This window comes from Spermophilus citellus (genome assembly GCF_964194105.1).
Source record: "Spermophilus citellus genome assembly, chromosome: 2".
Taxonomy (NCBI): Eukaryota; Metazoa; Chordata; class Mammalia; order Rodentia; family Sciuridae; genus Spermophilus; species Spermophilus citellus.
The window spans coordinates 142,222,618-142,294,706 of NC_138183.1; positions in this window are offsets into that span (position 1 = coordinate 142,222,618).

Here is a 72,089-nt window from a genome sequence, read left to right on the forward strand (position 1 = left end):
ACAGAACAATTATATAGCATGTAAGAAAAAGCATTGCCTGTAAAATGGAGCAGAATTAGTAAAACAGAGATAGGTGTAATGGGAGACAGAGACCTTCCTACACAATAGTGAAAGGCACTCAAAATCCAGTGACGATCAAGAAAAGTATACTGTGCTTGATGCAATCCCTACAGCAGCTCAACTAAGAAAGAAATACTATTGTTTCCAACAGGGAAAGTCCCAATTTCTATTTTTTAATTTTAGTGTTTTTATTAGTACATTATAGTTATATATAATATTTATAATAATTATATATAATATTTATAATATAATATTTATATAATTATATAATTTATATATAATATTTATATGTAATATTTATAACAGTTATAATATATAATTAATATTTATTTAATATATTTATTTAATATATATTTAATATTTATAGTTATATAATATTTATATATATAATATTCTTATATAATCATGTTTGAGTGGAATATAATTTGTTTCATAACAGTCCCCAGTCTTCCTCTTTCCGTCCCCTGCCCCCATTTCCCTTCCTCAGCTAGTTTTCCTATTTACTTCTAGTGGGTTTTTTTAATTGGTTTTTATAGATACACATAAAGGTGACATTCACTGTGGTATATTCATTTATGTGCCTAGCATCATTTGGCCAACTTCTGTTTTTCACAAATGTAGGAGAAGAAGGATTCTTTTTATTTTGCTCTACATCTCAATGTCTACTTCTGGTCTTGTAGTTATAGATGATTTGTTAATTGCTCCTTCCCTGCAAAATAACATATGTCATGCACTCCACTAAGATTCAGTTCCATGGTTTCATTTTCTTACTGGACATTTCTACTCAGATGTCCTGCAAAAACTACGGACTTACCTTTTCCAACACTGCTTTTCCTTTCCATGTGTAATCCTGCTCCTTTTTTCTTGACATATTCTTGACTGCCATTATTAGTATCACCATCAACAACACATTCTCTCAGTCAAATGCTCAGTCATCTTCTGCTCTTCTCTGGACTTCAGCTCAGCATCCTGTCACTCCTTGCCAAAGCCAGTTGTCTGTATCTTAGAAATATTTTCTGCGCTTCACCTGTATCCCCCCCTCTCCATGATGCTGCCACTGCCTTTGTGTTCTAATCACCAGCTTTGATGAACTACCTAACTTTCCCTCACTCATCTGACCCTGGGGTAGTATATCCTTTATGTGGCACCAAAGTGATTTCATAAGTAGAAGAGCTGATAGTGAGACTCTCCAACCTGAGGAAATCACCAATCTCCATTAGAGTAGCCTGTCAGGCCTGTGGCAAAAACAGGCCAGCTATTTGTCATTTTCCTTCCCTCCTGGGCCAACAGTGAGACTATATTGCCAAGCCTTCCTTGCACTTAGACATGGCCAAGTGACTGAGTTCTAGTCAATAAATTATGGGCAAATGTACACCATTTCTAGGCCAGACCACCAGCTGTCTATTGACGCCTGGGGCTCCCTCAGAAGCTCTAGGTTGAAGATGGATATTCCATCATCCAGGATCCCCGACAGGTTGAGTCTAGCAGAGACCCCACATGTAGGAATACTCACAAGTAGGATTATTCATTTTGGCTCACAAGAAAATGAAAAATCACTTTGTGTTTCTGAAGCTATTACAATTTTAGGATGTACCTATTATAGCTGCTGTTGTTACTTGAACACAAAACAATCTTTCCCACCCACAAACGAACAACTTCTTCCCTCATCATCCTCACATCCCTGGGAACATCATTACCACATTGAGCCTATTGTTCAGGAGCCTCTGCATTTCTCACCCCTCACCTTAAAGTGTTTGGAAAATTGCAAGTCATCCTTCAAAACTGAACTCAAATATTACTCTTGTGATGGTTTCCTAGTTTTCCCAGGATTCTGATACTACACATACTCCATCACTTATCATAGGGGTCATAACTGCATGTGATCATTTTATAGAAAAATCCTTGAAAGCAAGGACCACGTGATAAATTAATATATAGCCAGCTTCCTGCAATTATCTTTCAAAAATTTTTTGTTAAACAAATGAATAAATTAGCTTTTGCAACTACAATTTTACAATAGAAGAAAATAGCCAGTAATTAGAGTTTCTTTATGAAAATTATTCTCCATTTGAACAGATATGATTGAACAACATATTTTCTGAAAAACAAATTTGCAAATCTTCCCCAGTATGATGTGTAAATAGCTGTCTTTTGTTGTTTATTTGTTTGCTTTCTGGGGACAGCTGAGGCCAGAGTACATTTTCCTCAGTCCTTTCTAAAAGTTTCACATTTTTAAAACGACTGATTTACTTTTTTAAAGCTTCGCCATGCAGTGTTAAGCAAAAAGGATGAAGAAAGTAGGTCAAATTTCTGACCTTAATCTTGCTTTAGTTGTACTTTTACACAAAAGCAAGGGCAAGCATTTAAAATGCAGATATGTGAACTGGAAGCACAATACCAATGGCAAAATCTTTCTCCCCGCTTATATCTTTTTATTGTTCTCATAGCAGGATGATTTTGACAATGTGTTGTGCACAAGAGAAATACTTTAAAATGCTGCTAATGGCTAGAGCTCCACATAAAACGGCTTCATATGAAACACGTGACTCCAGGTCTAAGATGTTTTAATTTTCTTTCCTATGGAGCATCCATTAAATAATCTTATGAAGTACAAGTTCAATTCACAAGTTGTGTTTCTTTTATTGTAAATAATAGGAAATACATAGAAAACACAGCATAATTAATCTTTTATCTCTTTAGTTATTGTCTATGCTATTAAATCATTAAATCTTAAGCTACTGATTCTTTTCAAGATGGCAAATCTCACTCAACTCATTAATGTAATTTCTTACATGTCAAATATCATACAATAGCTCACTAAATTCTTTTAGTAATAATACATATCTCAGAAACTCTAATATAAAAAGTTGATTCAAAATATTATTATTAACTTGAGTTATTCTATACTCAGATACATAATATTTACCTTTAAGTTCTAAACAATCTTTATTGTATTTGCTCAAGATAGGCTATCCTTGTTATGCAAAAAGAACACTTGAATTCTTCAAGTTCTTGCTTACAGTATTTTTGGCTGAAAAATAAGATCATCACTTTACAACATTTTAGCTAACTCGAAATTTATCTAACTGCTTTTATGATGTTACCCTAATTCTTGGTTTATTCTTCCAAGGTCTGTTTCCCATTCTCTAAGTCTTCTCTTTTGTGATAATTCAATTAGATTTTATAATATTTCTCAACTGTTTAGTCTATTTATGTTTATTGTCTAATATGAATAAGGCTCTTTCACTAGAACTTAGTTATTCAGTGACCATTATACTCCAAACATACACTCTCATTCTACATATAAATGCTCGCAAATCTTAAAGATAATGTACTTATAAAATCAAGAATCAGCAGCCTGTTCTTTCTGGAGGTTCTAAAGGAGAAGCTATTTCTGTGCTTTCCCATCTTCTAGAGTCTGCCTACATTCCATGGCTTATGCCCCCTCATTTGTCCAAAGCCAGAAAAAAATAGACTGACTCCTTCTCCTGCTGCCATTTCTCTTTCTCTTTTGCTTCCCTCTATTACCTTTTTTAGGGCTCCTATGATTGCAGTGGGCCCACCTAGGTAATCCAGGATACTTTCCCTATAGTCAATTAGCAACCCTAACCCATCTGCAATCTTATTCCTCTCTCTCATGTAATACCACTATTAACAGGTTCTGGGGATTAGGACGCAGATGTTTGCGGGGAAGGGCATTATTCTGTCTATCACAAATAGGAAAGGCATGGACTAGGAAACTGACATATCTAGATTATTACTCATTATGAATTCACTAGTTTTTTATTATAGGCTGTCATGGGAATAGTAGTACTTATATCATTGGGTTACACCAGAAAGAATTTTTTTAAATGAATGTTGAGAGCTTTTTAGGATAATACCTAAGAGATTACCTAAAAGTTAACTCATACTAAAGTTTTGGTAATTTCCTGATTGTTATTTCATAAAGTGATTGGAGCAGAGTTCTTTTCCTTTTCTTTCTTTCTTTCTTTCTTTCTTTCTTTCTTTCTTTCTTTCTTTCTTTCTTTTTTTTTTTGTAAGATGGACACAATATCTTTACTTTATTTATTTATTTTTATTATTTTTTTAATGTGGTGTTGAGGATCGATCCCAGTGCCCCACACATGGGGGGCAAGCACTCTACCATTGAGCTATGACCCCATCACAGAACAGAAGTTATTTCTTATGTCAAAATGATAGTGATGAACAGTTAAATTGATAATTTAAGGTATAAAATTTTGGGAAAAAAGGAAAATTAAATCATGTAGTCCAAGATAAAAAGCTATTTGGACCAGTGGTAGTGCAAGCCTATAATCCCAGTGGCTGGGGAGGCTGATTCAAGAGGATTGCAAGTTCAAGGCCAGCCTCAGCAACTCAGTGAGACCCTTTCTTCAAATAAAATTTTACAAAGTTGGTCGTGGGGCTGGGGATGTAGTTCAGTGATAAAGCACTTCTGGATTAAATCTCCAGAACCGGACCACCCCACCCCTCCCCCTCCAAAAAAAAAAAAAAAAAAAAACAAAGGAAAGAAAGAAAGTTATTTTGAAACACTGAAGTCCTGCCTAAGTATATTCTATGATGAATTTAGCCCCTTTGCTTAATTGCATTGACCTTTTAAGGAAACCCGTGTCCCTTTAGATCTGTCTCACACACAGATATTAAGCACAATGTTCACTGACCCAGAACATAGTTATCCAGCTCAATGTAAATTCTGTGGTTAAACTCTGGGAAACTTCCTCTCTTTCACAAACAATAATTTCATTTCATAAACACTTCACGGGAGTCTCAAAATACTTCACATATAGCCAGAGCCTCTTTCAAGTCCCAATACCCAAAGTAGGATATTTCAAAGTACACACACTTAGTGTGGAGAGCAATTTTGCCACCTTTAATCTATAAGTGAATGCTACAGACAGCTGTTCTGCTGCAGAAGGCTGTATTTGGTTCCCAATTCCCATATTTCCCATTCCTGCTCCCAAACTCAGCTGTCTTCATGACTGTTGGTGGAAATGGTTCAACCAGTTCTCTGGAACCCACAAATACATTTTATTAAATTATAGATGAAATCCATTTTCATTGAAGTCCATCTACTTTATAGCCTCCAAAAATCCATCAGTCTTTCTATTTTCCAACAATGCTGTTGGGTTTTCCTATTTTTGTCTCCTTTGGCACTTTTATGGTATTTAAGGGATGTACGCCTCATCTGCTAAAGGATCAAAAGTCTAAACCATCACATTTGATTTCTAAATATTCCTAGGTTAAAAATTTATTTGCAATAAGCAAACACATATTTTTTAAATGAGCAATGCATTTTCATTGATATAGCATTGAAAATATAGTATATATAATTTTAACAGCAGCTATCTCAATTTTCTCTGATGGTTGAATATAATGCGCTCTCTCTCTCTCTCTCTCTCTCTCTCTATATATATATATATATATATATATATACACACACACACACACACACACATATATGTATATATGAATTTATATATTTATATATGTACTATTTTGTGTTTAATGAATAAATAAAATGATGTAATTAGAGCTAATTATCAATGTTAAAATTTACTTTCAGATCTAATTTCAAGAAGGAAAATACCAAATCTAAGTGGAACATAATCCAAAAACACTTTAAGCCATAACATTAACTTGCTCCTTTTTTTTCTTCTGATAAGATTCAGTAAAAGCTATTTTCAAACATACAATTTTAAAATTATTTAAGTTGTATTTCATATTAGAGTCCAAAGACTTATACTGCTATCTAGTGGTAACATTGAGTAATTTAAAATTGTTAGCTCTGTAATCCTCTTGTCAAGTGCATAGTACTAGGCATTGCCATTAAATTTTTGAAAAATTTTCCAATTAATCTCGTAGGAAGACCAATCCAAAAAAAATTCACTCTACTTGCCTACAGACAAGTTTGGGGTTCTGTCATTTAAATACAATATGCTTTATGAATAAACACATATTATTTTATAAGATAAGATAATGTTAATAACATAAGATAATGTTTAAAATGGGAACATAGGACAAAATATTTTTCAGGTAAACATTCGAGCAAACTTTAAAATGGTTCACTTCCTTACACAATAAAGCAACAAAATAGATAGCTTTTTCTAAATATGTAATTGATTATCCTTGACTTCAAAAATATTTAGAATTCACATTCATACTTTTATATTTTTATTTTCATTTATTTACATATTTTTGTACTGGGAATTGAAATTAGGGGCACTCAACCACTGAGATATGTCCCTAGTCCCTTTTTTATTTTTTGAGACACGTTCTCCTCAAGTTGCTTTGGGCCTCACTAATTTGCTGAGGCTGGCCTTGAACTTGTAATCCTCTTGTCTCAGCCTCCCAAGCTGCTGAGATTACAGGTGTTTACCACCATGCTTGAGTCATATTTTTTTCTCAGAGATTTTTTAGTGGAAATACAAACTGAGTTACATTTTAAACCAAACTGTTTATAGGACACATAAATATCAAATACATTCTAAGGTAATTGTGTGTGTGTGTGTGTGTGTGTGTGTGTGTTTAGTACTGGGGATTGAACCTAGTGCCTTGTACACTGAAGTACATGCCCAGCATTTTATTTTAAGACAGAGTCTTGCTAGGTTGCCTAGGCTGGCCTCAAACTTGGATCCTCCTGCCTCAGCCTCCACATTTTCTGGGAATACAAGTGTGCACCAGCAAATCCAGCTTCTAAGGTAATTGTTTTCAGCTTGTTATTCATATATTGAGAATTCACCTTATACAAGAAAACTGAGATTTCTTAAAACTTAAATTGTTTACAATGAAGAAAACAAAGGAGAGTTTCCATTTTAAGATTTGGTAGCTGAGGTTGGGATCAAACTGGAAAAATGTAGCAGTTGGTCTAATATTTGTAATGACTATATTGCATCAACATTATTGAAAATATCAAGTGATGATTAATATGGCAAATAGCATATTTAAAAATATAGATATTTTACAACACCAAGAGAGATTATTCATATATTTAAGTTTTATTGTTAATGGGCAGAAGACTAATCTTCTATTTCTGAAACATATCTAAGCTAGAATAGGTATATATTTATATACCTATTCAAAGACGCAGATTGAACACACACACAAACATGCACACTCACAGAATTCAGGCTGCTTCTTGAACTACAGGAAAAACATTTAGTTTCCCTCTGAGGGTAATTTAATCCTTATTACCCTGCCAATAATCTGAAAGACTTGACATTTTCTGAAGATAGTTCTTTGATGTTTAAAAAATGTTCATTGACTCGGCCACATCTTTTGTGAAGATCTCACAAATTCAGAGACTAATCATAGCAATGATGCAAGAAATGAGTTCTGAGGCAGGTTTACTGTGACTTTTGTTATATATGTATTATTTTTATACTAACGTATATTAATGTTACCTTTATAGTAAATATGAAATATATTATGCATTCCAAATGTTAAGTGCTGTTTAGTTACAATCATCTTTATGTAAGAATTTCCACAGCTTGCTTTAGTCACCAAGAGAGATTATTCATATATTTAAGTTTCACAATGTATACATATATCAAAATATCACATAACCCATAAATATACATGTATATATAATTGTACCCTATACATGTATACAATTATTGTCAGTTAAATTTTTTTAAATGTTTAAAGAATTTCTGATGTCAGTGAATAATAATCTGAGGATTGTTGGCTCTGTTTTTCTATTTGCTCATTTCAAAACTCAAATATATTTAAGCAACAAAACAATTAGAGGAAAAGAAAAAAACCTAAATTACACTCAGGGGAAACTTTAGGTCCTTCTGAAGAACACATACATCCTTATATATGATTTAATGAAGTAGTCCCCATTACTTTAACACAGCTGGATTGCAAAGTAGAGATGTCGTCCAGCAGTCTTCTAATAAGAATTGGAATAGTAATCTATATGAGATCTGGTGTGGGTTGGAAAGCTTATTTCTGCTCTTATCTCCCTGTGGCAGCTTTTTGCCAAGCCTCCATGGGCTATACTAATAATGCAAGGAGAAAAATTTTCCCTTGATATATGAAATGTAAAATTAGAGTGAAATAAATACATGTGAATGGGAAAATATAGTTACTACATTAAAATAGATGTTTTTTCATATTTTCCAATCTCAGCCCTTTTGGAATGAGATGTTGGTCTTTGAAACAAGGTGAGCAGAATCCCACTTGTTTCAACCGAAGAGCAAGTGACTGTTCATGGGGACCTTTTGTGTGAATTGCCAGTTCTCTGAGCAGATCAAGTCTCACAATATTTTCCATTATACCTTTGAGTTTTCAATCTTTGAGATACAATTTATAAATTTTTATATGTTTACACTATCCTCAACCTCTTTACCTTATATTACTGTTATAAAAATTTGCCATTCCATTGCTATGATAATTAATACTAAATTCATATTAAGATTGTAATAGTTGATTAGAGCTTTTCAAGTCAAATACAGTGTATCAGATATGACAATAATGGTGTTTATTATTTTTCATTTATTACTCATATGATAACTGTGAAAACAGTATAGATCTCCAACTATTGAGATCTATTGTTAACATATGAGCAAAAATGTGGCAAGTTTGCATCTTGTCCTATCATCCTTCTTGATTAATGCTTTGTCAATGGTATTAGTATTAACACCAACATTATTATTAATACTTTTCAGCAAGCTCACATCCAAACTTTTATTTTACCAACTATTATAAATTTAAGTCTTAAAATTACAATTTCATCAATATGTCAGCAGTCTATTTTCAAAGTTGGGGTGCTTCTTTAATAAAATTTTGAATTGCCTATTTACCTTTCAGGAAATAGTCCCAAATTTAAGCAACAGACTTTTAAAAATATAATTCATAAGCTAAGAATCTTAGATATATTTTTACTACATTGAGAATCTTATATTTTATGTTCTGTTTTGAACTTTATATTTTAAGAGCATCTTATAGTTGAAAAAATAATTATCATAGCTTTTCTCTATAATTACTTTTAAATAATTGAAAGTAACATTTATAATTATTTGATATTTTTTTGATAAACCAAGCAAAGCAAAATAAAATGCCCAATATTTCTAGATATCTGAATTCAGAGAAAGAAAAGAATGCTTTCAAAACATGCTCACATTTAAAAAAAAAATGCTTGATAATAGAGGAAATACACATTCTAGAACTTTCTCCCATGTCCACGTCACACTACTCTTCTGGTTGTTTTCCCCCTACTTTGCTCCACTCAAACCACAAATTTCTTCAAAATTTACTACACTATGCATGTGGTAGACAGAAACCCAATAAAGCTAGACACACCAAAGCCTGTGTTCAATTCAGCAGAAAGGAACACTTAACACACCATTAAGTCACCCATTAAGGCCACCTTGTTCTCTCTGCTTCGCTGCTGCCTAACGCGGCCAAGTACAGGTACCACAAGTGCTTCCTGTGAATGAGGCTCAATAGAGCAACAGATTCAAATGGCAAGGAAGTTGGAATGTAGGTGCCAGGATGGAAAAGCAGCTGGCTGCCCTTAAGGTTCTCTGATTCTGCATGAGAGCAAGATTCAAAAAGGAAAATACAAATGCAAGGATGGGGCAATCAGTGGAAAGTAATTATTCAGATGTCTTTCCTTTCCTTTGTGTTTAAAAATGCTTTGTTAGTGTTTTGTGTGTGTATGATTTAAAACATTGTCAGTTCCCAATTGTGTATGGGTGTCTGTAAAAATAGACCCACTTTCTTTTTTTTTTTTTTTTCTTGTAGCCACCACTGTAATAATTTGACAAATGAAGCACTGGAAAAATTATCATTTCTATTGGGCTACCTCTCTATCACTAGGATGGAGTCTCTATAATTTGACTTATTAAATATTTACAACAATTTTTTTTATTTTACAAATTAGTAGGTAATTTCAAAGATGCTAAGTAAATTTATCTGAATTCCCACAACTAATAAGAAGAGAGTGGAGTGTGAGCTAAGATCTATTAGGTATTATGCTCTAGACAACCATTAATCTAATTTCTGTCTCACTAGATTTACCTATTCACACATTTCATACAAATGGGATCAAGCAATATGCAGAATTTTGTGGCTGATTTCTTTCACTTAGCATTATGTTTCAAGTGTTATCCTTGCTACTGCATAAATCAATGCTTCATTTCTTTTAAGGGCTAAATAATTTTACACTGTGTGAATATACCACATTTTATTAATCTATTTTTATTTGTTCTTATTAGTGATACATGACAGTAGAATGCACTTTGACACATTATACGTAAATGGAATATAACTTCTCATTCTTCTGGTTATACATGATGTAGAATCACACTGGTCCTGTCTTCATATATGCACATAGGATAATAATGTCTGATTCATTCTACTATCCTTCCTACCTCCATATCCTCCCCCTCTTCACTTCCCTCTGCCTAATCCAAAGTAACTCAATTCTTCCCTAGTACCCTCCCCCTTATTGTGAATTATCATCTACATATCAGAGAAAACATTCGGCTTTTGGTTTCAGTGAACACTTAGATCATTTTCCCTTTTTGACTATTCTGAATAATATTGTTATGGACATTTGTACACGAGTTTTTGTGTGAGCAAATATTTTCATTTCTCTTGGGTGTAAGGTCCTTGCTTAACATCTGAATAGCCATCTTAAATGACAGCTGCAATCTTAAGGAAAAGTCTCACTTTCCTGCCCAAGGGCCTTTCTGAGAAAGGCTCACCACTCCCTCATACAAACCCCACCCTTAACAACCTGCAATCTGACCCACCTGGCTGTAATTCCTGAGTCTGCCCCAGACATGTATTGCCTCTCTCTGTCTATGGAGAGATGGCCTTTGTTTGTCAGCTCTGACAAATAAACTCTCATGTGTATCTCTGCCTGATCTCCATATTTCATTTCCCGCTCTCCTGGTTCCTCGGTTTCCTTTCATTAGGTCCATACCAAGGAGTCCAATTGCTGATTTTGTGTTTAACCTTCTGAGAAACTACCAGTATTTGCCCTAGCAGCTGACCCCTTTTCTTCCTGATTGAAATATTTTGACTCTAATATCACCGATATTCTTGTTCATCTAGCTAATAGTCTGTCCAGTTTAGTAATTTTTTCAAAAAACAATTTTTAGTTTTACTATTTTTTTTTGTTTTTTCTATTCTCTCTTTCAATGACTTCCGTTCTAATCCTTATTATTTCCTTCTTTTAGATTTCTGTAGATCTAGTTTATATCTGAAGATGTAAGATAAACACATATTTTTGAATGACTAAAGAAATATTTTGAGTATTTTTTAATATGGCTGTTTCTTAAGAGCCTGTATTCAGTCTTTAGAAATTATACCCATGACTTAATCAATTTTATCTCAATTGACTAATATCATCTTTGACCCAAACTATTACCAAAAAGAGGAATAAAATATTATATACAGAAAACTATAGTAAATAAACATATATGTACATATATAGTGTGTATATACACATATATATGTATGAATGCATATATACACATATTGTTAAAACATTTTCATAAGATGGATGGTTGAATGTATAAGTTCATCATATCATTACCCTTCTTGTACTTTCTAAATAAATATTATTTAATATTTATACATACCTAATTTTAATAAATAAAAATAAGTATACATGGAAAGACCCCTTTTAAAAAAGAAAATAAAGCCTAAAAGTTTGAATGACTAGCTCAAATTCAAATAGCTTGTTAAATCAGGGGCAAACTATGTTTTGTTTTATAAGATTTTAAGGGCCACCTACACAGTAGTATTGCTCCAACACCAGGGTTAAAAGAAAAATTCCTTAGAATGATTAAATTTAGTAGAGTTTATTTGAGCAAAGCAAAGCAAAACAAAAACATGAGAATAGGACAGCCCCCACAATCAGAACAGGGACTGAGAAGTCCAGTCAATAATGTGATCAAATAGTATTTACAGGAAAAGAAGAAGAAGAAGAAGAAGAAGAAGAAGAAGAAGAAGAAGAAGAAGAAGAAGAAGAAGAAGAAGAAGGAAGAAGGAAGAAGGAAGAAGGAAGAAGGAAGAAGGAAGAAGGGCATAGGAAATAGCTTAATGGCTATGATATAAGGAGTAACTCACCCAAGACCTGAAGGCAAAATAAACCAAGAACACTGTCCTGAGAATTAGTGCCTGGGAAAGGGAAAGTTACTCTCTCCTTTCTAGTCAGCTCTCTTCAGGGGACTTTATTAGCATCATCCCCTCCTACCTCTTAGATTGGAAAGGACTTCCCCTTAGATCTAACTACTTTCCTTTGAAGTGTAAATGCCCCTGTGGAAGCTCCAGTCCCAAAGCTAGAGATTTATCAAAGGACTTGTTAAAAGAGCCAGTTCTCCCCCTTATCACACTTTGCTTCTGTGAAGATGCTTCCTGCCTGAAATCCTGTGCACAACTATGTATCCTTTAGACTAGAAAATTTATGACACTCGATAGCCTATAAATGTTGTGAAAAACTGGTGATGGGCACTCAGAATTTGGAGTTACTCTCCGCTAGACCCGCTGCATAAAATAAAGTTTGAGTTCTCACACACTTCCACTGGGAGTTTGCTAGTTCTTGCCTGATTCTGACAAAAATAGCAGAGTCAACCAACCAGTCAACAGGGTACAACTTAATGAGTTTATTAGTCACAGGGCCTACTGCCACCAACCAAAGCTCAGTTACTGTGATTGCTTTGTTCTGCTGGGACAAGGGCAGGTGTCCCATCCAAATTCATGTCTTCCCACAAACTTTATTTAAAACTAGAAAAAACATTTTAATTTATACAATTGGCCATACTTTCTGCTTAGTATAACAAGTTTTTGCATCATTTAACATTCTTATTAAATTCCCTTTAAAATGCAGCTAGAATAATTTACACTAAAATTTATAAATTTGTGGCTCATTTGCTGAACGTTCCCAGTCCCAGATTTACTTTTCTGATTGCACAAAAATGTTCTTCTACCCTACTGTCTTGTGTTGCCAAGATATGTTAGTCCCTTTTGATTTTAGAAAAACGCCATCAAAAATTTATAATGGACTGTAATCTTTGTGCATATTTAAATAGAACAAATACATATATTAGTACATGCATATATATGTTTTTTCTTCTAGAAGGAATAAAAAGAATCTGGTAAATGTCATGTTATGTGTATTTTACTACATTTTTAAAAAGTAGTTTTAATGTGAGCCTCAAAGAAGTGGGTCATACAGGAAAGCTCAGACAAAGCTGCTCCTGGCAGTGTTTAGTTCAGTAGTTTACAAAGTGTGGCTCCTGGACCAGCAGCAAAAGCTAGTCACCTGAGAATACATTTAAATTGCAAATTCAGTAATTTGTGTTTTAATGAGCCTCTGGATGTTCCTGATTCAGGCTTTGAGAATCACTGTGCTAATATATAGCCAGTGTTCAAAATTATTTACTCCAGGGCAAATATTTGCAAGCCTATGACACAGTAGCTTCATCTGGAGAAATTTTAACAAATGCTGAGGGGCTCACCTTAAATCAACTCCATCAGAATTCCCAGAGGTGGAATCTGGATATTGATTCTTTTTTAAAAAATTCTCAAGGTTTTGTGGGTTGGTTTCTGTGTCCTCTATTCTGTACCATTGGTCCACCCGCCTGTTTTGGTACCAATACCATGCTGTTTTTGTTACTATTGCTCTGTAGTATAGTTTGAAGTCTGGTATCACTATACCACCTGATTCACACTTCCTGCTTAGCATTGTTTTTGCTATTCTGGGTCTTTTATTTTTCCATATGAATTTCATGATTGCTTTCTCTATTTCTACAAGAAATGCCATTGGGATTTTGATTGGCATTGCATTAAACCTATAGAGAACTTTTGGTAATATCGCCATTTTGATGATGTTAGTTCTGCCTATCCATGAACAGGGTATATTTTTCCATCTTCTAAGATCTTCTTCAATTTCTCTCTTTAGGGTTCTGTAGTTTTCATTGTATAAGTCTTTTACCTCTTTTGTTAGGTTGATTCCCAAGTATTTTATTATTTTTGAGGATATTGTGAATGGAGTGGTTGTCCTCATTTCCATTTCAGAGGGTTTGTCGCTGATATACAGGAATGCCTTTGATTTATGTGTGTTGATTTTATATCCTGCCACTTTGCTGAATTCATTTATTAGCTCTAATAGTTTCTTTGTAGACCCTTTTGGGTCTGCTAGGTATAGAATCATGTCATCTGCAAATAGTGATAATTTAAGTTCTTCTTTTCCTATTTTTATGCCTTTAATTTCTTTCGTCTGTCTAATTGCTCTGGCCAGTGTTTCGAGAACTATGTTGAACAGAAGTGGTGAGAGAGGGCATCCCTGTCTTGTTCCAGATTTTAGAGGGAATGCCTTCAATTTTTCTCCATTCAGAATGATGCTAGCCTGGGGCTTAGAGTAGATTGCTTTTACAATGTTGAGGTATGTTCCTGTTATCCCTATTTTTTCGAGAGTTTTGAACAAAAAGGGATGCTGTACTTTGTCGAATGCTTTTTCTGCATCTATCGAGATGATCATATGGTTCTTATCTTTAAGTCTATTGATGTGGTGGATAACATTTATTGATTTCCGTATATTGAACCAGCCTTGCATCCCAGGGATGAATCCTACTTGATCATGGTGTACAATTTTTTGATATGATTTTGTATCCAATTCACCAGAATTTTATTGAGGATTTTTGCGTCTAGGTTCATTAGAGATATAGGTCTGTAGTTTTCTTTCTTTGAAGTGTCTTTGTCTAGTTTAGGAATCAGGGTGATGTTGGCCTCGTAGAATGAATTTGGAAGTTCTCCCTCTTTTTCTATTTCCTGAAATAGCTTTAAAAGTATTGGTATTAGTTCCTCTTTAAAGGTTTTGTAAAACTCTGCTGTATACCCATCCGGTCCTGGGCTTTTCTTAGTTGGTAATCTTTTGATGGTTTCTTCTATTTCCTCAATTGATATTGGTCTGTTTAGGTTGTCTATATCCTCCTGTCTCAATCTGGGCAGATCATATGACTTAAGAAATTTATCGATGCCTTCACTGTCTTCTATTTTATTGGAGTATAAGGATTCAAAATAATTTCTGATTATCTTCTGTATTTCTGAAGTGTCTGTTGTTATATTGCCTTTTTCATCCTGTATGCTAGTAATTTGAGTTCTCTCTCTTCTTCTCTTCATTAGCACGGCTAAGGGTCTGTTGATCTTATTTATTTTTTCAAAACTACAACTTTCTTATATTTGATAAAGGGGCTAAAAGCATGCAATGGAGGAAGGATAGCATCTTCAACAAATGGTGCTGGGAAAACTGGAAATCCATATGCAACAAAATGAAACTGAATCCCTTTCTCTCGCCATGCACAAAAGTTAACTCAAAATGTATCAAGGAGCTTGATATCAAACCAGAGACAAGGCATCTGATAGAAGAAAAAGTTGGCTACGACCTACATACTGTGGGGTCGGGCTCCAAATTCCTCAATAGGACACCCATAGCACAAGAATTAATATCTAGAATCAACAAATGGGACTTGCTCAAACTAAAAAGTTTTTTCTCAGCAAAAGAAACAATAAGAGAGGTAAATAGGGAGCCTACATCATGGGAACAAATCTTTACTCCTCACACTTCAGATAGAGCCCTAATATCCAGAGTATATATAGAGAACTCAAAAAATTAGACAATAAGATAACAAATAACCCAATCAACAAATGGGCCAAGGACCTAAACAGACACTTCTCAGAGGAGGACATACAATCAATCAACAAGTACATGAAAAAATGCTCACCATCTCTAGCAGTCAGAGAAATGCAAATCAAAACCACCCTAAGATATCATCTCACTCCAGTAAGATTGGCAGCCATTATGAAGTCAAACAACAAGTGCTGGCGAGGATGTGGGGAAAAGGGTACACTTGTACATTGTTGGTGGGACTGCAAATTGGTGCAACCAATTTGGAAAGCAGTATGGAGATTTCTTGGAAAGCTGGGAATGGAACCACCATTTGATCCAGCTATTCCCCTTCTGGGTCTATTCCCTAAAGACCTAAAAACAGCATGCTACAGGGACACTGCTACATCGATGTTCATAGCAGTACAATTCACAATAGCAAGACTATGGAAGCAACCTAGATGCCCTTCAATAGACGAATGGATAAAAAAAAATGTGGCATTTATACACAATGGAGTATCACTCTGCATTAAAAAATGACAAAATTATAGAATTTGGAGGGAAATGGATGGCATTAGAGCAGATTATGCTAAGTGAAGCTAGCCAATCCCTAAAAAACAAATGCCAAATGTCTTCTTTGATATAAGGAGAGTAACTAAGAACAGAGTAGGGAAGAAGAGCATGAGAAGATGACTAACATTAAACAGGGATGAGAGGTAGGAGGGACAGGGAGAGAGAAGGGAAATTGCTTGGAAATGGAAGGAGACCCTTAGGGTTATACAAAATTACATACAAGAGGAAGTGAGGGGAAAGGGAAAAATAATACAAGGGGGAGAAATGAATTACAGTAGAGGGGGTAGAGAGAGAAGAGGGGAGGGGAGGGGAGGGGGGATAGTAGAGGATAGGAAAGGCAGCAGAATACAACAGACATGTGTATGTCAATATGTAAATCAGTGGAAGTGTAACTGATGTGACTCTGCAATCTGTATACGGGGTAAAAATGGGAGTTCATAACCCACTTGAATCAAAGTGTGAAATATGATATATCAAGAACTATGTAATGTTTTGAACAACCAATAAAAAAAATGTCTAAAAAAAAATTCTCAAGGTGAATGCAAATGAGATCCACAATAAACTATCCCTCACGCCTATTTGTCTGGCTATTATCAAAAACATAAGATAATGAAAGACCTAAGCAACCTCAGTCTACTTGGAACCTCATTTTGCTCTGAAACTTAACCCCTGACCTACTGCAGTCCTAAAGTCAGGAAAATACCAGAGAAAGCTCTGTGGAAAGAGTTCTCGGAAAAGCCGCAGATGGTGATTGCCTAAGATAGGCCAAGATATGGAAATACTGAAATTCCAGAGGGCCCCCACCTAGATGTGGTGACCAATATCTAAACTAGAAGCCCTGCACCTTGGCACGTACCCTCCTTGCAACACCCTTACGATTTCAACCCATCATTTTTATTGCATCAACCCCCCTTGAACTAACCAATAATCCTTTCCAGATTCTTTCCCACCACTTGATATGCTAATCATGTTTTAGAGTTGTTTGATTTTCCCATGGTATGTGATGATTTGCTAAGAGATGCTAATGATGTATGTGAAGTCCCTGCCTTCCCCAAAGAGTGTATAAAACTGCTGCAAACCCTGGGCTGGGGCTTCTCAGCATCACCAGTTGCTGTGTGCCCGTGGAAGACCAAGCTAGCTCGCAATAAACACCTCTTTGCTGCTTACATTGATCTTGGTCTCTGGTGGTCCCGAATTCGAGCATAACAATAACAAGTGTTGGCAAGGTTTTAGAAGAATTGGAACTCTTATACAGTGTTGATGGGGATACAAAACGATGCAGTTTCTATAGAATACAGTGTAGAGGCTCAAAAAAATAAAAGTAAAAAATAGAACTACCATATGATCTAGCAATCCCAGTTTCAGGTATCCCAAATAATTTAAATCATAATCGTGCAAAGAAATCTGCATCCCCATGTATACTGCAGCACTAATCACAATACCTACAAGGTGGAAGAATCCCAAATGTCCATTGACAGACAAATGGATAAGAATATCGGTACACACACAAACACATATAAATATGATTTATAATACATATACAATGAAATACTGTTCAGCCATTAAAAAGGACTTCTTGCCACATAAACCATAGACGAACCTAGAGGACATTTATGTTAAGTAAAATAAGCCAGTCACAAAAGGACAAGTACTGCATGATTCCAATTACATAAGCTTTCAAAAATATTCAAATTCATAGAAACAAAGAGTGGAGTGGTATTTACCAGGAATTTGGGGTAAAGAGAAATGGGAGTTGTTATTCAATAGTTATCAGGTTTTGATTATGCAAGTTGAGTAAGTTCTAGAGAACTGCTGTGCCTATAATGCCTACAGCTCTCTTTTGAGCACTTAAAAACTCTTTGGAAATAGGGTAGATCTCATGTTAAGTGTTCTTACCACAAAAAGTGGGGCCATGAGGAAACTTTTGGAAGTGATGAATATGTTTATTACCTTCAGAGACAGTGGTGATGCTTCCACAGGTGTATGCTTATGTCCAAACACATCAAGTATATGCAATAGCTGTGCAGGGTTTTTTTTATGTATATGTTATGCCTAATTTAAAAAAAAAAAGCCCCCAGGTGATTTTAACATGTAGCAAGGGTTGAGAAATATTGCTCTGATAGCTATCAGAAGGTTTAAATCTAGCCCTTAAATACTCTAGCTTCTGTGCCTGCCTTAGATATGTAGAATGATATAATGTAAGCAAAACATATGGACAGTTTAATCCCATTAGCAAAATCATCCTTATTGTGAGATGTGATTAGATATTAAATGTTCGAATAGTCAGAGTGATAGTCCTTAAGGAAACTATTGATTTTCACTTGATTTCTCATTTGCCATGCTTAGAGTTAAGAAAATGTTTTGATCATATTGCATAAAAGCAAACCTAGTTCTCTTTGAAAAAAAAATCTATTGTGATTTAATAAATGGACTTTTGAGATATTTTTATATAAGTCTTACGAACCCAGTTAATATGACTGTGGTGTCATATTATTTGGAGTCCCAAAGTCCTTATTTCTCTGGTGATGAAACCAGTCTTAAAAATCAGGATCTGGTCCCTGTTACCCTATTGTTAAAGAATAAACACCCAAGAAATGCCAGGGCAGGAGCAAAAAGGTTTTTTTAAAGTGTAGAACACACAGAGAGAGACTCCTCCAGAGAAGAGGGGATCCAGAGCTGGTGTCCCCTGGAGTAGGGTGTCTTGCCCCTTTTACAGATTTTAGGTTTCTTCTCATGTTCCCTCCTCTCATCCTGCCCCGAAGGTGAAGTGACCAAAGGTGGGTAAAAGAACCACCCAGGGGGTACCCATTAACATCTCTGGCTGGGAGAACAAATCCCCTGGTGGCCAGTGACCTTAGCAACAGGTGAGGAGGCAGAGGTACTCTGGAGGTATTAGCATTTGATTTCCTTTTGAATCAGCTCTCATCATCCTGACCCAATCATTTATTATCTACACTGACTGTCCTTTTTCTCCAGTCTCAGTGATAACATCCCTCCTTAACCTGTGCATGTATATTTTGTTTTCCATACCTACTATGCTTCAGTTTGATGATGATTAAGAAACAAAATACTTCTAGGCATACAAACTCTTTGTCTTTTAACTGGTGCTTCAGAAATGGACATTGTTACTACTTTCAACATTTCCCTTTCTGCAAACATTATTTTTATTGGAGGTCATAAAAATCAGTTCATTTCCAACCAGTGCGCTTATCCTGTGGCAGTGCATCGAGATCCAGCTCTACCTGGTGGTGCTCTTCAGCCTAAGCCTTTAAGCCTTTCCGGTGTCTTCTCATTCACTTGGCTTCAGATAATTTTGTTTTTGTTTTGAGGTGCTACTGGGAATCAAATCCAGGACCTTGCACATACAAGGCAAGCACTGAGCTACTTTCCCAGTCCTTTTTAAATTGTATTTTGAGATAGGATCTCATTAAATGCCCAAGTAACTGAGATTACAAGCATGTGCCACCACACCCATTTCTGCCATTCTTATGGTAATCCCCACTGGCACCTTCAGAGAGCATGGAACCTGAAAGGAAAGCAAGGAACCAGGAGACGGGCGAGGGAGAAATGAAAGACGGAGACCAAGCAGAGATGCACACAAGAAGTTTATTGGTCAGAGCTGACAAATAAAGGCCATTTCTTCATACAGGGAGAGAGGCAATACAGGCTTGGGTTCTGCAATTTCCATAGGGCAGGCTCAGGAATCAGAGCTGAGCAAGTCCTAATGAGTTAGTTAAGGGTGGGGTTGGTCTGAGGGAGTGGTGAGCCTTTCTCAGAAAGGCCATTGGGCAGGAAAGTGAAACTTTTTCTTAAAAACTTTGTCACTTAAGATGGTTGTCCAGATGCTAAGCAAGGACCTTCCAGAACCAATTATTAACATCTATATTGCTCTATTGCTCAACTGAGCAATAAACAGGAAAATATTACAGATTCCTGTGCCTTCTCCTGCCTTTTAAACAAATTAAGAAAATTTCTTTAAACGCAATCATCTTTATTTTTTGTTAGGTGCTTTTGTAAAGAAGTTAAAATTTTAAAAGAAACTTTTGACAAGTAACGTTTCCAAGGTCAGTTGACATCACCATTTGTTAAAAATTATTCTGGTTGATTTTAATATGTCATTGGGTTACAATACCCTGTCCTATAGTCTATCATTCTCAATCCTGGTAAAAAATACCTTAAAAATACTTCTTGAATCCCACTCTCACAGATTCTGTTTAAGCACTGTGGTTGATTTTAATGTTCAGTCAGAGTGGACAGTCATTGCTCTAGACGTGACTCACAAAGTCTGTCTCAGTAACACTGGGAGGATGCTCAGCATCACTAGGGAAATGCAAACCAAAACCACAATGAGATATCATTTCACCCCAGTTAGACTAGCTATAATTAAAAAGACAAAAAATTAAAAAATGCTGACAAGGATATATAGAGAGGGGAACTCTCATCCCCTGTTTTTAGGAGTGTGAGTTAGTATAGTTTCTAGGAATATGAATAGTACAACATGGAAGTTCCTCAAAAAACTAAAAACAGAACTACCATATGATCCAGCTATCCCACTACTGGATACATAACCAAGGGAAATAAAATCAATATATCAAAAGATACCTGCACTGCTATATTCACTGAAGCACTCTTCCCAATAATTCATATATGGAATCAACCTTTATATCCATCTATACAAATGGATAAAGAAGTATAGTAGCATAGGCAATGGAATACTGTTCATCTATAAAAATGGATGAAATCCTGTCATTTGATGGAACATGAATGAAACTGGAGGACATTATGTTAAATGAAATAAGACAGTCACAGAAATGTAAGTATCACATGATATCATGCATAGGCAAAAGCTGGAAAAAATGATATCATAGAGTAGAATAGCACTCACCAGAGGCTAAGAGGAGTGGGAGATAAGGATAGTAGAGGAAAGTTGGATAATGGATACCTGTTATCATTTAGGTGTTCCCCAAAAGTTCATGTGTGAGACAATGCAAGAAGGTTGAGAGGTGAAATAACTGGGTTATGAGCCTTAACCCAACCAGTGAATTATTCCCCTGATAGGGATCAACTGGGTGATAACTGTAGACAGGTAGTGTGTGGCTGGAGGAGGTGGATCATTCGGGGCATGCCTTTGGGATATGTATTTTGTGCTTACTGAGCAGAACTTCACAAGCTCCTTCCTCCCTCCGTGCTACACCCTGAGCCACTTTCCTTCACCTACTCACTTATAACATGATGTTTTGCCTCACCTTGGTTCCTGAGGAGTGGAGTTGGCCATCTATGGACTGAGACCTCTGAAACCATGATCCTCAAAATGAACTTTTTCTTCACTAATTGTTCTTGTCAGGTCTTTTGGTCACAGCAATTAAAAAGCTGATTAAAACAGTACCAAAATATAATTAGGAGGTATGAGTAATAGTGTTCTACAGCACAATAAGATGACTATAGCTTGCAACAAATGATTATATATTTATAGAGATCTAGAAGAGAGCTGGGTGTGTACTGCCTATAATCTGACTATAGAGGCCGAGGCCAGAGGATCCTAAATTTAAGAACAGCCTTGGCAACTTAGCAAGATAGTGTCTTCAATTAAAAAAAAAAAAACAGAAAGGGCTAGGGATGTCACTCAAAGTTTGGGTGTCACTGGGTTCAATTCCTTGTGCCACCAAAAAAGAAAAAGAGAAGAGCACAAACGTTTCCAACAACAAAAGTTGATAAATCTTTAAGTACAAGAGAATGTGAATTACCCTGATTTGGTAATTACACATTATACATATGTGTCAAACTATCATACTATTATCTCACAAGTAAGTGCACTTAATATTTGTCAATTTAAAATGTAAACAATTTTAAAATACTTTAAAAAAAAACACTAGAGGAGCTCATTAAAGCACCATGGATTATGAGAAAACTGGTTGTACATTTTATGCCTTCCAAGCAACAATAAACAACAACAAAAACTGGATGTTATTATATGTGGACAGTTTCTGATTCCAGTTTCAGACATGTCATGAAATAGTTCCATATGCTGGGAAATGTGGAGCAGAGATGCAATTTGCTCCATGCATAGGAAAAAAAAATTGTTCTTCAGTAGAAATAATGCATGTAAATAGCTCATCCCTGTGTTATCTGATATTATTTTGTGTAAATTATTTCATAATTCTGTAAATTACAGATAGTTGGTACCAATACAAAATAATTAGTCTGTAGACTCACAAAGTCTGACTAGATAGGTTCTATTGACTTCCTTCCCCCACTGTAGAAAAAGGTAGTTTGCATGAATTTTTACTTTCATTTAACTATAAGAATTTTTTCCTTATTTTTCTTTCAAATAATTTTGACATCTGAATAGTTTTATCATTAATTAGTAATAAAATGAACACATGTTCATTTTTATATCTCTATGGGAGATATCATTTTCTCAAGTTTATAAAATTATTTTAAATATATTAAAATTTTAATTATTTGTATCTCTAAAATGAAAATTAACTAGTAAGGGACTTTTTCCAAAGGAACATTTAAGAATTTTTAATGTCACCAGTTTGATGTTGTTTAATTGAAACAATATTGTATATATTATGTTCTTAACAAGATAAAATAATAAGTTATAAACTGAATGATTTCCCAAATTATTTTGTAGACATTAATGTAGTGAATATATTGAGGAATAACTAGTGCATATTTTATTCATTACCTGTAAGGACTTAAAAAAAAAAAAAAGTTGTTTTTTTTTCCTTAAAAAAGTACCAAGATGAACCACTAGGTGGCAAGGTAGCATTTGCAAAGACAAATATCAAGAAAGGCCTGAATTCTGTTCAATGTTGTTATAATTGAAATAGAGATGTTCAAAGGATTATAATTCAATTAACATTTTCTAAATATTCCCTTATTTAAATGAACTTATCTGCTTGCCATTATTATTCTCATAGAAAAATAATTTTACAATAAATTTTTAAAAATGCCACCAAATAAAAATATTAGATTCAACCTATTTCTTGAAATCTTGAATTTAAAGTTACTTTTTATATCTGATACAAAAATATTCAAGTATGAAGGGACTTTAGATATCATCTAAGCTTCTTCTTTGTGCTGAAACTAAATACAATTTTCCTGATCTGTGACCAAACTTCCTATTAAACACTTCAGGTAGAGAGAGAAGAAGCCCTGTCTCACAAATCAGCATAACCATGCTATTTTCCTTTTCCTTTTTAAATTAGATAACCATGCTATTTTCCATTTTCTTTTATTGGGGGGGTGGGGGGTGGGAAAGTGGTTACCAGGGATTAAATGCAGAGGCAATTGATCACTGAGACACATCCCCAGCCCTATTTTGTATTTTTTATTTAGACATAGAGTCTCACTGAGTTTTTCAGTGCCTCACCATTGCTGAGACTGGATTTGAACTCCTGATCCTCCTGCCTCAGACTCCCAAGCCACTGTGATTACAGGCATGCGCCACCATGCCCAGTTCCATTTCCTTTTTTAATTAGGTAAGTTTCATATAAATTATGGACAATAATATATCTATCCTCCAATTACATACTATGTGGAATTTTTAAAATATTAACCTTTTTCCATCATTGTAGAGTTTAATTTTTTTTTAAAGAAAAACATACTTTCTATGGAATAGAACTCCAAACTCAGAAACTTCAGAGAAAAAATGGTTCATGCTCTGAAATCCTAATGACAAACCATTTCATGACCTTTTAAAGTAGAAAAAGGGAGGTATTTAAAAGATGGCAGGACTTCTCTTAAGATTATAACTGTAATAATTTAATGTGTTTCCTTCTTTTCACCTTTTCCACCTGCAAATAATTTCAGGAAAAAAAATTACAAACTATATTTCCAGCGGAGTTGTATGATAGATACACACAAACTCCATATGGGTTAAGACTTTCCAAAGCAGCTGAGGTAAATCCAAAACAATGTAGGAAGAATAAAAGTGATAAAACCCAAGGTCAAAATGTGCAACTCTGATAAATCTGGTTCCTTTCTTCATTTGACATTATATACTGGAGGTTTATTTTTCTTTTCAATTTCCTTTTTTTCATTTTAATTCTGGAAATATGTTTTCTGTGTCACACATTCTATTTGATACAATTCATCTTTTGGGGTGTTTACTGGGGATTGAACCCAGGGTCTAAGCTGTATTTCTAAGTTAACATCCCCAGCTGTTTTATTTTTATTTTGAGATAGGGTCTTCCTAAGTTTCTGCGGCTGGGGGTTCTCAGTAAATTGCTGAGACTGGCCTTAAACTTGCAATCCTCCTGCCTCATCTTCCTGAATCACCAGGGTTTCAGGGGTGCTCCACCATGCCTGGGCATATTGATCTTTCTTATCATAGGAATTTTAGAAGCATCTGGAGTAAAAGCAGGAAGAAAAAATAGGATGCCCATGGTATTGGTTATGTAATAAAAACTAATGCTAACTTAGGAGCTTCAGATCACACACACTGATCATCACACGGTTGCTACAGATCAGAAGTCCATGCATGACTTTCCTGGGCTCTCTGCTGAGGATCTCACAGTGTTGTCAATTTCATCTGAGGCCTAACTGTGGGAAGATTTGCTTTGATATGCAAAATTTAATTTCTTGTAGAGTTATGACTGAGGGTTTAAGTTCTTGCTGGCTGTCACCTAGAAACTGAGTTTCTTTTCTCGTGGGTCTCCCAGCAGAGACAGACCACAACATGGCAACTTCTTCAAAGCCATTAAGCAGTAGAGAAAAGCAACAGGTTCTACCAGTCAAGTACTACAAACTTATGTACCTACTTATGTACATTTCATCAACTTTGCTGTATTCCACGGGTTATAAACAAGTCATAGGTCTTGCCCACCCTCCAGGAAAGGGACCATGCAAAGACACAAACATCGGGAAAGAAGCATAATAGGGAGGCACCCAAGGGTGTGTCCACCCCACCACCAGCTCCATTTTTTATCTAACAGTATATTTGAGGTACTAACATACAAGAAAACAAAGAGAAGGAAAATAAAAATATAGTCAAACAGGAATAACAAAACCAGTGAAGTAAGTCCTTATTAAAGACAATATTTGTGGATCAGATAGTTAATGTGGATCAGATAATTTTTTACAGCTAACAAAAGGCTTTCTATTTTATTTTTGCTAGGGTCCAATATCTTATCAACTGTATTTACTCTAAAATGACACAGGAAACCTTTGATGTAAACAGAGAAATTATTTTAGAGGACATGCATAAAAATTTGACAGTATGAAAATAGAAACTTTCTTAACATGTATGTTAATATACAAAGGGACAAAACAAGTTATGTTATATTTGTGAATAGCATACATTTCAAAATAAAATGCCACTTTTTAAAAGCTTCCTAGGCTTAAGAAATTCTATCAAGATATTTGTAACAAGCAAAGTAGGACTTCTGGCAATGGCAGCATGAAAAAATCAGATGATTTCTCTCACAGAAAACATCCACATACAATGGACAAAAATATTTAGAAACAACTCTTTAAGGCATGGAAAATGACGAAAACCAGGAAAAATCTTGAGAAGAGTTTACTCATAGTAGGCTGCTATTGCGTGATGTTCTTCCTGGAACATTCCTCAACCACACCCATCCCCTCTGGTCAGGAGGTAGAAAATAGCAGCCTTAACAGCTCAAGATGGTAGAGGATAGAACCCAGAGAAATAGAAAAGCTGGAAATTTAACAGGAAACATTGTGAGATTCCCCCAAATCTGGCTCTGCACCCTGTCCAAGTCTCTGACTGATCATGAACATATGTGTACACAGAAAGGATCCAGGAATCCTGGTGGGAAAGAAGCAGAATCTGGAGATGGGTCTACTCCCTGATAGAACTGCTCCTAATGAGATTTCAGGGTTACTTCACCTCTGACCAAAGATAATCCCCACACTGTACACAGTTTAAGAAGCAGAAAGCAGAAAACGTTCAAGGCCAAAGTGTCAAAGAGTAGAAGTTTAAGCTGGCAGAACAACCAGTCATTTAGGAAAAAAACAAGAAGCAAGGGAACCACAAAACGGATGTGCCTTAGTCCTGAGTGAGTATAAACCACCTGAAATCTCCAGTTCATCACAAAACTACATAGTTCTGGGGGAAAATCCAAGGAGTCACCATGAAAATGCAGTGTCTGGAAGGCAAAAAAAAAAAAAAAAAAAAAAAAAAAAAGTATACATATAAGCTGCTGAACACCATGGGGTGACAGATTTTCCTGTTTGATTCTAAGCAAGATAATTATATATTATCATAAAAAATCAAGTCCTCACAAGAGCTAAAGAGATCACAGAGGCATTTCCTAGTGTTATTTGAAAGGACAATAATTCAACCAAAAATTATTAGACAAGCAAAAGCAGAGAAATAGCAATTTCTGTAAGGTTGTAGATGTTAGTGAATGGACTTCAAAATAGGTACTAAAATATACTTGAATAATTAAAGATGTTACTTTAATGAGTGACCTAATAAGGAATTTTACTAGAGAAGGGGGAGCTCTGTATATAAGAAACTAAAAAATAAAATAACTGAAGTGAAACAATTAACTATGTACAACAGCAGATTTGAGACTACAGAAGAATCTATAAGGATTCTGATCCATAATGGGGAAGAATGGGAAGAATGGAGGAACTTTGGATTGGGCAAGGGGAGGGGAAAGGCAGGGGGCACAGAGGTAGGTAAGATAGCAGAATGAGATGGACATCACTTTCCCAGGTACATGTATGATTGCAAAATGGTGCAACTCTGCATCATGTACAACCAGAGAAATGAAAAGTTGTGTGCAATGAAATGAAATGCATTCTGCTGTCATGTATAACTAATTAGAAAGAAAATTAAAACTGTTTTAGAAAAGAAAAAAAAGAAGAATCTATAAACTTGAAAATAACTCCTTAAAAATGCTCCATTCTGGCTGGGCCATAGTGGCACACACCTGCAATTCCAGTGACTTAGGAGGCTGAAGCAGGAGAATTGAGAGTTCAAAGTCAGCCTTAGCAAAAGCGAGGTGCTAAGCATCTCAGTGAGACCCTGTCTCTAAATAAAATACAAAATAAGGCTGTGATGTGGCTCAGTGGTTAAGCAACCCTAGGTTTAATCCCTGGTACAAAAAAAAAATCATTTTGAAGTAGTATGAGAAGAAAAAGTGAAGGAAAGAAAAAAAAAAAAACATTGAAGCGTCTAAGGAAAAATATAAAGCAGTTCAAAGTTTATGGAATTTGAATCCCAGAAAGGAATGGAAATAAAAAAGAGGAGAACAATTTTTGAATACAGAATTGCAGAAAACTCCCATAATTTCACAGGAAACACATACTTCCAAAACCCTCTGTTAGAATAAACATAAAGAAATCCACACTTAGATATATCTAGATGAAAGCCAGGGATAAGGGGAAAAAATATAAAAATGGTAAGAGATTATAGCAGCCTTATTTATACTAGCCAAAACTAGAAAACAATCTATATGCTTATTACCTGGTGACCGGATAGATAAAATTTATGAATGGACACTATTCAAAAACAAAAAGCAAGGGCTAGAGACGAAGTTCAGTGGTAGAATGCTTGCCTGGCAAGCATGAGGTCATAGTTCTATTCCCAGCACCAGGAAAGAAAATCTTTAAAACAAAAAGCAAAACAAGTAAGAAATATTCTCTAAAGGAAAATTTAGTGAGTCAACATTATTGTTTAATCCAAGCATATTAGGAATTATTATAATATATAAAAACATAAAAAGTAGAATTTGGAAAGGAACCTTAGACAGATAATCTTGTCCCTGAAATGAATAAGTCTTTACAGAATAGAATCTTGTCCCAGAACAAATAAGACACTGCTTGAAAGCCCTTAAAACAAATATTACCCATTTTATCAGTGAAGAATCAAACTCATAATAACAATAAGTGACTCCTTAGAGTTATTCTGAAGTAATTAGATATTGTGATTCTCCCAGGGAACTGTGACATCAATATGCCTTCAACTTTGCAATTCTGGTTTTGTTGTTGTTAATGTTGTTATTGTCATTCCAACACTCAATCAACATATCAGTTTTAGTAACTGTTTTGACCCTTGTCCTTTCTAAACAAAATTGTGCCATCTACAGCCCAGACTGATGTTAACCCTGTGACCCTTCTCACAGGCACAGACAGAGAGCTGGGCCAATCATATTCTCCTTCACAGAAATTTGAATTGTAAATATGGGGTGGGTGATGAATTCATTATTAGTGGCAACTTAAGGTGAAATAATGCCAAGAGGTAGATTCAGGGTCATTAGTTGTGTGCTGGATTGATTTTTACGATGAGAAAGAAACTCTAAGTAAATTGGAAATTGAGAATGTGAATAAAGCAAGAGCTGAGAGGTAGAGAAATATAGTCGGAGAATATTTCTGTATTCAGCATTTCTGTAACCCAGTGTGCTTGAGGTTTATGAGGAACTTTAAATGCTAAGCCCTAAATCCCTGTGGGGAAGGTTGTAAAAAGACTATGCATTAAATATTTCTAGGTGGTTTAAATGCTATAAAAATTTTGCCAGGGTGCCTTTAATATTTGGCATCTTTTCAACCATAATTACCATTTTCATCTATTTCCCCTAAGTAATATCATTTTTAGTCAAGGCATTATGGTTATTATGCTAAAGAAGCATTTTCCTTATTTATCACCTCTTTTAAATGTTGTTTGCATCTTCCAAGACTACAAAAGTCATTAACTTAGTAAACATATATTTATTACGATCTTACTGTTTGCCAGGTACATTGTTACCTACGGCTATATGAGGTAAAATTGGAGGGATCCATGGGAGGACACTAAATGAAAGAAAGCTAAACAGAGAAGGAAATCACTTTTCCAGCTAATATTTAAGGCTTCCACATAACCACACACAGAAAAGAACTAAACAAAAATCCCTATTTGTATGCCAATTTTTTTTCCAGAGAACTGAGACCGAAGGAAACAAATTTTCCAGTCTAGAGCAGAATCATCCATGTATAAGAAACAACTAGCACCAAATCCCTGACAAGAAAATGTATTCAACACCCTCATCTTAAAAGGAGAAACTGGGGTCCTGGGAATGAAAGATCATGAGCAATGCTGGGACATCAACCATAATATCTTTACCTCAAAGAACATTTCTCTTCCTAAAGGAATGAAAAAATGAGATACAATATGCATTCATTATATGGTCTATATAAAATCAAATTTGCCCACTCAAATATGCCATTGCAGAACAAAAACATTCTATAAAAATTGGAGCATTCATAACATAGAATATCATAAAAGTCATTCCGTAGAAGGTCAATGATATGTTAAATGTTAATAATATATTATAAAAATGAGATTTACACTGAGCATGTGGTTTGCTTTGCCCTGCAGTTCTACCCAAAAGCTATTAGGTGAATCTGAAGTGTAGGTTTCGGCAGTAAAAAAGGGATTGAAGCCCAAGTGGGTGGACAGGGCCTATGGTCAGGAGTCAGAGGGCCCAGTATGAGTAACATAACCATTTGAGAATGAGAAGGGAACCTGTGCTGGCAGGTGACCTGACCCTGGAAGTGGGAGTACAAACAGGGTAAACAGGACTTCAGCATGGGAAGATGATTGTTTCAGGGTCTCAGGGTGCCAGGTGAGTCCTGACAACTTCAGTGCAATAGGCAACATGACATATCCAGAATGAGGAAAGAAAGTTACCTATGCAAGTGAGAATGGTGACAGTGACAGGAGATTATTTACATAGAAGGATATTGATAAAATTAGGAAATAAGAATAATGATGTGTCGCGACCCCTTGCCTGCAAGGAAGACGCAACAACAGGAATCTTCTTTCAGCCGTTTATTCAGGCCCCTGATGTTTCTTCTTCTCTCCCTCGGACGCCCCTCCCAGCCTTAATAAAGCATCCCAAGCCCCAATGCAAAGCTGCCACGTGGAGCTTTCTCATAGGGTGTCAAAACATCACGTGCCAACTCTCCCAAATAAGGAGTTGTTTGTCACAGACCACAGCGGAGCCAGCGCCATCTTGTAATGGCGATCACAGTCCGAAGAAACGGCTCACCACAGTTCCCCCTTTTGTTTTCCAAAAACAATACAGGCGAGAGTAGAGGTCCTATCCCACTGTGCAGAAGTGGCTGCATAGTATGGCTCAGCCCCAAGGAGGGCCCTTCCCCAGATCTGAGGCCATATCAGCCGACGCTTTTCTCCGTGGGACGGGGTGTGGACGCGTCTAACCCGCATACAATAGGACATGCTCTCCTTGAGGTCCACTTCAAGGATCACTCAAGTGCAGTGCCTTGCCTCGCATCCTGTATCGTGACGATGGTGGACGAAGGGGGATGGCTGAGGCTGAACTGTGGCTGTATAGAAATACGACGACAAACAAGTTGGCAACACCCTAAAAGAAAGGCACGGGTCTTAAGGCGATAGAAAAGCACTAGTGTGGAAACCCATCTGCGTGCAATGGCAGTAAAGCCGGCAGAGTGCAAGGGCTTTCCAACACTAAGAGAATAACAAAGAAAGACATGTCGATCCCAGTGCAATGTTCATAAAACTTGGGGTGCAACGACCATGTCAAAGATTTACTGTTTAATTTGCGCAAGCCAAACTTGAGGTGAGTTGCCATTTTCTAAAGCTGCAAGAGCTTGTATGATCATAGCTTTATCGTGAGCATTGCGGGCCTTGAGGCGACAGAGAAACCACAAGCAGAGAACCATACCGAAGCAACACATAGCACCAAAAATGCCTACCCCCACCCACTCTTTAAAAAAGGAAAAGGCAGAGGATATCCAATCGGTGAATTGACCCAAAGTTACGGGATCGACATGGGTACTGTTCAAGACAGCTATCTGGGTCAGTTGAGACTGGATCATGTCTTCCGCTGCCATGGACCAATTTCCGGCCAAGTATTCGCCAATGATACGGGAGGCATTCCTGGAATCATTAAATCTGACAGAGGTTATACATAAATGTGCACGTTGGTCAACGCAGCCCAAAAGCACCAAATCAGCCAATTCTTCTACCTGAGCTTGGAGTAAATCTATTCTTTGGTTGGCAGCTAAAATCCCTGACAAAATATGTTGATTAATTGTATTCTGGGATTCAAGTATGGTGGAAGTTTGTTGAACAACTTGATTAATGGTGGCAGCAGTCTGCACTTGACTGGCCATGGCCACTCCGGCCGTGACCGCTGCAGCAGCAGATACCGCCACGGCTGTCACTATAGCAGCTGTGATTCCAAAATCCCTGCGGACTCTAAGTAGCTCAACAATGGGGAATTTGTCAGGGTCCGCAGTGACTGGGATTGGGACAAAAGTTGGAATTTTCATAACCACCGCTACAGTCCAAGAACCATTCCAACACTCAGATAAGAAACAGGTAACACTAGAACAATCCAGCACCCCTGACGAGGTGTCATTAGCCAAAAGGAGTAAGAACGGGGATTGGACACAGACCATTGCAGGGGGCAATGTGGCATTATGTAACAGAGAGTTGAACAAAACAGATGTGAGTCTTTTACCTCGTTCATTCTCCCTAACAGTGCCAGAAACATTAGCCAGCCAACTTTTGGCTCCCAGCAATTGAGCCAGTGCAGAAATATCAGCTGAAGCCCCCTTTTCATTGGAGATCAGCCATTGAAACCAGGACCAACCCACTCCTGTAGAGGAGTTGACACTGTTGTTAAAGTTATAAACATACCTCTTAAGAGAGGGGGAAAGGGAGAAACCTTTAGCAACTTGACGTTGCTCCCAAGAATGATCCTGACAAGGCGTAAATGTTGGGGGGAAACCAAGATTAGGGGTACAGTAAGGAGAGGCCTTAAAATGGGTGGCATTATAAAGACTATTAGAAGAAGGAGGCACTGGGATTAGTACCTCGGAGATAATAGCCAAGGTAGTTGTGTTTAAAGCAGAGCTATTTGCGGGGGTTCCTGAGCCTGTTAGTTCCCCTGAGACTACTTGGCTCAGCACAGCACTGAGAATGCTCCCTGAAACCTGACTGGACCGCAATGGGTCCTCCCAGTTAGTCAAATTCTTGGTCTTAAGACTAATACAATGAGTGTTCCCAAGGCTGAAACAAAAAACTCCTGTGAGATTAACTTGAGATTGATTAAAAATACTATCCGCATCCCCTCTAGGAGAGGCACAGGGAGCAGACATCTCACATGAGGTAGAGAAAAGAGTGGGGAGGACACTAGAATTACCATGAACCGGCATTGGCATTGGCCAAGCCCGTGCCACTGCCCACCACTGCATTGGTGTCATCTGTGTCATCGGCATCAGCACCAGAGCCAGAACACTCAGCAGAATGAAGATCCTCATCACGGGATTGCTGTAGTATTTCCCGTTGCTGGTTAGCCGACGTCAAGACTCTTCTTGTCAGGTGTTCAGGGACCCACAACGGTTCCGTGCGATCCTGGGGAAAAACACATACAGATCCTCGTGCCCATGTCAGCACGGGGTCGGGGCCGTTCCATTGGCCCGTAAGAACATCTTTCCACTTAACATAGCCAATCACAGAGGGCTGAGGGGACACATGTCTATCGGCCGCAGAGCGATCATGAATATCCAAATTCAAAAAATTAATGGTAAAGAGAGCCAAGGACAGGCGTTCTTTAGGAGTATGTTCAGCACCTATTCCCCCCTTTTGTTTATGTAAAGTTTCCTTTAAGGTGCGATGAGCACGCTCAACAATGCCTTGCCCTTGAGGATTGTAAGGCAAACCATGAGTAAGGTGCACTCCCATAGTAGAACAAAAAGATGTAAATTGTCTTCCAGTATAAGCAGGTCCATTATCAGTCTTAAGGGACGTAGGTGCACCCCACGCCGCCCAGGCCTCCAAGCAATGAGTAATGACATTACGTGCCTTTTCTCCCGATAAAGCAGAAGCATGAATAATTCCAGAGTACGTATCAACAGAAACATGGACATACTTGAGGCTACCAAAGTCAGGTATGTGTGTCACATCCATTTGCCAGACAACCAATGGCTTCAATCCCCGTGGGTTCACTCCATAAGTAGGGGGATGAAGAAACGTGACACAATGGGGACAGTGTAATACTATCTGCCGAGCATCTGCTCTTGAAATAGAAAAACGCCTGCGCAGTGTTAAAGCATTAACATGAAAATTTTGGTGAAACAATTTAGCCTCCTCTAAGGAGGAAGCCAAACAGATCAACTGACCTCTAGTGGCTGAGTCCGCACAGGCATTACCTTGCGATAACGGACCAGGAAGAGAGGTGTGAGCCCGGATGTGCACTGGATAAAAAGGAGCAGTGCGGCCACGGATAAGCTGTTGAAGCTGATTAAAGTAAGCAGATACATTACGGGCATCACTAATAGCTCCCACAGCCTCCAGGATTTGTAGTGCTTGCACCACATAGATGGAGTCCGAAATGAGATTAAAAGGAAAAGAACACTGTTTAAAAACCTCAATAACAATTTGTAGTTATACCCATTGTGGATTTCCAGGAGCAAATTGATGCTGGACAGGGGGAGAATCATTAATTACATAAGCTCCCAGTCCAGACTTGGAACCATCAGTAAAAATGTTAACAGCCCCCGGAATGGGACTGGATGAAGTTACTTTAGGGAAAATGATAGGATGTTCTTTAACAAAATGGAGTAACGGATGAGAAGGGTAATGATTATCAATATCCCCTTGAAATGAGCAACATAGAATAGCCCAGTTATCTAGAGTAGCACACAAGACACTAAGTTGAGCTTTAGTGTAGGGTATAATAAGAGAAGAAGGTGATTGTCCGAAAAATTGAATGCTTTGTTGAATCCCTTTAAGTGCTAATGCTGCAACAGCATCAGGATAATATTCTAAGGATTTTCCTGGGGATACATGTGGGTGAATCCATAGCAAAGGTCCATCTTGCCACAGTACTCCAGTAGGCTGCCGCATAGTGGCAAGCACACATAACTGGAAAGGTTTATCACTCTGGAGCCTGTATAAAGTAGCATGTTGTATAGCTTCTTCTACTGTCATAAGGGCCACTCTAGCCTCTTTGGTGAGGCTACGAGGGGAAGTAAGATCTGGATCACCCCTAAGAGTAGCATACAAAGGCTGTAGCACAACATTAGAAATATGTAAATATCCTCGTATCCAATTAATATCTCCCAGCAGTTTTTGAAAATCATTTAGAGTTTGGAGATCCTGAGCTCGTATGGTGATTTTCTGTGGTCGTAATTTGTCACACTCAATTGTTGCTCCCAAATACTTAATAGAATCCCCTGATTGAATCTTTTCAGGTGCGATATGCAGTCCATATTGAGCTAACAACTTCACTAGGTCTTTATAGGCCTCATGAACTGTCTGCTCTGATTTAGCAGCCAATAATACATCATCCATATAATGAATGATCTTGATGGAGGAATACTTTTGTCTGAGAGGTGCGAGTGTCTTCCCCACATACATCTGACACATCGTGGGACTATTAGCCATTCCCTGCGGCAACACTACCCACTCAAACCTTTGATCTGGTTCCTCGTGGTTACACGAGGGAAGGGTGAAGGCAAAATGCTGCGAGTCTTTAGGATGCAAAGGAATAGAAAAGAAACAGTCTTTAATGTCAATAACAATAATGTGCCAACCCTGAGGAACCGAGGAGAGCAGAGGCAGCCCTCTTTGAATGGGCCCCATAAGTTGCATTTGAGCATTAACTGCTCGTAGATCATGCAGTAGACGCCACTTCCCTGATTTTTTCTTAATGACAAATATGGGAGTATTCCATGGAGAAGTAGAAGGCTGGATGTGACCCAAGTCAAGTTGTTCTTTAACTAGAGCATGAGCTGCTGCCAATTTAACCGAGGGAAGAGGCCACTGAGGCACCCAAACAGGCTCCTCGGTGAGCCATGTTATGGGTATTTGAGCCCCAGCGGCCCCTAGGAAAAACCCAGACCAAATCTGTCAAGCTTTTGATGACCTTGTACAGGATGCTTACGTCCCTGTAAATGTTTTCCTAGTCCTAGACCTGGCCTATACCCCATATTTTGCATAATCTGTTGAGACACTGGGGAATAGTCATTACTAAGAGTGAACCCCATGTCTTTCATCAGATCACGGCCCCATAGAGAGATAGGTAAATCAAGTACATAAGGTTGAAAGGTACCATTATGTCCTTCTGGATCCTTCCAGACTAGATGTCTACAGCTGATCTGAGGGGCCTGGGCATATCCAAGTCCTCTCAAGGATTGATCAGAAGTCTGCACTGGCCATCCCTTAGACCAGTCCCTAAGTGCTATAATACTACGGTCTGCTCCGGTATCCAGTAATCCTACAATAGATTTACCTTCTATGCTTAATTCCAAAGTGGGGCGATTGCTCATATCTACTGACAAATAGGCACAATTCCCTCCGGTGGTACCAATCTCATTTCCTGTCCGTGACCTTGAATCAGCAGGGAAGTGATTATGTAAGCTAGGCAAAATTAGCAATTGAGCAATCCGATCCCCTGGGGAGATGGACACAATGCCCCTTGGAGCTTCCACCATAACCTTTATTATCCCTACAGTATCAGGACTTATGACTCCGGGGAAAACATGAAGACCTTGTAAAATAGAGGATGCACGTCCAATTAGCAAACCTACAGTGCCAGGTGGTAGAGGCCCTGTAAACTCAGTTTCCACCAATTGGACTCCCATCTTAGGTGTTAATACGAGTCTGGAGGTGGAACAGAGGTCCAATCCCGCGGCACCTGTAGTGGCTCTCCGCGTTTCATGGGATGGCGTAGAGATGGCCATGTCTCGGGTTCGGGTGTGACATTCTCCACTGCCCCATATATTTGTGGGCCCTGGGGTCGAGGGCCCCGTTGGCCGTTTTTTGGCCCAGCTGAAATAGGCTGTCCATGGATGTCCCTCACTGATCTACACTCTCTTGCCCAATGCTTCCCCTTTTTGCATCTTGGACACAACCCCGGTAGACGAAGGCCATTGGAAAGGCCACCGTGAGAAGGTCCAGTAAAATTGTCTTTTTTGGAATTGTCTTTTTTGGGACATTCACGTCTAAAATGACCGGGTTGACCACAATGGAAGCATGTTCCGGCGGCAGGACCGCCCCCTTTTGCAATCCGAAGGACAGCAGCTGCAAGACCTGCATTAGTTAAAGGTCCTCCAATCTCTCTACACACCTTCATCCATGCTTCTATGCCTTTGTTCTTATAAGGAGCGATTGCTGCTTTACATTCCTTGGTGCATTGCTCAAAGACCAATTGCTTGACAAGGGGCATGGCTCTATCAGGATCCCCAAAACTCTTTCCAGCAGCGTCCACCATCCTTGCTACAAAGTCTGAAAAGGGTTCTGTAGGGCCTTGTATAATCTTAGTCAAATTACCAGATACCTCTCCTCTATTTGGAAGTGACTTCCATGCCCGAATGCAAATGTTATTAATTTGATCATATACCTCAAGAGGGAATCCCGTCTGTTGATTAGCAAATCTACCTTGCCCCAAAAGCATGTCCTTATCCCAATGAGGGTGTCCCGCCGCATGGTTTTTGGCGGCCTGCTCTATTGCACCCTCTAGCACAAATGCTCTCCAGTCCAAATATTTACCTGGGGAAACACAAGCCCAAACAAGGCTAGCCCAATCAGAGGGAGTCATACAGTATCTAGACAGACTCTCCACCTGAGTTAGTGTGAAGGCGGCATCCACCCCATAAGTGCGCACAGACTCCGCCAGAGTCTTCACAATTTTGAAATCTAAAGGCTCATGGAATCTTCCCCTATTATCATCCTGAAAAATTGGATAAGCAAGACCCATCTCAGCGTTAACAGCCCTCCATGTTTGAGCATGGAAAGCTCTCCCCGAAACACCCCCGCCATACGGCGGTGGATCCGGAGGATCACATTTCTTGAGCTCCTGTTTATTTTTGTTCCCTTCTCCTATAGCTAAACTCCCTAGCTGGCGAGACAGCCTCCCAAGCTCCTCCTCCTCATCCTCCTCTTCCTCTGACCCACTTTCACATGGGGGTGTGCGCAGCGCACTGAGATCTGGATACAATCGTCTCCTCCCCTGCTTCACGCTCCGCACACTTCCATCCTCCTGAGATACCTCACTTCCTGCATCTGGATACAATCGTCTCTTCCCCTGCTTCATGCTCCGCACACTTCCATCCTCCCGAGATACCTCACTTCCTGCCATCTCCGATTTCTCCTCATGTAATTGTTCTAGAACTTCCTGTCCTTTAGTAAGTGCTTCCTGACATCTGCCATCTGTGAGGCAACTACAGACCATTTTCCAAAGGGGTATCACCCCGCCCTCTAATATGCCCTGCTCAGAAGCAAAGTCAAGATCTCTGCCTAATTTATCCCAACTAGGTATAGTAAGACTGCCCGAAAATGCAAACCACGGTGCAGCAATATCCAACTTCTGTAAAAATCTTTGTAAAGTTCTATGTTTCACTTCCAGGCCCTTGGAACGTAACAGGCCGTCTAGGGCCAGAAGAAGCGGACTTGAAGATGCGGCACCCATGACACAGCAACAAAAGAAAGACAGAAAACAAAAGTGAAAGTACACAGTGCAGCTGCAATAAAATATAAAGCTCTCTCTTTCTTTGTAGAGGAGCTGACCCCGCTTTGATCGCGGATCCCACTTACTGGGACTATCCCCGCTTTGGTCGCGGATCCCACTTACCTGGGACTAACCGGTGCACCACCCCTGACGGCTGAAAGTTCTGGTTCCCGGGTTTCGGCACCACTTGTCGCGACCCCTTGCCCGCAAGGAAGACGCAACAACAGGAATCTTCTTTCAGCCGTTTATTCAGGCCCCTGATGTTTCTTCTTCTCTCCCTCGGACGCCCCTCCCAGCCTTAATAAAGCATCCCAAGCCCCAATGCAAAGCTGCCACGTGGAGCTTTCTCATAGGGTGTCAAAACATCACGTGCCAACTCTCCCAAATAAGGAGTTGTTTGTCACAGACCACAGCGGAGCCAGCGCCATCTTGTAATGGCGACCACAGTCCGAAGAAACGGCTCACCACAATGATGGTCATGGTTCTCATTGTCAAAGAACTGTCTATATGAAAAGGGAGAAAATGGAAATGAATCCTGTGGTTTCAGATCAGCCTTAGTTATCAGATATCAGTATTAATTCATGGTTTAGATAAATAGCTACATAAAGGGATGGAAAAATGGGGTTGTGGCTCAGTGGTAGAGCACTTGTCTAGCATATGTGAAGCACTGGATTTGATCCTCAGCATCACATAAAAATAAACAAAATAAAGGTATTTATGTCTATCTACAACTGAAAAAAATAAATATTTATTTATTTAGAAATAGAAAACGTAGAAGTAAATGTGCATAGAGATGTAGATATATATGAAATATACAGATACATATATATGTGATTTCACTTTCTTCAGTTTCAGTTACTTGAGGTCAAGAGTGATCTGAAATTACAGTAAAGTACAATAAGATATTTGGAGCGAGACCATGTTCCATAACTTTATAGTATATTATTATAATTTAGTATTTTATTATTATTGTTAAAATCTTACTATATAAAATTTATAAATTAAAATATATCAGGGGTATGTGTGTATTGGATAAAACATGATCAATGTGTAGGGTACAGTACTACTGAGATTTTAGACATCCACTGGGAACTTTGGAATATATCCTGCATGTTAAAGAGGAACTACTAGTTCTTCTCATTCTCTTTTTCACTCTCTGTACTTGTATACATGTACACATGCATGCACACACATGTAACCTTAGCTTGGACTGCCATAACAAAATACTATAGACTGAGGGGCTTAAACAACAGAAATCTATTTATCACAGTTTTGTAGCCTGAAATGTGCAAGATGACCGACTTCTGGCGAGGATTTTCTTCCTAACCTGCAGACAGCTGCCTTCTTCCTGTCTCATCAGACAGCCTTTCCACTTTTTGTACATGTCCTTAAACAGAGGTCCTTTCTCTCCTTCTTCATTTGGGACCACCAAACCTACTGGATTAGGATGCCACATTTACAACCTCAGTTAACATCATTTACCTACAAAAAGCTCTATCTCCAAATACGCATACATTGGGAGTTAGGACTTCAACATTTGAACTGGGATAATGCAGCTCTGTCCGTAACATATGTATATTGGGTGTTTATGTGCATGTGCATGTGCATGTATATCCATTACCTAGATCTTGATTTCTGATACTGTTCTACACTATAAGGAGCATGTGATCCTTGTACAAATGGTTGACTTAAAGACTATGAAGAAAAAAAAAAAACACAAGGTGAAGTAGAAAAAAAATACAAGATGAACTCTAGGAAGTAAGGAGGTACTCAAAAAATGATGAAGATATTTCAAAAGGACATGAAAGCAGATTGAAAAGAGCTTCCTCTGACTGTATCTGGGATATTTGGAGCCTTAAAATAAATTATGGTTTTAATCCATTATTATCCATTGAATAAAATAAGAATCCATAACAACAGTTAATCATTATATTGACTATATATAAATTAACTATGTAACTATAAATTATATAGACTGGAGTTTTTATAAGGCACAGTGTGTTTATGCCGCAGTCTGGCTGGGCACAAAATCACGAGCCACTCAAGCAGGAACAAACTTTATTTCCAAAACTCCCGCCAATGCCATGCACGCGGCCTTCTCCCCAGACACACTACCCCAACAGTAAATCTCTCCTCCGGAATTTCCTCCTACCGCACTTCCCCAACCAATGGGAACTCTCCGGAGTCCCGCAAGAGCTCCAAAGTAGCAGGCTGAGGCGGACAGCAGGGGTCTAATCTCCAATTGAATGCACATCTTAACATAATCATTATCATCTCAATGGCTTGCTGGTGTCACCTTTCAACCAAAAATGCCATGCATCATTCCTACTTGGCTATGGCTCTCAGCATGTTTATATTATTTAACATAAAAACTTCTCTTCTCTCTGGTCCTACTCCCCTGTTTCTGTGCTGATGCCCTAACCCATCCCTAAACTCAATCCTCAGCCTTGAGCACTTCTCACATTGGTCAAGAACATATTTCACCAACTTTGCAACTTAAGAGTCCTCCCTATTACTCCCTTTTCCTAAACCCCTAGATCTAAAAATGAAACATATTAAATGGAATTTATTTTCTTACCATTTTTCAACATAACCATCCTTCACTGGTACAAGCCTAAATGACTGCCTTCTTCCCACCCTCCCTGTCTCTAGTTCAATCCTTAATTGATTCTGCCATTCACTCATCCAATATACATTCATGTTCTTTTATGCATTACCATAAGATGGCAAGTTTCTGCTCTCATATAATTTATAGTGTAGTGGTGATTAGAGAACTAGTTTAATAAATACTTAAAAGTTGATCTTTTAAGCACAATTGTGACAACTGATATGAAGGAGACATACAGAGGTTATAAAAAACATGTAACAAAAATAAAAGGATTTAGGGGTTGGCTTAGTGGTAGAGACCTTGCCTGGCATGGAGAAGGCACTGGGTTCAATCCTTAGCACCACATAAAAATAAATAATAAAATAAAGGTATTGTGTCTAACCACAACTAAGAAAAATATTTTAAAAATAAAAAATCTAATTTGGAGGATGCACTGGGTCTGGTGTTATCAGAGAGAGGTATCGAGGACAACTCCTGAATTTCTGATTTTAGCTGCTGGTTAGATGATTATGTTATTTCCTTTCTGAGACTATCAGAGTGATCTCAGGCTCACAAAATGAAGCAAGTAACCATGTATGTTTGCTTTCAGTTTCTAGCTAATAACATTCATTTACTTGTGGAACCTCCTACTGGTGACATGCAGAGTTCTTAGAAGACATGTGATAGACATATTCATTTGAGGACAGCTATGAAGAATAGAATTTTTAGAGACTGAGGAGTCAAAAAAGCTAAAGGAAAGAAGGTTTTCCAAAAGCAGGATATAAAAAAACAGTGCCAATTTCTGCTGACACATAAGAGAGGGTAATTACTGGAAAGCCTCCACTGGAATTAACCATGTGAAGGTCATCAAGCCCGTAGAACAAACCACTTCACATTCTAAAACATGCTGTTGCCTGGGTGGGCTGACTCACTGACTCTCCTCCAACTTAGGTCACTTACCATATCCCTCCTCAGTGTCCCCTTCTGTTGATGCTCCCTCAGAAATATTACCTTCCATTCAAGCCCCACCTCAAAATTCCTCACCTCAAAGAAACTTTCCACTTTGTGTTTTGATTTACAATGGACATCTCTTTTAATAACTGTGATTTTTATATGTGTTCTTTTCCCTATAAAAATATTTGTTCTTTCAGAGCCAGGACGATAGTTTATTCATCTTTGCTTTCACAGTGACTTGTACAAGGGAAATAAATACATGTTTAGTTGTATTTTTCCAATTTCCTATTACTCATGGGTTGCTTTTCAATGGATTTTTCATTATACCATTTCTCTTTTTGTGTGCATTTCTGAAAGAGACTGACAAGATGTTTCTGAGTAAGCTTTGCCAGGTGTCGGCACATTCGTGGAGTCACCATGGATACAAGTTCTGCTCTTCAATTTAGTAAGTCAAATATCTTAATCTCACCAGTTAATCTAGTGGCAGCAAGGTTCTAGAAAGTATTCATAACAACCAAGTTAACCAAAAAGAAATATGTGCATACATGCATACATATTGTGAAGATAATACACATTCATGTGTTAGATGTTCCAAATTAAATAGTTGTCTGAATGAATATGTAACAGAAAAAGAGAAACACATTAAGATATTCAACTTTTACCTCATTTGATATTTTGAAAATGGGAAAGGAAAATGGAATCTGTAGATACAGTTAGCATGATGAAGCAGGAAGAACACAGTGGGTTTGAAATCAAACAGACCAGGGGACTGATGCGAACAACAGTTCTTATGAGCTTCTTTGTCTCTGAGCCAGAGATGGGGCTAGTTTGAGAATTCAATGATTTAATTTATGAAAAGTTCCCTAGGATACTACTTACAATAATATCTGAGATGCAATGTAAATATTGATTCTGATCCTTTGCCTCTGTTTAAATCAATATATTATTATATGTCCTTTTGTCCCAATTCCCCCTTTTGATGAGGAAATAAGTACTTATTATCCTAGTCACCTTACATCCCAGCAGAAGTACTACTTTATTTTTCAACTTTTCTGCAATCATTGAAGTAATAGAGTCCAGGGACTCTGGAATAACAAGAAAGCAAATGTTGTCTTCTTAACTCAAAATCAAATGTGAGTATATGGTCAACAGACCCTACTGAACACCAAGACTAGGTTGTCAAAGCACATTTGAATATCTAGAAGTTAATTTAGACTAGGAAAACATGAGTAGGTAAATATTCTAGACCCCTTCTATCTAGAAAAGAAGAATTTGGGAATATGTTAGTATAGATGTATTAGCACAAAATCAGGCTCTGAGCCTTGCTAATCTACTTTAATAGCTAATTTAATGTATCAACTTGATGGTACAAGGGTGAACAGACGTCAACCATTATTTCTGTTTCCATGAAGGTGTTTCTGCATAAGATTGAGTTGTAGATTGAGTTAAGGGGATTGTCCTCCCTAGTGTAGGTAAATGTCATCTAATCAGTTGAAGACCTGAGTAACAAAAGGACTGACATGTCTTTGAATAAGAAGGAAGTTCTCCTGATTGACTGTGTTGAGCTGACCCAAGTTCTTTCATGCCTTTGGATTGGAACTGAAATACCAACTCTTCTGGGGTCTTGTGCTGCCAGCATTCAGTCTAGAATTATACCATCACCCATCCTGGGTCTAGAACTTGCTTTTAACTTAAAATTTTAGGACTACTTAGCAAGAGTCCTCAAAAGCATAGCTGCTGATCAGGCTTATTACAGATTATCTTTGATATTTGTCATCTCAGTCAGTGCCTCCTCCCATCTTGATTATTGTAGTATGCTAACAGCATATATTTACTAGAAATATTTAGAAGCCTTGGCTGGCCTTTGAATATGTTCCAATGTACATGGGTAAACAAATTTCTCCCTTGTTTTTACAGCAACATCTATTACAGACTTTTTTTTTCTCTTTGACATATGATATGATTTTTTAAAATATTTGTAGCAATACATTTGTAAGGAAATGTTTAATCTACCTCAAAGTGCTTATTAAGACACTATAGAAGCTAAAGCATGCATTTTAAAATTCAGTGATTTCAAAAATGCCTCCCCACACACTTACTCTCTTTCTTTCTCTGCATACATGAGCAACCACAGACATTTTTACTACCCAGAAATGTTTAAATGAGAAAATTAGCATCATATGTTATTTAGAAGTAAAATATACTGATCATATTTTATTGAAACAGTTTGAATTTTAGCCTGATATTGTCAAAATCTGCAACACCATACCTTTTCTCCAGTACTTCATTTGCTATGTAAAAATTGTTGTGTTAAAAAAAAAAAATAAGATGTTATCTTTGGTCCATTTTGCATGAGCATTTGGAATTTTAGTTAACAGATGACCCACAGTAATTTTACTGTAAAAATGCTTCAAAGGCAACACATATCTGGAAAAAAAAGTCAATATGATTTTTTTTTCAGTCAATAATACCTAATACAATTTCTGGCATGAATTTTCTCCTACCTATTTAACTGGACTGGATAAACAACAAAGTTATAAACTTTGTTTCTCTCCTTTATGTCTAAGGAAAAACAAATGAGATTCTTCCCTTGTTTTTATTAACAAATAATTCTCACTGAGGGGTAAAATCTTGATTTCCATATAATTAAAAAAAAAACTGAGCAGATTTTAAAAATGTTATTTAACTCTTAATCATGAGAGAAATAGGCAGATGTTAAAGCTGGTTTAAACAAGAATCCAAATGGCTGACACATTTATAGACCAAGAATATTGAAGTAAATGTGCAGACATATACAAAACTCTTTTTTCTCTATAAGAAGGGGAAGAACGAGTAATATCAACAGAGACTCTCCTCAATTTGGAAAGAATTTTGTGTACAGGTAAAAATATTTTGGCATTTGTAATTAGTTATTCTTAATTTACATAGTTGTGAAATAGCTTCCATAGATTTAGAATCAGATGACCTAACAAGGTATCTCTTGAAAATCTCATTTTATACCGAAGTGCAAATTTTTCTTTACATTAAAAAGAAGAAGAAGAAGAATGTAACCTTTCTCTGCTCCCTTCATTGTCAGTAAGGAAAAATGTCAGCATTTACATCTTTCTGGGTGGAGGGGGCATATGCTAACCAAACATCCCATAAAACTTCAGAGGAATCATTTGAAGTCTCACTCCTCCACCCCAGCTGGGAGCATATAGCTAGCTCTTCAAGGACCTAGATTCATTCTAAAATTAAAATGTCCAATAGTTCATATTCTGTGTGGTTGGACTCAGTTGAGTGAGCAGGGGTAACTGAGCTGACTGGCCCCTGCCCCTCATGAACTCACCCTGAATCTAAAGAATAAAATTAATGTGGACTTCTTATTTAGTGCAATCATATTTATACAGAACTCTATTACTTTTACACCCCAGAAATCCATTTTTTAAATTGTGTTGAAATATACATAGTAAAAAATTCACCTTTGCGTCATTTTCAAGCTGGCAATCCAGTGGCATTAAGTTTATTAATTATTGTATAATGATCCCCCAGTCCTCCATTTTTAAATTCTTGTTTCTAAATCATTTCCAAGAAGAAAGTAGAATGAGGTAGAAATAGAAAACAATCACATATTTAACATTAAGTTTCTCCTTGTTAGCATGTTTCTTCAAAAACATTCATCTATTGCTAATGTATTTCCTCATCTGTGTAATTTCAAATGTTATTAAAATTGGCCTAAAAAACTGGTGTGAATTTTTGAAAAATGATAACAGATCTGGAATCCAAAGCTTGTTTGCATGTAAAAAGTCTGTTTCTACAAGGCCATCTTTCAAAGCATCACCAACAGGTCTTTTGCCTACTAACATAAAAGGATAAACACATTGCTAGATAATACTACATAATTAAAAGGCTCAGATTTCCCAACAAAGAACACGTGTGTGGACATCTTGGGTCATAATAACATTTCTGACATATATCAAATGAGTCACATTTAGAACATGCCATCATGTCTGTGGGATTTTCCACTTATTATTTCTTCGATATGGATAAGTCATTTTACTTATTCCCAGAACCTTTTTCCAGCTTGACTATTTCCTGGTTATATCTCATTGCTAAAAACTCTACCTCTAATCAGTGTCATAACCCTCATTGAAAACAACAACAATCGCTAGCACTTATAATACACAGAACATTCAGTTCTCACAATGATCCTATCAAATAGGGGTGACACAGCACAAATTTGTAAATGACAATGAGTCTTTGATTTAACAGTTGACCCAGTCCCAAAGCTATTAACTGATTGACTTTAATTAATAAACAATTCTTTCATTTCTTTGCTTAAACTTTTAGTAAATATTGCACTAGCTATATTCTAGAGCCCAAGTAAAAGAAAAGATTCTAGATTTTCAGTGGCACAGTTGGGTGTAGTTAGCCAGATACCTGTTGAATCTCAACTGGGGAAAAAAATGTAATTTGAGGAGTTTCTAAGCAATTTTTACCCTTTGATGAAATAGCTTTAAAAAGTTCCTTACTTTTTTCTAGAAAGTGACTTTTTGGTGATATCCAATAGATAAAGAATGATGGAGAAACTCTTTAGTCATTGTTTTTACAAGTCCTGGTCATTGGTGAGCAGATTTTAAATCATATGCTTCAAGTCTGCTTGCACCTGGAAATCATGTGGCTTCTTAGGAAACATTCTCTACTGAGACAAGGATTTAGGTCAACCTGTATCTGAGGATAATTATTTATTCTTGATACATCTGTGTCCTTTGGTCCAAGAATTTCCTGAAAGGAAATTTTGGTCTAAATAAATAACAAAATAGATACATGAAACTGGTCTTCTAGTCATATCAGAGTGAAATTTACAACAAAGAATTGGAATAGATTAGCAAGAAAAGTTATCCAGGGACAATATTTTTTGTCTTATGAATGGTTCATGAAAGGCATAATAAATGGGTTTTAAATGCTTAATATGGGCTATTGTGTTTGATCATTTCTGAGTGTTGAGGGTACACTCCTTTAAAGGAAACAGACAAACCTACTTTCAGTATTCCAGGGAATAGAAAGTGGAACTGAACATGCTTATTCCTCTTTCTTGGTCCAAAGGTGACAGAGGTGAAATTATAAAGTATAGGAATGCCTGCACAATGGTGAAGAGTGATCCTAACTTTGTGGAAGCCAGCCAAGAATAGGTCTGGTCTTTGCAAATAAGGATTGTCCCATGGATTCATAGACTTATTACAGGAGGTATTTCATTCCATCTGATACAATCAAGCTATTCCCAAGCCCTCAGCAAAACTTGGCTAAATTTCAGAGCCTAATTTTCGTTATACCATAGGGAATAAGGAACACTGCTTCTTCCACGAGGTTGGAACAGGAATATTTTGTAGAAGTACCATGAGATTTTAAATTACTCTGCAGAGAGATTAATCATAACTTTTTATATATTTTTTTCATTTGCATATCTCATGACCAATTATTTATTTTTGCTGTTTGCTTAAATGTTTACTATGTTTCTTCCATGAGCTTATAATCTATAAACTACTTAAAGAGGATCAGAGGTGTCTGGTTTGCTGTTGAACACCCATGGCCTAACATAGTAACCAGTACACAAGATCTACCTAAAATATAGAGGGCTGGGGTTGTGGCTCAGTGGTAGCGCAATTGCCTGGCATGTGTGAAGCACTGGGTTTGATTCTCAGCACCACATATAAATTAATAAAAATAAAGGTCTATCAACAGCTAAAAAATGTACATTTATAAAATAAAAATAAATACTCCTTGAATGAGCAAAACAGTGTTATTGATAGCAGAAGCAGCAGTAAGATGACAAGATGAGAAAACAATGGAAGAAAGAGGAAAATTATCAACTTAAAACCAAGTTTGCTTAACTTTGGAATTAAGATGGGGAAATTCCTATAGGGATTCTGAGTACCATAAAGCAGAAAAGTCAAGTAATAGTTCAGATTAAGTTTGGGTGCAAGTGCAAAGAGGACATGATCCCACTGAATAAATTTAAAATGGTGGGGGAATTCTAATTTAAATTTTGGGGGTTTTTATGATTACATCCAATGAAATGGGACAGTTCACTCTGCTGGTAACATGCATGTGCATGAACCTAATAGATTTCTCAATCCTTATGTTTTACACTTGTTTTAAATCAAAGGCCATGTTTATAATCATCATTAGTGGCAGCATGAACTAGATGGTTTAAGAAAACCCATGTATTTTTATCTTTAATGGAAGGCAAGAATGCTGCAAAGGTTTCAACTACAAGAATGATATATAAGTAAAATTATTATGAGATTATTTTATAGCAATTTCCATAATTTAAAGCAAACCAGAAATACCTTGATTTTCTCAAAAGAATTTAAAATAGTTTAAAATAGTTACATTTTAGTTATGATTTAAATAGTTACAATTTAAAATAGTTACAATTTAAAATAGTTACATTTTACAGTTCAGTGGGAAGTCCCCTTGATACTTTTATTAATGATAGTGTCAGGCAAGACAAATTCATCCTCTGAGTCTAGAGCAGGGTTACTTTATAGGCAGGCAAGTCAGCCCTTATTCTAAAACTATGATTATAAATTCTAAAGTGATTGCTTAGCTACTATTGTTACTGATTAAGAGAATATCAATTTGGAATAGCATTTTTGTTGCTTGCTTTCTTTTGTTTCTTTCAAAATCTTGAATTCTGAGTATTTATATTACAGTTTTCGTTGTTTATGTCTGAGAAGCAATACAGAGAAATTCACTTTAAAGTTACAAACATATAAATAAAAAGATTAGGTCTTATCTATTCAATCTCCAAACAATTTCAGAAGGAAAAACCATGGGCATTTTACCTGACTCTATAATTCATCTATGCTGTTGGAGGTTGCCTTGTAAACCAAATTGAATGCATAAGCTTCTGCTTCTTCAAATTCTGACATGTCAGAGCCCCACTGTAAATAGCACCCTTATTATCTTCATTTTAAGTGGGCTTATTTTTTTCCTCTATTTTTTGCCCTTTTGTCATGTCTATTTGTTATCTCTCCAGTAATTAATCATGCCTTCCATGCTGTATAAGCTAAATCAAGAAATATGATTTGGTAGATTACACAAATGGATTGTTTTACGTAAGGGAGGAAGCAGAAGTTTGCCACCATTACTACCCCTCCAATCTCTTAATAGATTTTGCAGAAAATTCATCAACAGAAAAGCATCTATCCTCTGTAGCTTAATCTTCTTAAAGGTACCATCAACATTCTCCATAATTACCATATTCTAGTTCACTTGTTTGATTGGCTTTTGTGCTCTTTGAGGAAGAACAATACAATCTGTTTTCTCTGTTTTCCAGGAGCAATTTTGTATCTTTTGACAGGGCTCCCAAATATCTCCTGGAATACAAAGGGCTCTATTCTTCCACTCAGTGTAAAAGAATTGTACCAATAACCACCCATACACATCACTGATTCTGAGGAATAGATAGCCCCCTTATAATATCAAACACATCATTTAAAATTGAACCCGTCAGTCATTTAAAAATCTATTATCATGCTTTGAATGTTTGAATTAGAAATTTTAAGCATTAATATTACAAAGTGTTAATATATTATGCAATGTGAATGATTTGCCACCTTTAAAATGTTAAAGTTTAGAAGTTTCCTGAAGTCTTTATATATTTTCCTAAAATTTTTAATTGTGAAAGAATTTATGCTTTTGAAACTGAACTTTAAAATGGAATACTCAACAAATTCCTGATATCTTTTGTGAATTTGTGACATTGTGCCCTGAAGAGATGATTTGTCAGACATAATTTTATACATTCTTAAACTTCTTTACTAAAGAACCAGCATAGTGACAATATTATTATACTTTATCATGCATCTATCTATATTCCATATACTACTTATATTTAAAAGGTGCTAAGTTTGGTCATAATATTTTCCATTTAATTATTCAAATCAGTCAGTTTAGATTGATATTTCTCTTAGCAGAAATCCTGAATTTGAATAGTGAAGCAAATCTTACAGTGTTTGACTATTAATCAATTAATTAATTAATACTCTTAACTAGGTTATTAATTAGAGCCATTTATAGCCACTTGTTTCTTATTATCTATAACTGTGCAAGTTTTACAAAAGTGTTTTTATCTATCAGTGTCTATGCTGAAAACCCAGCAGAATTTGCTGATTAAACTTCACCTGTTCTTCCTTCCTTTTCTTTCTTTCTTTTTTCTTTTCTTTTCTTTTTTTTTTTTTTTTTTTTTTTTGGTACCAGGGATTGAACCCAGGGGATTTAACCACTGAGCCACATCCTCAGTCCTTTTTATTTTTTAAGACAAGGTCATCCTAAGTTGCTTAGGGCTTTGCTAAATTGCTGAGGCTGGCTTTGAACTTGCAATCCTCCTGCCTCAGTCTCCTGAGCTGCTGGGATTATAGGCATGAGCCACCATACCAAGCCATCTGTTCTTTCATTTAAGAGAAAAAAAGAAATAGAATGAAAAGCACATTTGCAAATAAGAGATGTACCAATACTGTGTTTTAATGGAAAACTATGCATCCTCTATAGTATATAGTTCAAGGTTATTAGATTTTCAGTTTCAAGCTATTTTGCAACTCTATAAATTGTAGTTACCTGATAACCATATTCTGTCTCCACAGGAAGTAATTTAACTCACATCTTCCAACCTATGTGTTCATTTCTAATATGTCTCAATAACCAAATTAAATTTTTTCTGTTTTAACTTTTACTTTGAATCAGTTGTAACATATAACTGGTTTTCTTCTACCATAAGTATAATAATTTCTTTAACATGTCTTCACTTTTTGATTTATATGAAAGTCATGATTTTACTTTTCTGAAAATTATGTTCTCACAGAATTTTCCAAACAGATTATATTATTTAGAAGTAGATGCTGAGAAAAAGATTGAGGTATGAGAGGTTCATCAGAGATGAATAGCTATGAAATAGAAAGAAAGGAAATGCAATTGGGTCAAGAAACAAGTGGGATTGCAAAGAAGGCTTGAGGCTGTCTCTGTGGACAAGTCCATTAGAGTCCCACACTGGCCTTTTACTTGTCAGACCTGAATCATTGCTGGATATAGAATGCCCTCAGAAATCTGTGACCTCAGCCAAGGAACTTCCCTAAGGCAGACACTGCCTCCCATTTCTTTTTCTATGTAAAGCCTCACACAAAACACACCTACATACAATCACGCATCTTTTGACCTGCACAAGACTGGATGAACCAACACAGGTCCAACAGGATCCTCGTGGAAACTTTCTGCACAGACCTGCTAGGCTAGATTTAACATGATTGCTCTTGTATGTGACTGTGAAGTATATCAATATGGTCTGCTGATTAAATGCTCAGTACATCCCCTTATCCAGGTTCCAGAAATGCCTATCACCTCCCCACTAGGCCAATCTTAATTAGGAGAAGGTGGAGTAAAATGGGAAGTGACTTACCCAATTGCAGTTTTGAAAATTTACATTTGGCTTTTCTTCTTTTGGTCTCAATGGCTCTGGTAGCTGCAGCTTACAGTGCAGACATAGTCAAGTTTAAGAACTACACCATGCACAAGTAGTCCCCAAAATGGCACAGAAATGGCATCAAGAAACTCCAGTCACAAAGATATGAATCTCTTAAGCGGGTAGACTCCAAGTTCCTGAGAAATATGTGTTTTGCCAAGAATCACAACAAAAAGGGCCAGAAAAAGATGCAGGCAAACAACACCAAGGGTATGAGTGCACATGCTGAAGCCATCAAGGGCCTGATAAAGCCCAAGGAGGTTAAGCTCAAGAGCATAGGGTGTCAGCTGCAAAAGCTTGATTGCCTTGCCTTCCTTGCCCACCCCAAGCTCAGGAAGCATGCTAGTGCCTCCAGGGCCAGGAATTCATAGGTTCTGCCGGCCAAAGGCCAAAGCCCAAGCCCAAGCCAAGACATTAGTATTGTATTAGCTCCAGCTCTTGCTCCCAAAGGAACCCAAGGGTGCCCAGATTCCTGTGAAGACTCCATAGTGAAAGCTTCTATCTGCAAAGTGAAGACAGAAGGACTGGTGGTGTGACCCCTGGAACCCTGTCTACATAGGGGACTGGTGTCCTCCTGTGCTGCATGTACAAATAAATCCAGAGACAGGAAAAAAAATTCTACATTTGCCAATATCACAAAAACAAATTACATGTCAATATTTAGCAAGGGTCCTCCCTGACGCTTGGAAGGGCTCTCTGAAATTTAAGCACCATTCTCTTAAAGCAAAAGTGTATCCAAGTACAGTCAGCCCTCCATATCCATGGGTAATGCATCCATGGAATCAACAAACCACAGATAGAATATATTAGGAAAAAATTGAACCAATACTGAACAAACATTTATTCTTGTTACTATTCCTAAGCAAGACCCTATAACAATGATATATATGGCATTTATAGTGTATTAGGCATTATAAGTATCTAGAGATAATTTAAAGTATATAGGAGGATATGTGTAGGTTATATAAAAATGCTACATAATTTTATATAAGTGACCTGAGCATCCTCAGTATCTCCTGGTATCTGTGTGTCCTGAAACTGATCTACTGTGGATACCAAGGGACACTGTATGTGTATGATCACAGTGTCATGTGGAGCCCAGAAGATAGAATGCCTACTCTTGCCAGAAGAGATAAAAAGGAAAACATTACCAAGAAAATATTTTCTTTTTCTGGGCAGAGAGAAGACAGCAGGTAGAGAAATAATATTGGACTTAAAACCAACAGGAAACACTTCTAATGAGTGTAGCTTTAAAGTCTGGTTTGCTTAGACTTTCTAAATTTAAGTGTTTATCTCTATGTTTGCTGTTTTCTAAAAATCAACTACATCTAGAAAATAGGAATGTAAATATTCTGAGAATAGACTATTTGATTAGATTATTACTTCCTGTATAAAGTTTTGCTTTCCAGTAGGGACAAAGCAAGTATTCAGGCTAGATTATTTTTTAAGGAGACAAAACAAGCCCTTGATAATATTCTATACAGAATATTGATTTAAAAACCCCAATATATTTTTAATTTCCTCAATAATCCCCTTTCTATTTTTTCTTCTTTACTTCCTGTCCTTCTACTCTTTCCCTTCTTTTTAATAAACACAATTAAATAAAAATGCTGATTCTGCTCCTCCTAAACCATTTCTAATATACACTCTGGACAACTTACTGTAATAAACGCTTCTATATCTATTATAACTTTTTGATATAGCCCCGTGTTGGGGCACATGCCTATGATCCCAGCAACTCAGGAGGCTGAAGCAGGAGTATCTCAAGTTTGAGGCTAGCCTCAACAACTTAGCAAGGCCCTGTCTCAAAATTAAAAGGAGGAGGAAAAGGAGGTGAGTGGGGGAGGAGTAGTATGTAGCTCAGTTATACAGTGCAGCCACTGCTACCAGTTTAATCCACACTAGGGATTATATATATATATATATATATATATATATCCTCCTGCTACAGCTCTACCTTAATTGAGATCTTTTCTTTTAATATTAAGAGAGATTATTATTTTAGCTCCTAAACGTGGGTAAGCATACACTTTAACATCCTAACTAGAAATTTTCAAAGAGTAAAAAGGGAAGTTGTATATCCCATTACACTGGCATCTCAGGTATAAACTTGAAATGCCTGAAGCAAACCTGGATGTGTGTCACTCTACCTCAACCCCAAACTTTGTGGAAATTGGCTGCTTAAGAACACAAGGTAGAGTCCTTAAATTTCCACTGATGCTTCAAAAACATTTTGTAAGTCTTATCTGATAATTGATCATCCAGATAACTTCATTCCTAGACTAGATCAGTAATTTGCAGACCAAATCTAGCCCCCTGCTTATTTTTATAGATACCTTTATATCATAATATAGCCGTGCTTTTCATGTACACGCCATCTGGCTGCTTTTAACTACAGTGACAGAGATGAAGAGTTGCAACACAACAGACTAGTTCTTTTTTTAAAAAATTCTAATTTGTTATATATGACAGTAGAATGCATTACAATTCATATATATGTTACACATATACAGCACAATTTTTCATATCTCTGGTTGTATACAAAGTATATTCACACCATTTGTGAAGTATTTATAATCTATTCATGAACAGAAAATTTTGCTGATTCCTGGACTTCAAGAAAGCCTCATGAGCTCGGGGGATGTGTGTGTCTACAGGCCTTATTCACCATGAGTGTATACATAGTGTGCCAAGCACAAGGTAGATGCACAAGTATTGTTTTATGGATGAACCAACATAAAAGATAAGCCGAAAAAATCACTAACAAAGCATGGCATTATGTTCAAATAGACTAATCAATGAAACAGAAAATGCAAACTCTCCCTAATAGTTGTCACTGTTTAGTATATATAAGGAAAGATAGCTTATAAAATAAATAAAAGTGAAAATTTTTAAATTATTTGTATCATATATAATATAATATTATATTACATTAATATAATATTATATACATATATATATTTACTTATTAGATCTTTTGTGTAAAATTAAAAAAAAAAAAAAAACCTTTCTCCTTAGGTTAGAACTTTCAAACATTCACCAACACATTGATATTCTTTTTCTTTCTTCAAACAGCAGAAGTGAATCTGTACTCTGTGTTGGGCTATGCAATTCCTGTCCTACACTTGGGGGCTCTCACTCCATGTTGTTATTATTATTATTATTATTATTATTATCATTATTATTACCACTGAGAATTGAACCTAGAGGCACACTGAGCCACATCTCCAGCCCTTTTTGTTTTTAATTTTGAGACAGAGTCTCACTAGGTTGCAAAGGCTGGCCTCAAACTTGGAATCCTCCTGCCTCAGCCTATGAGGTTGCTGGGATTATATATGCGTGCCGTCAAGCCTGGCTTACTGTCACTCCTTCCTTCTGTCTTCTCCCTCCAGCATCTTCCATCTCTAGATGGTCTTCCTGTTCCTCAAGATGCAGTGGTTACAAATGAGGGCTCTTGAGCCAGACTGCCTGGGTTGAAGCCTGGCTCTCACTTCTTCCAGGTGGCCTGGTCTTGGGCAAGATTTTTAACCTTTCTGTCCTTCATTTGATTTGTCTTAAAAAGGAGGATCCCTAGTTCACACATGTCTTATAAGTTTATTTGAAAAATACATAAAACAATTCATTTAAAATGCAAGCATAGGACTAGGGCTGTAGTTCAGTGGTAGAATGCTTGTCTAGCATGCGTGAGGCACTAGCTTCCATCCTCACTACCACATAAAAATGAACAAATAAAATAAATGCATTCCATCTACAACTACAAATTTTTAAAGAAAAATACAAGCACAACATCTAATGTATAATAAATCCCTGATTTAAAAATTAAACATAAAATAAATTAAATTATATTCAAGACTATCTTACCTCTAAAAAGAAAAATCTAAATGTTCCATGATGCTAACTAAATCCCTCTACATACATTATTCCCTTCTGGGTCAAGAGCAGTTAGAGTACATTCAAGTACTTCTTTCCCCTCCACCATTTCAATGAACTGTTTTTCACATCAGGGCCTCTGATGACCCATTTTCTAATACCAAGGAAAATATTTCAATGTACATTTATTGAATATAATGTTGCATGTTCCTTGTTAACTATTACATCCCCTTAAAACTCTTCTCTCTCTTTCCATCTGTGAAAATATATATTTTTTTCCTGATGGTGCTCCTGATATGATCCCTTCCTTGGCTCTTTTGCTTCTATTAAAGATTGTTAATCTCCAAATTTCTTTATGGGTCCTCCTCTCCTACCATTCTATTTCTCTTCTTGGACTCTTAGAGTGTCTCTAGCCATATATCCACATCCAAAGTTATATCTTTTGGTCTCTGGAGTTGCATTTACAAGTACCTTCTCTATATATAATTGGACAGGTCATAGGTACTTTACACTTTTTGTTTCCTTCATCTTTTGTCTCCAGCCAACACTGCTTAGTTTTACTAATGGGCCCACCATCTGCCTAAGTAGTCAACCCCCCAAATCTGGTGGTCCTACTTTCCTTTTGTAATTCTAAAAGAATTACATATAAAGGGAAAAGTGTGTGGTTGGAAGTCAAGCACCCTGCTTTAATTCCAGCTCTTGCAGTACCTAACTGGTTACATTTGACATATAGAAAAACATTCTTTGACCTTCTAGTTCTTCTTATGCAAAAAATGAGGCAGCAACACTCCATTCTCAGATTTGTGGGGGAGATCAAATAGAAGCACATAGTGAAGTACCTCGCATGAAGCACATAGGAGATATTTAAAAAGTACTAACTTCCTTTCTCTTCATTTTCCATATAGCTAATTCATCTTTTTCTCAATGTTCTTACTATTTGGTTTTCAAACCCTCTCATTGTCTATACCTATTGCCACTGCCTTAGATGAGTCCTTTATTGCTGCTGACTTGAATCAGCAACATCTTCACTCGTCTCCCAATTTTATTCTCCAACATTCTTCAAACATCCTCCAACCCATCTTTTACAACTGGAATGTGCCTTGGAGCATTTATGCCTGATTACATCGTGCTCCTACTTTAAAATCAATAAATCCCAAAACCTCCAAAAAATTAAATACAAATTTCTCATCATATAATTGGACACATATAGATTCTGATCTCTCCCTTTCTTCTTGACACAGCCACCTCCCAATCTACATCTCCACTTTCAAATTTCCATTTTTACACAACTCATTCCTCTGAAACACACTTTTCTCAACTCTAACTAAAGCTATTTATCCTACAAAGCAGCATTTTCATGGAATGGGGGTCACCATCTCCTAGGGTGGAGGATATTTATCTTAAGTAGGGGGACTTTTTCAAATATCTTTCATGTCCCTTACACCATTGAAAATTCTGATCCATTACTTTTAGGGTGACACATCATCCCACATCTCAAAAAGATGGATTGCAACAACACCATTGACATTTTGAATACTATCAACTTCAAAAGGGAAATTTATTGAAATTTAATTTTATTAAAATTTAAGAATATTTATTAAAAATTCCATCAAATTTAATTGAAATTATCATAAATCCTGACTTAATAAATTCTAAAAGATACTGTGAATTTTCACTGAATCATAATTTCCTACAATCATAATCAAGATCTTCAGGGAATAGGAATAAAAACTACTGCCCAAATTTCTAGACCTTCTGTAGATGAAATGAATACATAGATGCAACAGAGAAAAAGTAAGGTTTAGTGAGTCCATAACCAAAACTAGTTCTCACTTAGCTTGTAAATTTTGTGCTCTTTCCATAGGGCTCTTTCAGGAGAAATTAGCAAGAAACCTGTGTGCCTGAAAGAAGACCATCCCTCTGCAGTTTACCATTGATAGCAAATTGCCTTTGACACAGGTCGAAGGATCCCCTGTGCTCTGGGCAGCAGCCCTTCACTGTCAGACTGAAGGCTTCCAAAGGCAGAGGTCATAAGTTAGATTGCACTAGGAGCAGGACTCCACTCTGCAGAAATCTGTGCCTTTATTGGTACAAGAAAAGCGGCAGACTAGAAGACTTCCTGCCCCTGACACTCAACAGCCTGGCCGCCACTCTGCCTTGAAACATTAAGACTAAATCCATTAAGCCACTTCTACCAGTTAATATTAACCCCTAGAAAACAACCAACATTCCTGGAATATATATCTGGCCTTCCTGCATAGTGCCTTTTGTGATGCTATACCTCACTGATCCCATCTTCTCTCGCTGCAACACTGGATGTCATGGTAGATAATCAGCAAATTCTTCTGTGAACCCTCCCTGGGCCATCTTGCTTTAATGAAAACCTTGGCTTTCCTGGAAGCCCCTTTCCTATGTATTGTATGCTCAAATGATGACCGCTTGTGTTCCACTTGTCTTACAAGGGGGCCGAGAGACGCATTAGGGATTCTCTTTGCTCTGCTTTGCTTCTTCCAGCCCACTCTTCTTTCCTCTTCTTTAAAAGCCTTCTGCTTTCAAATTTGTGCCATCAATTTATATCTCCCATTATTTCTCTTTGTTGCAATCATGTGTAACTCCACAGGCCATCGCTCACCCTCTTCCTTGAATAAGCATCACTCGGTTTCTAATTACTGTAATGCCCTCTGCACTACTTCTGCAATTTTTTTCATCATTGCAATATTCATATAGATGATCCTATTAGTTCCATGGACATTTGAGTAGTAGACCTTCTGCCTTAGGTCAAAACTAGATAACTACATCTTTATAGTCTTTGTTTTTCTTTCTGAAACCACTCCAAATAATTCTGTTTCTGATACCTGAAATCCAAAATTTATTTGCTCTCTCCGACATTTATAACATATTACATACCATCCTCTCAACATCCTATCTCTCCCCACTTTAATCTAACAAGTCTTATGTCCATCATTATAACCACTTCCTTATTTACATTCTCAACTCCCTGTCCTTTCCCGTTTATCTTACTTTCTCTGCTAACTTATGACTTTAGTTAAAACCTAAATATCTTGCCTACTCTTTGAATGTAATCCCATAGCTGAGCACAGCTAAAGAAAAACTCATGGATGTCCATACTTATTTCAATTTCAGTATCACTAACCCAAATAGTCCTTGACGCTGCTGCCTTCTATCTTGTAAATCCATATACTGATCATGTTTTTATTTACCTAGCTAGACTCTGTTTCTGCCTGTTCTCAACCTTTTAACAATTCATTTTCTATCTTTATTGTGACCTAAGGATTTGACTTCCTATTCTAGTAAGAAAATAGAAGCAATTTTTGAAAAGATTGAACATAGACTTACAACACTAACATATACATCCATCGGAATCTTTTGCATTTCTTTCTGTTATGGTGGGTGAATTGTCCATTCTGACATTAAGGGCCAGTTTTAATTGTTTACCAGATACTATTCTTATGATGCACTGCAGGATAGTGTTCCAGCAATTAATTTATCTCTCTGTTTCTTGAATCATACATTTTTTTCTGTCTCTTCTGGGTCATTTCCTTCAGCATATAACAATACTATTCATTAAAATCATCTTTGAAAAAACCTTTCATATCCTCATTACCTCCTCCTACTTATATCTCATTTCATTTGTTCCCTCTATACTAAATTCCTTGAATGAGGTGTCTATACACCCACTTTCCCTCCTCTCATACTCTCTTGAATCTTTTAATCAACTTTTCACCCCTCTCTGCTTCACAAAATATGCTTCTATTAAATTAGTCACATTGCAATATTCAGTCTATATTCTTAGTCATTTTTTTTTCTTCACCTGACGACATCATTGTACTCATTAGGTGATATTTTTTCCTCTCTTGAAAAAAATTTTTGTCTTCTCTTGACAACCAAACCATCATGCACTCTAGGTTTTTCCTCTACCTTTCTGGAAACTCTGTTAGTCTCTCCTATTCCTCCATTTCCTGATCTCTAAATATGGAAATAGAGAGCCATCATTTGGGATCATCTCCTTATGCCAACACTGAGTCATTAGGAAATTTTGTCCAATCTCATGGTATGATATACCACCCATATGCTGAGGATCCCCACATTTCTATGTCCATCCTGGACCTCTTCTCCAAGATTGAGACTCATAAAACCATCTGCCTTTTATATATATATATTTGAATGTCTAATAGGAAACTCAAGGTTAAATGATCAAAATTGAACTCCGAGTATCTTTCCACTACCACCATCAAAACAAAAGTATTCTTCTCATTTTTCTTGTCTCCGTCAATGAGAACCCTAGGAAGGCTTATTTGAAGAAAGTGGCACCTGTAATATTACTGTAGTTACATATTAAAGCTTAAGGACTTATATTTTTATGTGTTACATTAATAGCATATAATTTTCCTCAGAGAGCTTGAACACAAAAAATCTCTTAGTTTGGACTCTTTATGTGATTAAAAAAAAGCCTTCATGTTAATGTGCTAATTATTTAGAAGGGTAATTCCATGGCACCAAGCATAAGAGATAAAGTGAGGCAAAGAAATTGGGGGAAGGGGATGCATGGTGTTGCATTATTATGCTATCATAATTTGACAAACCTTGAAGTGGCGTGTATGGAAAAAGTCCTCCTATGAATTGGAGCACTTCATTGAGTAAAAAGCAGAGAGAAAACTTATCTGTTATATCTTTTGTGTCTCTTACCAATCAATGGTCAAAATTTGCTCCCAGTGGGAGCCTCAGGGGTGGCCAGATCCCACCTCATACAATGATGGGGCAAGCAGCACAGGATCTGAATCAGAGAACATATGTGAACAGTGTTACCAACACCTACCTACTGCAGCAAATTTGATGGTTCATGTCTTCTCTCAGCAAAAAGTGTCATCTATGCTTTAATATTTAATAGCGTTTTTTTTTTTTAATTTGAAGAAAATAGTGATTTACGAATGCTACCTGTTTGTGGTCTTTTTTAATTTTAATTTTTTATTTTGTTGTAGATGGACATAGTGACTTTATTTTACTCATTTATTTTTATTGGTGTTGAGGATTGAACCAAAAGCCTCACATACGCTATGTGAGCACTCTACTACTGAGCAACAACCCCAACCCTGTTTATTGTCTTTTAAAAATGATTTTCAACTTAATAATGTGGCTTATATTTATGGAAGAGTCTGAAAATATACATGAGCATTCTGGACCATAGAGTTTCTGAATAATTTCTTAAATTATATTCTGAATTAGAAACTACCTAATACTATATTTTATTTTAATTATACCTTTCAATCTTCTTGATATTTAGAATTTGATGACTAAAGTGAATTATATGACTTTGTAATGTCCAATCATAAAGCAGTATTTTTCCATATAAAGTTTGAATTCATGCAACAAGGATTCTTTTCCATTTCTGTTTCTACTATTTTTAGAAACCCCTGAATAAAATAATATTTTATGTGAATTAGTTGTGTGAGCTACACATATTTACAAATAAAATATCACTATTAGAAAACTTGCGTTAACACTAAATTATGTTGTAGGCTGCTACTGGTTGGTAATGTTAATTGCTCTAAAGATATCTCAAGAATAAAGAAGTCGATCTAAATTATGTAGACCCCAAATCTGGTGTTAACTAAATGAGTAATTCCAACTTCTAGGATAAATCAATGTTCAAAGATTTACAACTTATTTTAAACAAATAAATTGAGTTATTCTCTATAAGGAAAATAGAAAATAACTATATGTATATATACAAAAATAAGTTGTATATCTTTTACCACTAGAGGAAACTTTAATATTAAGCTAGAGGAAAATTTAATATTAATCTTTAAAAGGGATTACAAAAATAATTCAATAAAAAGTATACCCCATTAGGCCTTATGTTTTCAAATAAAGATTGCAATATCGAGAACTTTCTCCAAAAAAATTTTCAACTTTTGCCTTCTTAGGCTTTTAATGTAAATTTTAGTTAAATATAATGCACATGGTATGTATAATATTTCTATTCAAATCATGTTATCCATCTCAATGAATTTATACAAAGTATGACCAGCTCCCAGACCAAGAAAAGAGAACACTACATAAATACTCCCCTGTTTATATAATAAATGTGGAACTGTGCATGAATATGAATTTATTTAAATTAATAGTTGTTCTATGACACACTTCTGAGTTCATGTCCATCATAATTATTTAAAATCATTTTTGGAGTTAGAGTACAGTGAGATCCCTCTAAGTGTCACAAGTAATGTTCATGAGTGAAGAGAATGTTCTTAAGCACAAATTAAATCCTTGTATTTTAAAGCAGTCTCACATTATCTTTTATAGGCTAGCTCAGGCAGATAAATCTTAAAGCAATATCATTTTGACAGAAAAACATACATATCATTAATTCATTTTTATATATGAAAGAAAATATTTTATTTGCTTTTCTTAAACCAACCTGGTGCACACCATATTTGTTCCTAATAAATAATGAAAAGATAAGGTCAACATCTTTCTTCCAGTGAATAGTATTTAAGAAAGTTCAAAACATGAATATATTGTGCTCAGGTTTACAGACTATTAGGTTTAAAGAATATTTACACATACTATTATTACCAAGCAGTGATAAAAGAGCTTACATTACTCTGTTCTGTTAGAAAGCCAAAAAGGCAAATTTCATAGCTTCTAAAGGTGAATCTTTTTACATAGCTCTTTGTTCTTAGTCTTTTGTTTGATGTTACAAAAGTAATTTATCTATTTTAGTGGCATTAACTCATTAGCACTATCTATATACAAATATCTATATTAGAATAACTATAAAATAGTAAGAAGAATAAAACTGTGGACTTTAGGTAAAGTACACAACTGAAAAATAAAAGATGAATTTAATATTGCAAAAACTTGATTCTGTGAAGCAAGACATACTAGTAAATTTAACCAACAAGCAAACCAACTATGGACAACTAATGCCATATTTTCAAACTAAAGAGCAAAGACAAATTAGAAACACTCAGGAGGATGATTTTCAAAGACCACTAGATGCCACTGTTTTGTGAAAAACTCATTAAATGACATAATTTATCTCTAACTTATATCCCTTTTTATTTTTAGTCACATAATGAATTGGGAGGTTGCCATATTATAATTCTAAAGTACTTAGGATTACTGGAGGATTTTGTCTTGGATTAGTTAAACCCATATAAAAATGAAAGTAATATGATTCATTCAAGAAATTATAGAGCATGGATATATTAATGTAAATTTTTAACTGCTAAAACCAATCCATTACTGATCTATAATCAAGGGATTTGTGAGGTGAAAACTTTAATGGTTTGAATATTTGTAATGATATTGCTGTATAAACCTTTTCAAAGCAGAATATTGCTTGAATGCAAAATAATTTCTTTTCCTACAGTGATTGCAATGGAAAAAGGAATAAGATTCCATATAATTTCTTGCAAGCACATCTCCTTATTCCATCAAACAGCATTGTCCCTAACATGGATGTAAGTGGATCCACTTATCAATTCGTCAATATGGAAATACAGGAGACCATTTTCTTATAAATATGGAACTCCTAAGTGCTAATTCATTTGTTCCCCAGAATAAACCTAAACAAAGTCATTAACATAATCCTTTAGTGTCAGGCAGAGTTCTAGTATATAACATTTTTTTAATGTTCATGGAAATTTGATGGGAAGTTGTGAGCTGATAAGTGTTATACTTTTTAACTAACACTAAACTCTAAGTATTTATAAGGAACTCCTTTGAACAGACTATGGGTTTTCCAAATCAAAACACGTGTTTAAAGCCACTAATGTTGATTAACAAACAACCTATCATGTTATTAGACTAATGTCACCTATTAGACTCTCTTTTATGATGATGATGATGATGATGATGATGAGGAGGAGGAGGAGGAGGAGGAGGAGGATGAGTGTGTGTTGCTAGGGACTGAACCCAGGGCCTTGTGCATGTGAAGCAAGCACTCTACCAAGTGAGCTATATCCCCCGCCCCTATTTTATTATTTTTAAGTATTGGAGATAACATGTTATATGGAACAGTATATTCTATTACTTATCTGTTGCTATATAACATAGTATCTCAAAATTTAGCACCTGAAAAATAATAAACATTTGTTCTAATCTCATGGTTTCTGAAGGTCCAGAATCCAGAAGCGGTTTATCCTGATGATTCTGATGCAAGTTTTTTCACTGGGCTGCATTTAAATTGTTATCCCAGGCTTCCATCATCTCAAAATTCAATAAAATTGAAGGGTTCACTTCCAAATTCATTTATGCTGTTGATAAGCTTCCATTTCATGCTGTGCAGAGATGTTAGTTTCCCACCAGATAGACTTCTCCTTAGAATTGCTTACAATACTCAAAGCCTGCTGGCCTGAGAATGAGTGATGAGACAAAGAGAAAAAGAAAATGAGAACACCAAGACAGAACTCACAGTCATTTTATAACCTAGTCTCAGAAGTGACATATCATCCCTTCCATATTTTATTCATTAGATGTGCACAGTATGTCCTTCCCATACTCAAGGGAAGGTGGCTATAGGAAGACACAAATGTCTGGGGTGTGGCAGTTTTCTTACAAACTGTCTGCTGCATTCAATGCCAAAGTCCAGGATACCTTCAGTCGCTTTTAAAAACACTAAGATTTTCCTAAAATTCATTTGCCTTATCAGTTTTCATCTGACTACCAGAAGACTAATTTCATTTTAAAACATTTGTGCAATATTGTCATAGCACAAAGGTACTGATTTCCAGAGTATATAAAAAAAAACAGTGAAAGGATTCTGTGATTGTACCTACATACCACCCAGGCACCCAGAAATAAATACCCAGTTTAGGATAGAATAGTTTGACGACATTGTTTTCTGAAATCATTCAGCTCTCTTCATTATATCTATATATATTACATACCAACAATACAATCTTGGTAAAGTAATGGTCTTGTGCAAACCTATCTAAATATTTGTCTTTCCTCTGAATAATATGAAAAATCTTGTGGAGCCATCATAAAATGTGAAGGTTTTAGTTTAATTTCTTGGTGAGAAGTACCATGTGAAGGAGATCTGACTGTGTGGTTTGTTGCCCCATGATTCATTCTACTGATGGACTGGTTTGCTCCTTCAGTGTGCCAAGTGTTCACCTCCTTCATCTGTGACCTGGATTAAAGAGGATGATGATATTTCCTGAAAGTGCCAATTAATACTTTCATATTTTATTAGTCTCTAGTGACTCAAGAGTAATTTCCCAAGAGCCAAATAATCACTCAGTAACCTGATAAAATTATGACTGGCATATAATAGATACAACATAACTTGTGAAATGCCTGAACATGCAAACCTAAGGACCAACTTGACCACATCTAACTTGCCTTCCCCTATCTTTTAAATATATTTTAATGTTGTTTAAAAATAAAGTTATTTAGGTGTCAAATGTGGTGGTACAAGTCTGAAGGCCCAGTAACTCAGGAGGTTGAAGCAGAAGAATCTCAAGTTCTAGATCAGCTTGGGCAGCTTAGTGAGACTCTGTATCAAAATAAAAAATAAATTAATTAAATTTATTTTATTTGTAAATAAATAATGCAGCTGAGAGGTAGAGCACCCCTGGGTTCAATCCCCAATACTGCAAAGGAAAAACATGTCCTTTAGGGATGGAGATGCAGCTCATTGGTAGAGCATGTGTCTAGACTGTGCAAAGCCCTGGGTTTGACCACCAACATGGTAAAAACAAACAATTTAATAAATAAATATCATCTCTATGTTGTTTGGCAGTTACTATGGTTTTTAAAATGTATCAAACTCTAAGTATTGATTATTCCAACAGCCCCTGCTGCACACAGTGTGATTGTGGTCAAGTTTTGTGGCCTCTGAGGGAAGAGGATGACTGGAAAGGACACAGTTTGACCCACCCTACAAGATATCACGAGTTCTTCCGGCAGTTATAAATGTCACAGAAACTAAGCCAGGCAAGGGCAAGGGGAGGTCAGCACTGCTTCCCTGGTCGTTATCTCCCTTATCTAAACTAGTTATGGTCCTTTTGCACCTAGTCAGGCTCAAGCCAGAGCTGGGTGACAGAATCAAGTTTGTGAGGTGTAAACTTGGGGGGAGATAGGATTTATAAAAGGAGAAAAAGAAGAAAGAAAGGGAGTGAAGTGTAAATGGAACTGTGATGATCATACAAGAGAAAGAAATTGCATGAGGAAGGCTTTCTTTATTTTGGGAAGAATACAGAATTTTTGTGACCTTTCACAGCCCCTTGAAGGCCTAATAGAAGCCAATGGTATAGGTAAGGTCCCTGGAACCCAAAGAGTTCAATTTGACTGGACCTTGGGTGGTGAACTGACGATATCAATTTTGAACAAACAAACAATAAACCACAGAAGAAATGTATACCATTATCTTTTGAAGTAAAAAAAAAAATCAGTTATCAATATCAAGGATCAAGGTCATCCTCAAAAATACGCACATACACATATAAATATACAGAATCCACATTCCTAATTATGCCTTTGTTAACTATCGGAATATAAACAAGGTATATAACCAATTTTTAAGCTTCACTTTCTTTCTCTACAAAAAACAAACAAATAAACAAATAAAAAAAAAAAAAAACAGCACCTGCCTCACTAGGTTAGCCTACACATTGTATTAATTTGGTATTTCATTGGAAAACTGCATCGTTTGCAGCACGCCCTTCTGGGTTGTCATATTCTAGTCCTGTTCATTTTCTTTAAGCTCCTTTGAACTTTTCTTTTTTTTTTTTTTTTTTTTTTTGGTACCGAACTGATAGATAAGTCAATTCTGCTAGGTCTGGCAGTGAGTGACGGAACTGACTTCCTCCCCTCTGTGGAAAATAGTTTTGTTTCTAGTTGAAGTTCATCTCAACATTCCTTTATCCCGAGATAATTTTTTGGTGTTTTGACTCTTTCTTTGAACTGGTTATGACATCAACTGGGTACCTTCAGATCATGTATGGAAAATAAATTATTTAATATGTGTTTGTTTTTATATCTGCATGAGCCATAATTTATCTTTTCCTGAAGATTATCTTTTAATAAATACAATAATGTGAACAGAGTGTATGACACATATTAGAAACTCTGGAATATAAATTCCATTCCTGTTTTTATCTACTATTAGCTTTTCAGCTTTTATATTTATATTCATTCTTCATAAAAAATAATTTGAATTTTGAAATAGCACCCAGGAATACAATGTACATCAGTGGGTCACTGAAATATTCTCTCCATCCCTTAGGCCTTCATTCCACAACCCATGAATCACAACATTTATAATTTTCTCTGGTATTTATCTCTGTATATAAATAACATATTTCCCTGTTGGAGCTATCCATGGGCTGTGTGTGAGTTATGCAAATTTGAGCATATGAGGGGACTGGTCTGGCGCTGGGTGCTGATTGGGCTGTGGGATGCAAGTGTGCCTTTCCTCTTGCTCTGCTTGTGATTCCACACAGCATCTGAGATGGGTGTGACTTGCCAAGATGTCAATCTGCTGACCACAAGACATCACCAAGCAGGACTACATCCTTTGAAACCCTATCCCTTGCCTTATTTGGGTAGAATATTCTACCAAATGTCTTTTCTCCAATAAATATGGGGGATCCGGGAGCACTCTCTTGCTTCTTCCAGTGCTATCCAGCATGGAGCTGACCCTCGGGGTCACCAAACATTCCCACCCTCGAAACTCGTGTTTTGCGTGGTTTCTTTGCTTTTTTCTCAGTTTATTGCTGCAGCCAGCTCCTTTGAACCCAGCTCATCTGGCCAGCCTGGCCACCTGGCGACACACACTTATACAACTATTTTGTACCTGTATCAGTTTTAGCAATCACATTCTGTTTTCGCTCTATGGCAAATTAGAATTTAGCACTCTTGTACATGAATCTCCATTTCTTCCACACCTATGATCAGTGCAGACATAGAAATATTAGTTAAATCTAGTTTCTGTGTTCATGTACATTATATGTTACATGAAAGGTGCCCCTGTGATTCTTCAAAGTAGGAATAGAAAATAAATAGTTATGCTCTTGTAAATATTCTTCGCTTCCCAAAGAGTGCACTTTGATTATTTTCTTTCCGATGATGTCATACTTATAATCTATGCAGCTTAACAAATGACTCCAATATTTAGTTAAAACAACAATAAATATTTCTAACTTAAACAATTTCTGTGGGTCAGGAATTCAGAACCAACTTAACTGGGTGATTCTGGTTCAGAACCTCCTGGCAAGTGGTAGTCAAGATTTGGCCGGGGTTGCAGTCATCTGAAGGGGTGAGAATGTATTCACAAATTTCTTCACTCACATGGGGCTGGCTGCCAGCAGAAGGCCTGATTCCTGCCACCAGGGTCTTTCCATGAGCTGTTTGAGCATCTTCATATGATGGCTGGTTGCCCTCAAGAGAGAAAGTGAGCATGCCAAGAAAGAGTGTGGCAGAAGAAGAGTATCACGCCTCATCCAAATTCAGTAGTCACACACCATCATTTCTTTAGGGGGAGGGAGGAAAAAAAAAAAACAACCACCTTTGGGAGATATAATTCATAAACAATTCTCAACTTAAAATGTGCAATTCTGTGGGTTTGTTTTTTTTTTTTTTTTTTTTAGTGTACACAAAGACAGGTGCACCCATTACCAGAGTCGGATTTTCTATCTCTTATGGATATCCTTTATTATTTTCTCTGGTGCTTTAAGCTTGTTCCTTTGTACCTGGTTTTGAAATTTCACATTTCATGTAGTTTGTCAGGTCTTCTTCAAGTTTTCTATGAGTCATACTATAGTTTGGAATCTTAATGTCACCTACAGCCCATGTTATAAACACTTGGTCATCAGCTTGGTGCTGTTAGAAAATGGTGGATTTTCCAGTTGGTGGAAACTTTAAGAGGCTGGGCCGAGTAGGCGATTTTAGGTCATCAGAGGTATAACCTCCAAAGGGATTACGGACCCGAGTCTCTTTTTTTTTTTTTCCTCTCTTTTGTGTTTTGGCCATGAGGTGAATTTTACAATATGCTTCTGGCAATGATATTCTGTCTCATTGAAGTCCTAAAAATAATGGATCCACCCAATCCTGAAATAAATCCTCCAAAATTATGAGCCAAAAAAACATTTTCTCTTTATAAGTTCATTGTTTCATGAATTCATTACAGTAATGGAAAGTTAATTAACATGGGCCACATATGCTAGACACCTTCAATTTGGAGATTTATGTCCTTTAAGTAAAAAAAAAAATAGTTTATATTTGTATTTTTTCCTCTCCATTTCATATTAAATGGATGCTGAATATCATGAATTCATTCTCCAACTTTTTTTTTCTATATGCCCTGTGTGTGTGTATGTGTTTTAACCTTTGTTCCTGGACTTTATCTTTAAATTATTTTATACTGTTATTTATTTCTATTATATTTTTGTTCTATGATGTTTTTCTTTTATAGCATCCTTCTTTTGTTATATCTATTTGAGAATTTTAGAGTTTTTTACATTAAATTTTTTTTTGGATTCTTTTCAATGTTTGCTTGTGTGTTTTAATATTTGTATATAATCTTTCTTATTGTTTTATTATTTTGCTATCATTTTAGTGAGATTCACAGAAGAAAAACAAATAATATATATTGAGTCACATGCATTTTGAAAAAGAAATTCATTTTACCTTTTTATTTTCCCAAATGGTCATTTCAGGATTATCTGTTTGCACTGGTTTGAATAATGTCCTGCTAGAATATATATCTTCTCAGAACCTATGAAAGAAGTTTTTTATGAAAATAGGATCTTTGCAGATGTAATGAATTTAAGATGTGGTTATACTGGGTCCTAAATTTAACATGACCATTGTCAAAATATGAAAAGGGAAATTTGGATATTCCCAGTGGAAGAAAGGGATTGGAGTGGTTCATCTATAAACCAAGTTATACCAAGATTGCTGGTCACCACAAGAAGCTTTAAGGGATAAGGAAGGATTCTTCTCTAGAAGCCTCAGAGGGAGGGGAGCGAGGGCCTGCTGACACATTGAATTCAAACTTCCATCCTCAGAATTGTGAAAGAATAAACTTCTCTGATAAATCAGCCAGTATTTGATGCTTTATTAAGACAGCCCTGGGAAACAAATACACCTCTTCTTCATTACTATGCTTAGAGAACATAGTACAAATAGAAAGCTCACCTTTATTTTTAAAGCATGCCTCAAGTTAGTACCATTTAAACCTTTCTTTTTCAGAAACAGAAAACTCAGACAGCTCAGAGTCAGGCAGCTCTTCCTTGTGATCACACCAAGGTTGAAGAAGTTCCCGCCACCCCGCTGTGCAGTGGTGTCTCCCAGCCAGGTCAGTTTGGGCAACACTAACAATATTTTCCACCCAATGATGTGTGGGTAGAACCAAACAGTTCTTTCCTGTGGTGATAACTGAAGATAAAATTATAGTTTTGTATATTTAGCTAATTAGAAGTATAGATAATGACTGCTTTTCATATATAATTTTGGGGCCTGGGCAGTTTGATGCTTCTTTCTCTACAATTAGATTGACATTCATTTTTCTTTTATGACTAAGAATTTGTTTTGCTCTGCTCATAATTTTACTTAATTATTTTTGCTTCAAGAGGAGTAAGAAGGAAAAAAGTGTAGAAAACAAAGAGTCAAGCCCAGTAAGTGGTGGGTTTAAGAAGGAAATAGTCAATTTTATCAAATGCCACAGACTCCAGGTAAAATACTGTCTGAGAACAGATTTATGCAGAGGACATTACTGTCACTGGTGTCTTGGGGAGGGCTGGGAAAGAGCAAATTGCTGCAGGGTCCTGACTAAATAGAGGTGAAGAAATGGGTAGGTGTGCAGAGCTCTACTCTCAAGCAGTTTGGTTTTGAAAGGAAGGAAGGAGAAGCAGTTATAGTGCCGTATTTTTAGAAGTCACTCTGAGTGTTTACATTCAGAAGGGAAAGAAAAGATTCTGAAAGGAAAAGGCCTGTGGAGCTGGTGTTGAAAACAGGCAAGAAGAAAAAATAGCGATGACATGGAGAGGGAGAGAGAGAGGGAGAGGGAGAGGGAGAGGGAGAGGGAGAGGATTTAGAAGATAAACTTGTATGATGAGTGCATTTATAGAAATAAACTAAATTTAACAAGCTGAAATTATTATTTTACCTCCACGTCAAAATAGGGGGAAAAATGACAAAAATAAGCAAGTGCTCCAAGAACTCTCTTTAATATAACACTAACATAAGGCGACAATCATTGAGTAACACCCAGTGTTCTAAGCACATGGCTCCTTAGCAGGCCATTAACAGAAATTATGGATTTCACATGGCCCATCAATCTTTTATTTTTAGTTCATTTACAAAACAATAAATGACAGGTACAGGCTGTGGTTTCAGACTCTAAGAGGCCCCAGGTTCAGCTATTTTCTCTCTGAAGGCTCTAAGTATCCTGTTTCGATTGAAAAATATATATGTCTGCTTCCTCTAAAAGACATCCATTGAGGATGTGGCTTTATAAAGTAGGGTTTTACTTTATTTGCCTAAGTGCTTGCTCTTCGGGGCATAAGAAAAAGCCATACAGAAGTTGATATTTGACTTTATCTAATAGCCTTATCTTATTTCAGAAAAAAATAAAATATATATATGTATCTATATAAAAAATAAGTATGTCACTCCTGTAGATAAAGTAAAAGCTTCTCACATAAATTTCAAACATCAGTATAGACAATATTACTTACTGAAATATTGCATATCAAACTGCTTTTCTGGAAAAGAAAGTGCTTTCATCAGCTAAGCATATAATTTATTAAGTCCTCTCAATTAAATGAGCACATTCATAATTGAACATGGCACAAATGTGTGCAAGAATGCCAAGAAACACACAGAAAAAGACCTTTGTTTACAAAAAAAAATTCTGTAGACATATTTGTGAAGCACAAAAAATCAAAGAAGCATTGTAAGAGTATTTCAGCATTGCTATTTATATTTGCAACTTTTCTCCTTGCTTTTTGTCATGCTTATGTGTATTCCAGACCAAAAAGGAGAGTAATGACACAGGTACAACTTTTTGTATTTGGCATATACACATAACTACCTGTAGCTAGCTCTGTTTTCAAGTGAATCAGACAGAACTTGTAGAAACTACAGACACAGATCTGGATGAAAGCTATGACTATGTCTAGCAAATTAATCAATGCTACCCTTATGGTGAACCTCTTTGTGATGCTTTTCTTCCTGCCCATTGGGTTAATGCTGGAAGAACGAAGTTGTTTTAAATATGGTGCCTGTCTTCTTGGTTTTTACTTTTCCTACCAATGATTATTTCTGAATGGATTTTAGTTTTGCAAATTATAGCACAATGTCAGATTCAAAAATTCTCAGGAAAGACTGAAAATATAGAATTATGGAAATGATCCTAGCCACACTTAAAAACCCTTATTGTACTCATGTAAATGAGACTGCTTTAACTCAAAAGTCAGATAGAAATTGAGGGTTCTGATTACCATTGAAATAGAAAATCTGAGTTTTTAAAATGCTGTTAGCAGCATAATATTTCAAGATTTATTGAGAAGCAGAAGAAGCAGTATGTGGGTGGAAAGATATTGTATACTCATTCAATGTATAATTAATTGATACTAAAGCATTACATTAATGAAATTTTATCTTTTACACTTTTATACTGGATTTATTATATTTTATTTAAAAAAGAAGAAATCTATTATTTTAAGAAAAACGTTTATATTACACATGGAGGTCTTCTTTTAAATATATAAAATTAAACCTAAGGGAGAGTAACAAATATTTATAGGTATATATAAAAGAGTTTGCAACAAAACAAGAGCACATATAGGTAGGACATTAATAATGTTAGTGTTATTTAATTCTTAACTATATTCCATGTTTAAAAAATTTCCACAAACATGGTATGCAAACTGAGTTTTGTGTTTGCAGCAAAGAAATCTAGATAAGCTATAAATGTATTGCTTATCCTTGCTCATTGACACAGATGTCCATACATAAATACCTGATGATACAAAGAATAACTTACTGGTTTGTAGTAATTTTAATAAACTCAAATTTTTGAAATAGAAAGCTCATTTCTATGGTTGTGCATCTCTGAGTAATGCAGGGTTCATTGCTTAGCCTCTAAGGACCCAACAGTATGTATTACCATGTTTATCATAATTTGTAATTTGTATGTTTGTATTTGTCAGAATTCTCTTTTTTTTTTTGGGGGGGGTCAGGTACTGGGGATTGAACTCAGGGGCACTCAACCACTGAGCCACATCCCCAGCCCTATTTTGTATTTTATTTAGAGACAGGGTCTCACTGAGTTGCTTAGAGCCTCACCATTGCTGAGGCTGGCTTTGAACTCATGATCCTCCTGCCTTAGCCTCCCTTGACATTGGGAATACAGGTGCACAACACCATGCCTGGTTTAGAATTCTCTTAATAAAGCTGACTGTTCATATCTTG